Source organism: Magallana gigas, chromosome 10, assembly GCF_963853765.1.
Source record: "Magallana gigas chromosome 10, xbMagGiga1.1, whole genome shotgun sequence".
Classification (NCBI taxonomy): Eukaryota; Metazoa; Mollusca; class Bivalvia; order Ostreida; family Ostreidae; genus Magallana; species Magallana gigas.
In genome coordinates, this window is record NC_088862.1 from 34,241,305 (window position 1) to 34,313,393 (window position 72,089).

Consider the following 72,089-nt stretch of genomic DNA (forward strand, 5'->3'; position numbering starts at 1 on the left):
ATATATCATGTATCCGATGTTAAATAAAAACAAAAAATTCTACTTTCGGTGAGATATCTTAAATATCTCGGAAAGCGTTTTTATAATAAGTCACTGGGTGTTCAGGATCATTAATGATAATCTGTTGCATGACACCTACATGTACATTTGTATTTCTTAGTAAGTGTAAAATTTTGATATATCTATTTATCTAACGCATGTATTATATTTTGTAGCAAATGGATATAATACAGAAGTTTCAAAGATCTGTTTTGATGTAGCCTGAAGATTTTGTAATGAATGATCCAGGATTTAAAAGTTCTTCGCGGAGTTCAAAGACAGTTGCAATGTGGTTGCAATTTAGTGACAGATTAAGGTAATTCAATTTAAATAAGGATAAGGATTAATACAGACATGTATCCAGTCACCCCCCCCCCCCCCCACCCCATACCCCCGTATTTTTTTGTTTTTTGTTGCTGCAAAGATTTTTCTTAAATTTTCATATAAAGAGTGAATTATTAAGGAGTTGCCCCCCCCCCAATTCATGCACACACACACTTTTCTGGGGACTATGTGTAAGTGTACTTTAGAATATCATTTCACCCAAATGATTCAAGCTTATTTGCAATATAAAATATTTAACTGTATACGTTGTTTTCCGCTTACATGTATAAATTATATTTTTTTTCGTGTATTTAAAAACTCGAATGATTGTCTGTACTTAAGTTTGTATTAATATTTTAGAAAGAAGCATTGTCATTGGAAAACATTAAAAAGGAAGAAGTTGGAGGTGGACAAAAATCAAGAGGAATATACTAGAGGTAAAAAATTATTTGTCAAATTAATACTTGTGATTGATCTTCTATTTTGCCCCCCTCTCTCTCTCTCTCTCTCTCTCTCTCTCTCTCTCTCTCTCTCTGTGAGAGCTTGCAAATAAAAGAAAAAATTATTAACAATTGTAAACTTTCTTCATGTTGTATTTGCAATTAAATCTAAATGGACACTGTTATTCTTTAACAATAAAGCAACCGAGGCATTTGTAAATTTCACTTTATCATAAAATGAAATTTAATGTAAAATTCTTTGTTTTTTTCCAGAAACTATTAAAGCACAGAAGAATGACAACAATATAAATCTAAATGTAATCATTCAAGGAATTAAATTCATTTTTAATCTCGAAACTGTCTTTTTTCTGTAACTCTAATTTTAGATTAACAAGTAGCTGGAAATGCAAAATGAATGTTTCCAAAGATCCACTGAAGTTACTGAGTAATCAATTGAAGTGATTTAAGCAGCAAGATGAAGTATATCAAGAATGAACTGAAAAAATTAAAAATATTCAAGTAATTTAATTTTAAGCAATTTAAATGCGATATGTATGTAATTCCTGTGAAAAACGTACGTTGGATCCACATACGTAAAACGTATGGAATGTATCACGTATGTCTAACACATGTGTAACATACGTTTCACATATGTTCATTAACATATGTTAAACACACGTGGTACTTAAATCACGTTAAACGTACGTGAGGTCACATACGTATCACACATGTTTAACGTATGTGAAACGTATGTGGCACATTTTGCTGTGTTTTGAACAGGTATTTACGGTGTATCAATAAATGGGATAAGTTCAAACTCATATAAATCCATGAACGATTGTGTCATGGCGCGGTACATTTTTATTTGATGCTACCAATTCCTTAAATCAGATAGAAAGTTTCTACCATTATTCCAACGTACAATAATTTCTACTAGGCGGAGCTTAGCTATACAATAACGTCCACGGTACTGTACAGTTACGTCTGGGCCACACACATAAAACTTACATATTATTTTTATAAACATTTTAACAAATAAAATGAAAAATGTTTGCAACCAGAAATCCGTTCATGTAGCACCCATTTCAAAATTAATGAATAATACACTTGTATCTCAAGGAGATACAAAATCTCTTTGAACAGAATTCCGAGATCAAATTCTCCTACATAAACGTTATCACCCCTCCCACTTTTTGAAAGGATGAAAAAATGCATAAATATGGAAAATAAACAAAGCAACATTAAAAAAGAAGAAGTTTACCCCCATCCCCATCGTAAAAAAAATAAACGGTGCCACGTGCATGATCTTGCACTTTTCATTTTTCACATATCAGATAAGATGTTTCAGATGGCGTCATTTTGCTTCAGTGTGTCAAAGCCTCAAAACACAAATTCCACAAGGATAGGCACCAAACTAACAGCATTGTACCATCCTCACTTAAAACTCAGTGAATACATAGTTGTTATGTTTATTTCTGGAACTTACTTTTCCGATAACCATCGGTTTTCTCTTTTATACGGTAACTTTCGTTTTCTGTATGTTTTGGCGCGGAGCCATATTGTGTTCAAGTTGATATAAATGATAAACCTTGAATAGTGCTGGTGTTTGTATTCTTGAACCCACAAACGGACATTACAATTGGCGACGAGGATCGGATAACGTCACAACACAATAACTATGGCTGTCTACGGGAAAATAGAAAATTATGAGTTCGATATGAACTGGGATGAATATATCGAATGGTTAGAACATTTTTTTTACTGCCAACGAAATCGAGGACGCTGATAAAATGAAGTCTATATTATTAACAGTGTGTGGACATAAAATGTATGGACTCATTCGTAATTTAACGTCCCCGAACAAGCCAGCAGAGTTGAAAACCTTGATTGCCCAACATTTAAAACCAAAACCTCTGGCTATCGCCTAACGATTCAGATTTTATAAAAGAAACCAGGGGAAACAGGAAACTGTAAGTCAGTACATCGCGGAACTTAGAAAACTCGGTGAATTCTGTGAATTTGGAGAATTTTTGAACCAGGCATTGAGGGATCGTTTAGTGTGTGGCCTTTCATCTGTGGCTACTCAGCGAAAACTACTGGCAGAGGATAAGTTAGATTTAAAGAAGGCAATGGATGTAGCAATTTCAATGGAACTTGCCGAGAATGATGCTCGTAAATTGAAAGCGGATGTTCAAGATGTTCATGCACCCGAATCCATACACAAAGTGGCTGTGCGGAATAAACCATGCTATAGATGCGGGAAGACAAATCACAAACCAAATAAGTGTTTTTATAAAAGCAGTAAATGTCACACATGTCATGAAATGGGACATATACAGAAAATGTGTTCAAAAAGGAAACAGTGGAGCCTAAAAAACAAAAGAAGAAGTCAAAATTGAACTTTGTGTCAGAAAATCCAGAGTCAGATCATTCTGAGGACAACAGTGAGAATGAACACTGGCCAATTTTTTCATTGTCAAGGGAACAAGGAGGAGCCAAGGAGATAAGGATAGCTGTATCACTGGAAGATGAACAAATAGAAATGGACTTAGATACAGGTGCTTCTGTCTCTGTGATATCTGAACAATTTTATGAGAATAAGCTGAAGAGGAAAGTCAAGTTGCATCCAAGCTCTGCAATTCTAAAGACATATTCAGATGAGATATTGGAAGTGTTGGGTGAAATAAGTGTGAATGTGAAGTATCAAACACAGACAAAAACATTACCTGTTATCGTGGTTAAAGGAAAGGGGCCGGCCTTGTTCGGAAGAAATTGGCTCCAAAGTATAAAACTGGACTGGCAGTCAATCCATATTGTGATGACAGAAGACTTGAAGAAGTATTCTGTTTTTGACAACAAATTAGGATGCATTAAAGGGGTCACAGCAACCTTAAAGGTTAAGGGTGATGTACCACCAAAATTCTTCAAGCCTAGACCCGTACCATTTGCTTTGCGGGACAAGATTGCTGCAGAATTAGACAGACTTCAGCAAACAGGTATCTTGGAGAAAGTTGAATGTTCAGACTGGGCTGCTCCAATAGTTCCAGCAATGAAAGCAGATGGCTCTTTGCGTATATGTGGAGACTTCAAGGTCACAGTAAATCCATACTTGGATATTCCAGAATATCCATTTGCTACAAGTGATGAATTGTTCACAAAGCTCAATGGTGGACAAAAATTGTCAAAGCTGGATTTGTCTCAGGAGTTTAACCAAATTTTTTTGGACAAAGACTCTCGAAAGTATGTGACTATTAACACACACCAAGGACTCTATCGATACACTCGTTTACCTTTCGGTATCGCATCAGCACCTGCTATTTTTCAGCGAACGATGGATACCATTCTTCAGGGTCTGAACAAGGTCGGATACATACTTGATGATATCCTTGTAACTGGAGCAAATGACTCTGAACACAAGCAGATCTTAGAAGATACATTCCAACGTCTGGATGATTATGGTGTGAAATTACAGAAATATAAGTGTCAGTTTATGCAGGACCAAGTAGAATACTTTGCATTTATTGTGAGTAAGGAAGGAGTCAAACCTTCACCAAAGAAGCTAGCAGCAATTAATAACCTAGAGGATCCTAAGTCACGTAAGGAACTTCAGATATGGTTGGGAATAGTGAATGTCTCTCGAAAATTTGTCCCAAACATGTCAACAATTAGTGGACAACTTACACATTTATTGTCTCAAGATGTTCCATGGAAGTGGACCCCAGAGTGTTCTGAAGCTTGTGCCAATATAAAAGACTTGCTAGTGTCATCTAAAGTAATGGTTCACTATGACCCCCACAAACCATTGGAGTTAGCTGTTGACGCTTCTGGATATGGATTGGGTGCAGTGATATCGCATTCCGATGGATCAAAGGACAATCCTATTGCATACGCTTCCAGAACCTTAACCACTGCAGAAAAAGAATTACTCGCAGATAGAAAAAGAAGCCCTTGCTATCATCTTTAGAGTTACCAAATTTCACGGGTATCTATATGGGCGGAAATGTACACCCATTACCGACCATAAACCGCTAACCACTATATTTGGACCCAAGAAAGGCATTCCAGTCTTAACAACTTCTCGACTGCAGAGGTGAGCGATCCAACTGGCAGCTTACCAGTTTGACATAAAATATCGCACTACAGGAAAACATCAAAATGCAGATACCCTTTCACGTTTGCAGAGGAGGGAGAGTCAAGGACATTATTTGATAGAGAGACGGAGTTGATACACAGAATACAGCTAAAAAACTTACCTGTGACTGCTGAAAAAGTCGCAGCTGCAACAAAGAATGACATTGTCTTGTCTCGTGTGGTGGAATTTACCAAAAGTGGTTGGCCAAGCTCACAACCAGACCCAAACTTGTTGCCATTCTATCGAATACGCAAAAAATTAACTATTGAAGAAGGATGTTTACTTCGAGGGATCAGAGTGGCTATCCCAGAAAAGTACCGACAAGATTTATTGGCGGAGTTACATGTAACACATCCAGGGATGGTCAGGATGAAATCATTAGCCAGACTTCATGTATGGTGGCCCGGTTTGGACTTTGATATTGAGACCAAAGTATCTCGGTGTGACTCCTGTAGGGCTCAATTACCCAACTTACCTAAAGCTCCAGCCAATCCGTCGTTATGGCCAAGTGCACCCTGGAAACGAGTACACATTGACTACGCTGGACCCTTTATGCAGCGCATGTTCCTAATAGTAGTAGATTCATATTCAAAGTGGATTGATGTGGTGATGATGACTTCTACTACCTCAGAGAGTACTATCAATTCTTTGAGATACCTGTTTTCTTCATATGGGCTACCTGTAGAAATTGTTTCTGACAATGGACCCCAATTTGTGTCCGAAGAAGTTGAAACATTTTTAAAGGAGAATGGAATACGTCACATTAAGTCTGCACCATATCATCCTGCATCAAACGGGGAGACAGAAAGAGCCGTTCGTACTTTTAAACAAGCAATGATAAACATGGCAAGTGAGACGGGAACGTTAAATCAGAAATTGGTAGTATTTTTATTGTCCTATCGCACTACTCCGCATACAACTACCAATACAACACCAAGTGAGCTGTTCTTCAACAGAAAACTTCGTACAAGACTGGATGTGGTGAAAACCAATTGTCTGACCGTATCCATCAGAAATCACTCCCAGCTGAAAAGAATACTCGAGCATTCAATGTTGGTGATACTGTCATGGTGCGTGATTATCGCGGAAACAAAGTCTCTTGGATAAAAGGTGCCATCTCGAGAAGACTGGGACCAGTTACTTACCATGTGAGTGTTTGTGGTATGCTGTGGAAACGACATGTAGATCAGATACGTACATGTGATGTCATGTGTGAATTAAGAGGTTCAGAGCCAGTAAAACCAAGTGTGTTCGACTGCCTGGTTCCCATAAGTGCACCGTTGAAGAGTGGGGAGGAACCATTCAACAATACCGGTAATGTTCTTAACTCCCAGGATTCACTGTCTACTGAACCCTCTACCAGTGATGACCGCAAACATGAAAACATCAGTCCAACACAACCCAGATATCCACCTCGTGAACGTCGCAGGCCACAGCGACTAATCGAACAGTGTTAAACTATCAATTCAAGTGTGATTTACTTTTAATGTTAAAATCTTGTTCTAGATTTACCAAACTGTAATGATTTACAATTTAATTGGAAAGGGGAGAAAAGTGTTATGTTTATTTCCGGAACTTACTTTTCCGATAACCATCGGCTTTCTCTTTTATACGGTAACTTTCGTTTTCTGTATGTTTTGGCGCGCAGCCATATTGTGTTCAAGTTGATATAAATGATAAACCTTTAATAGTGCTGGTGTTTGTATTCTTGAACCCACAAACGGACATTACAATAGTATGCATAGATCAAGTAACACTTGGCGTCAGATAAGCCCCCCCCCCCCTTCCACACTCCTTATTAAAACCTACCACATCTCCAAAACCTAAGCCAGGAAGTACACCAAAATCGAGCAGCTCTGTTAATTTGATTATGCAAATAATGGGAAACACTGTTACATGTGTAGTGTAAATATTTTTCTGATGACTAGGTTAGGGTTAGCTTGATTTTAATCGAATAATGCAGCTGATGCGGTTGCTGTTGGCGGTGAAGTCCACCGCAGTCTTGGTGTTTTATCATTACCAGTTTCATTTGATGGTTTTGTTTTTACACAAGATTTTCAGGTTCATGACAAATTCAATCAATTTTATTTTGTGCTTAGATTTTTAATAGCAAGTGATGCTGTTCTTAGCATGGCACAGAACACTCTCTTTATTAAAGACCCTATTTCTAACCATGTCCTTGCAATTGACATTACTTCCTGTCAGGCTTTATCAAACAGTCACTGTCAATCCTGAGTTTGTCATGGCAATTAAAGGGGCATGGTCACGATTTTGGTCAAATTCAATTTTTCTTTTTTTATTTCTTACAATGCTAAAGGAATGCATTTCTAATGATCATATAAAATATGAAAGTCGGTCGTAGAGTTATAATAAAGATACAGGGATCACAATTGTTTGTCATGTATACAAGGCGCGTGCCTTGTTTTTGGTTCCATAGGTTCATTATACTGGTAAAAAAAAATCTTTTTTCAAGCTGGTATGTCTATGTTCGTATTTATTATATGCATAAATAAGCAATTTCTCATGTTTAGCACATTCATTCTACATGTAGGTCTAAAATTGCAATTTTCAATTCAACATTCAAATTAAAAACAAAACCGTTTTTCGTAACAAAGAAATGGGAGCTCTGTAAATCGCTTATAACTAAATAAATGGCACTCAAAATTTTTGGTTGCCCATTAATAATGCCTTACTGAAGCATTGTAAACATTAAGGTGGAATAAAACACCTAGAAAACGTCACTCAAATTAACAGGACATTTCTTGAAAAAAAATGATATAATGATAAATTTACTGTACAAATGTCAAAAAGCGAAAAATTTGTGGTTTGGGGATAAAAAATTATTCCTGTAAGTAACAGGTGTATTACTGTAGACTAGTGTATTTCTAGCTGTAGGTATGAGATGGGCTCTCCAGGTGTATTACTGTAGATTAGTGTATTTCTAGCTGTAGGTATGAGATGGCCTCTCCAGGTGTATTACTGTAGACTAGTGTATTTGTTGCTGTAGGTATGAGATGGCCTCTCCAGGTGTATTACTGTAGACTAGTGTATTTCTTGCTGTAGGTATGAGATGGGTTCTCCATGTGTATTCGAGGAAATTGTCAACAGTAGCAGTGAAGGTGAGAAGTTTGAATATATTAAAGTTATGAATTCTTCTGAAGTTATTTTGTTCACATACATATCAAGAAAAGTATTGGGGGGAGGGGGGTTTAATTTTTGGTAATTTTACTATCTGAGTTTGAACATTGATTAACTATTGTAAAATCCATGAAATCTAACACACACATTTATACATGAGTTATTCTACTTTTGATTTTGTGCATGTGCAGATTCAGGAAATTTTATTTCAGGGGGAGGGGGGGGGGGTAATTCTCAGTAATTTTTTTCGTGATTTTAAATTAATAAGTTTGAATTGTCCACGTTGTCCTCTGTGCCTATTGTATTACAAAATTCTTTTGCTTACTTACATGAATATGCCACTACAAATGCACCTACATATATTTTGAAGTCAAAATCCAAAAATTTGTAATTTCAGAAAAAATGTTGTATGTTATGATAGATATATGCACCTGCAGAAAAAACCCAGTTGTTTATTCATAGAGTAATAAATAACAAGAGTCAGAAGAGCTTGGATTTTGGGTAAATATGTCAATCAGCAATGTGACATAGTCCTGTATATTTCATTGCTGGACACTCAGCCTTAGCTTTTTGAAATCAACACGATTTGGTTGGCTTTTGAGCTAAGACTATGCAATCTATGCATCTACATGTATATATTTCACTCGAAACCAGCCTCATTTTTAACTTGTTTTGATGCAAGAAAAGATAGTCCTATTGAAAGTCCAAGGTCTTGTTACAGAGGTTCTACTATGAAAACTAATGTAAGCGTAGCATCTATCCGCCATTGTTTTTTTTAGTCCCTGACTGGGTCGGTGTTGCTGCCAAGAAGACCTTGACCTTTGTTCGGTGGGCCAACTCCCTCCATGATTCTATCTTCCCCCATCTCTCTGTGAGTAGGACTAGAACGTGTGTAATACATGTACAGTATAGGACTAGAACGCGTGTAATACATGTACAGTAAAGGACTAGAACGCGTGTAATACATGTACAGTATAGGACTAGAACGCGTGTAATACATGTGCAGTATAGGACTAGAACGTGTGTAATACATGTGCAGTAAAGGACTAGAACATATGTAATACATGTGCAGTATAGGACTAGAACGCATGTAATACATGTGCAGTATAGGACTAGAACGCGTGTAATACATGTGCAGTAGAGGACTAGAACGCGTGTAATACATGTGCAGTAAAGGACTAGAACGCGTATAATATATGTGCAGTATAGGACTAGAACGCGTGTAATACATGTGCAGTATAGGAATAGAACGCGTGTAATACATGTGCAGTATAGGACTAGAACGCGTGTAATACATGTACAGTAGACTACAACGCGTGGAATACATGTACAGTAAAGGACAAGAACGCGTGTAATACATGTACATTATAGGACTAGAACGCGTGTAATACATGTACAGTTTAGGACTACAACGCGTGTAATACATGTACAGTAAAGGACTACAACGCGTGTAATACATGTACAGTAAAGGACTAGAACGCCTGTAATACATGTGCAGTAAAGGACTAGAACGCATGTAATACATGTGCAGTATAGGACTAGAACGCGTGTAATACATGTACAGTAAAGGACTAGAACGCGTGTAATACATGTGCAGTAAAGGACTAGAACGCATGTAATACATGTGCAGTATAGGACTAGAACGCGTGTAATACATGTGCAGTATAGGACTAGAACGCGTGTAATACATGTGCAGTATAGGACTAGAACGCGTGTAATACATGTGCAGTATAGGACTAGAACGCGTGTAATACATTTGCAGTATAGGACTGTAAAAATAATAAATTCATTTACTTTGATGCCTTTAATAATCATATTGTGATTTGAAAAATTTATGTGAAAATAATGAATTCATTCAAACTACATGTATTATGTTAAATGGTAGAGCAAACTGTTTAATTTGTGAAGACATTCATTATAAAAGTGTCAAATTTTGTTATCATTCACCTCTACGGGACTCAAAATCAGTTTGCTATATCCGTAAATTTGTTATATCTGAATGCGTTTTAACCCTAAAATCTTGCAAAGATTTGATAAGAATTTTTACCAGGCACTTAAAATAACTGCTATATCTGAGAGTTTGCTATATCCGTGTTCGTGCTAAACAAGTTTTACTGTAGCTAGTGAGTTATAACTGTGTATGTAGCGTAAACTTGTTGAAATTTGAGGAAACATCTCTCAATTCTATCATGAACTGGTTAATGTTAAAATGATTTGACTGTCTTTCATAATCTTTGTTGGAAAAGTTAATATTTAAGTTTATGACTACAGTGTCTGTTCTTTTTAAAGCTGTACTCTGAAAATATATACATATGCATTGCTGAATATAGCCATGGTTACTGTTTTATAGATGTCAAATGAAGAAATCATCACCAAGTTCTCGGACATTGTGAACTGGTAAGTCATGAACAGGCAAGGTCAATATATTATAAAAGGGCAAATTTTCAGGTATTGTTAGAAGCAAGAACTGGTAGGGCCATATAGAATAAACTCAGTGTCTGCTCACGTCTATTCAAATGGTGCTGCCAGACCGGAAGGCTAATTTTATTGCCTTTTGAATAAAAAAATAGGCTTTGAATTGATATTTCAGAAAAATTGGCATTTAAGGCTCTACTTGAAATATTGGAAGCATTGAGAAAACAAGATCAATTCACGAAGAATTTTTGTTTTTTGTTAATTGGCATACGCAATAAAGATATGAACAAGTCTTGCAATTGTAATGATCATGAACCTCTGTTATAATTAAATGTGTCCAAATCTGTCGTTGTCTAGGTCGAGGAGTCCTGTAAAAGCTTTTGCTTGGCATCCTCACACCCTCAAATTTGCGTATGCCCTTGCAGACGATTCCATCAAAGTGCATTCATGGAAGAGTGACCTGGTGCCCAAGCTCAAACACAAACTACAGAAGAATGTGCCAGACTTAGCATGGCAGTGAGTGATCATGGTTTTTATTTCTGTGTTTCACGAAATTATGTCTAGTTAATTAACTGAAGTGCATGTCTTTTACATCAGAGGATTAACACCTAAAGGGGAAATGTGACAATTTACCAGGTAGTAGGTTCAAAATTTCTTAGTACTGAAAAATTGATATAGCTTAAAATTTCATTTTCTAGAGTGATATGGTGGGGGTTATTTTTGAAAATTTTGCCACAAGAAAACTCAAAATCTGCACACACTCTTAACCAGTACAAGTTGACTATGTCAAATGTTTGTCAGACCTACTTTGTTTCGTTTCGATTTTTGATTTTGTTTTATTTGGTTTGTTTGGTTTCGTTTCATTATGTTTGGTTTTGTTTCGATTTTTTTTTTACTTTATAGGTATCCTTTTTCGAAGCTGCTTTTAAAATTTCTGAAATTTACAATAAGATTTTAATGCTGTGAATGTTGTGAAGATTTTCCTGAGATTGCTGCTTTGTGTTGATGCTGGGAGGGTTTCCCTGTAATGGTCGTGTTACATAATGTATGTGTACCCTTTACTTTGTGATAGCTGTGTTGTGTTTTTAGGCCTCAGTCTGCCTCGTTCCTGGCAGTAGCCTGTACTATGTAATGTCTGTGTTGTGTTTTTAGGCCTCAGTCTGCCTCGGTCCTGGCAGTAGCCTGTCAATCCTTTAATGTCTGTGTTGTGTTTTTAGGCCTCAGTCTGCCTTGGTCCTGGCAGTAGCCTGTCAGTCCTGTAATGTATGTGTTGTGTTTTTAGGCCTCAGTCTGCCTCGGTCCTGGCAGTAGCCTGTCAGTCCTGTAATGTCTGTGTTGTGTTTTTAGGCCTCAGTCTGCCTCGGTCCTGGCAGTAGCCTGTCAGTCCTGTAATAGCTGTGTTGTGTTTTTAGGCCTCAGTCTGCCTCCGTCCTGGCAGTAGCCTGTCAGTCCTGTAATGTCTGTGTTGTGTTTTTAGGCCTCAGTCTGCCTCGGTCCTGGCAGTAGCCTGTCAGTCCTGTAATGTCTGTGTTGTGTTTTTAGGCCTCAGTCTGCCTCGGTCCTGGCAGTAGCCTGTCAGTCATGTAATGTCTGTGTTGTGTTTTTAGGCCTCAGTCTGCCTCGGTCCTGGCAGTAGCCCGTTAGTCCTGTAATGTCTGTGTTGTGTTTTTAGGCCTCAGTCTGCCTCGGTCCTGGCAGTAGCCTGTCAGTCCTGTAATGTCTGTGTTGTGTTTTTAGGCCTCAGTCTGCCTCGGTCCTGGCAGTAGCCTGTTAGTCCTGTAATGTCTGTGTTGTGTTTTTAGGCCTCAGTCTGCCTTGGTTCTGGCAGTAGCCTGTCAGTCCTTTAATGTCTGTGTTGTGTTTTTAGGCCCCAGTCTGCCTCGGTCCTGGCAGTAGCCTGTCAGTCATGTAATGTCTGTGTTGTGTTTTTAGGCCTCAGTCTGCCTCGGTTCAGGCAGTAGCCTGTCAGTCCTTTAATGTCTGTGTTGTGTTTTAGGCCTCAGTCTGCCTCGTTCCTGGCAGTAGCCTGTTAGTCCTGTAATGTCTGTGTTGTGTTTTTAGGCCTCAGTCTGCCTCGGTCCTGGCAGTAGCCTGTCAGTCCTGTGTCCTCATCTGGCACGTGGAGCCCACATCACTGGCCACCAGGTACTCATATCTCACCTGTACCTATTTAACTTAAATTTCTCCTTCTTAAATCTTACTTGTACATTTTGTACATAACTAATATACCTATATCTCACTTCATTATACCAGGTGTGTTTTACCGTAAATGCAAATACCAGGTATGTCTATTGAAATTATTTATGACCTTTCAGACCGTCTACGAGTTCCTGCCAGGTGTTACAACAACAGAACCACGCCCCTGTCACCTGTCTGGCCTGGGACCCTAGCGGTCGCATCCTTCTGTCTGTCTCGCCGGTCGACACCTCTCTGATGGTTAGGATACAGTGTTTGTGACATTAATACTGATCTAGACAGTACATACAAGTATTTTATCCTCCTCTCGGATGGTTAGGAAATTATGTAATATTGTTAATGAATGTGTTTTCATGTTTAACTTTATTTAAAATTTTGAATTTAATCCCTGCGAAAAGAATGCCATATTTAAAGTAGTTTTTATTAGTGAACATTGGCAATATAATTTTGTTTCAAAAGATACTCATGATACTTATTTATTAATAATGACCATGTGATGATAGAACTGCTTATAAAATAAGAAATTGTTAATGTTACAGTACATATGTGATTTTGATTTAAATTAAATCCAAATTATAGGCAGATATCGATATATATATATTTACTTTAATTAACTTTCAATCCACATTATATGTTAATATTGTGATAACAACATCTTTATAAAGTGGTAACATTGTAGGCTTGGGATGTCCCCATGGAGACGTGTGTTCCGCTTCGGCGGTTAGAAGGGGGTGGGGTCTCCCTCATCAGGAGGTCTACGGACGGATCCAAAGTCTTCTCGGCCACGCCTTCTCAGCTGTTCAGGTATTTGATGGGAATTCTTAGTGTCTCTTTTTTTAAGTCCAAAATTTTCTCTATTATGCCTTCTCAGCTGTTCAGGTAACTCCATTGGAAGGTCTAAAACTAAAGTCCTTAAAATCTATGGGCTTCATCGCCACATCTTCTTAACTAAGTAATTTAAGGAAGTTATTTGAGGGAAAACTAACCTTGGGCCAAATAATTTTAAAAGTGGAAATGCCAGAACGAATGTCCTTATTGAAACTCAAAGTCTTGTCTGCCACTGTTTGGCTGTACAGGTACATATGTAACTAATGGCTGTACAGGTAACTGATGGGAATGTTCAGTGTCTCTATTTTAGTCCAGATTCCTTTCAGCTGTTCATGTAACTCCAGTGGAAATTCTAAAACTAAAGTCCTTTCAGCTGTTCAGGTAACTCCAGTGGAAATTCTAAAACTAAAAGCGGAAGGGCTTTATGGGATTTGATCACGTGACGAACCCGTATGTTTATCCCAATGCACAACCAAAAATGATACCTTATTTCTTCTACTGATTAAAACTACTAACTAAAAATTAAAAATTTAGATTTTTTTTTTAGAATTTTTAGATTTAGACTTCTTCTGATTAAAACTACTAACTAAAAACAAAAAATTTAGATCCAGTATATTTCATATTGAAAAAAACATTTCTCCTTTATACTGGTTATATGAAGACTTTGAATTTCAGGGTATGGGAAACCAAACAATGGACGTGTGAGGTCTGGACCAAATGTACAAGTCGTTGTAAGGTAGTGTAGAAGTCGCTGTAAGGTAGTGTACAAGTCGCTGTAAGGTAGTGTACAAGTCGTTGTAAGGTAGGGTACAAGTCATTGTAAGGTAGAGTACAAGTCATTGTAAGGTACTGTACAAGTCATTGTAAGGTACTGTACAAGTCATTGTAAGGTGGTGTACAAGTCGTTGTAAGGTAGTGTACAAGTCCATGTAAGGTAGTGTACAAGTTGTTTTAAGGTAGAGTACATTAGTGCAAGTCACTGTAAGGTACGGTGCAAGTTTTTTAAGTAGTGTACAAGTCGTAACGTTATTTTAAACAACAAATGGAAGAGAGATGCTGAGGGGAGGAGGATCAGAGCAAATTAAAGAGACAGGGGGAGAATCTATTCTCTCTCAGTTGCTTTGTACCATAAAGGCACAGGAGTCCGGTATAGGTAGGGGCATAATTTATAGAATATCACACTTTTGTTTTGATCCCGGCCCATATATCAGAATGAGCGGTTGGTATCGGCCCACGCCCGAAGGGCGCGGCCAGGACGATACCATCCGAGGGCTAATACCAGGGACGAGATCAAAACAAAAGTGTGATGTTGTTTATATCATATTTCTAAAATCAAAGACTTTAATTCAAATTTAAATTCCAAATAAGGAATATAATGTATCATGAAGAAGCTATAGATTTTTTTCGGATTTACAAAACTTGTTCGTTTTTATTTCTTTTTATATGTGTTAAAACTGTAAGAGTTGTCGGACTTTGTTGACAAACCATCGTCATTTGAAATACAGTAGAAGGGAGTCTGTCATCTGAAATGAAGCACTATCTTCTAAAATTCAAAATTATTGAGAGAGAAACTTCCCTCCTACGCAGCTTTGTTATGAGTCAAATTCTTTCACTGTGATTTCGTAAGTTTCCCCTCAGATTCCATTCATAAAGACCAATACTGTTATAGCAACTAGAAAGTTGTTTGAGAACGTACATACATGTACATGTAAGCGCATCCATTACTTTAACCCCTTAATTTTTACAGTCTAATCTCTGGTTTTCTAAGATTAAGTCTCGTTCCATCTTTCTCTATATCCTCCATAATTTAAAAGTTGATTGATATTAAACAAGGGCACCGCTAAGCGGAGCATCCCCTCGCGACATGAGTTATTGTGTGTAGGAATGTATATTTAGGAATATATAGTTATGTTAATGATAAGACCACATTCTACTATCCCTAAATTACTGCAAAAACTACATTTTCTTTACCTGTAATTGATCTAAATCCAAAAAATATCAAGTTGTTGATTTGAACTGCTTACTTTCACTTTGGTTTTAAAGAAGTGAAGCGGAAGATTGATAACTCTTACTCAGAAAGTTCGATTAATAACTCGTATACAAAGTTGGTTATGACATTGATTTAATGAAATAATAATTTGTAATAGTATTAATGGTTTTGAAAGGCACATGCATTTTTTATTTGTTATTTCACAGAAGTGTGCAATCTATGATAAATATTTTTTAGTTTAATTTTAACGAATTTTGTCATAATGTATGCCCCCCCTCCTTTACAATGGTGTAATTTTATCTAAGTTTTTGCATTAAAATTTGACCAATTAATATGAAATTGCATTTGTTTTAATCTTTTACAATGAGGCATACTTGTGCAAAGGTTAAGGAAATTCCATTGGAAGTTTTTTTTTTTAATTTACTAGAAAATTGAGATGGAGTGCACCCAACTATTTTGGATTTGAAATTTGAACACTCTACTATATCTCTATACATAGCTTTATGGAGATAGTTATAGTAAAAAATTGTCCATGACCATTTAGCCCTGTTAGAAATATGTAATATACCCCACAGTGGAAAGTGAGCTCAGTTTTAACTGCATCATGCACAGGGCTACTAATTACAAAATTAATGAGTATAAATATGTATTCAAGAATTATAACCCTAATGAAATGCATGTACATGTAACTCGTTTTCTCTCACAGGCGGCTTGTTGGAGTCCTTTATTTTACAGAGATAGCTATAGTCTAAAATTGGCATGACTATCTATAGCTCTATTAGCATGATTAGAAATATGTAATTTACTACACAGTGCAAAGTGAGCTCTGTTTTACCTGCATCATGCATTTGGCTACTAGTGATATGCATGCACATGTACATGTAACTCTCTCTTTTGTTTTCTTTGACAGGCGGCGTGTTGGAGTCCTGATGGTAGAACCTTGCTGTTTGCAACAGAATCTGAACCAATCATATACTCTCTTACATTTTCCACCAGCATTGATGATACGAGCACTGTGACTGGTGGATCTCAGTCAGCTGTTGTGTCTGTCAGCTTGGCAGAGGTGGGTCTATCTACAGAGGATGGGAACATTGTAAGGTAAGAACAGTAACTCTTCCTTAGTCCCAGCAGAATCTGTCATAATGGCAAACAGATAGGATTTGGAAACTGTTTCTAGTCATATGTGGCATATTTTATGGGGGGGGGGGGTGTATAATATTTTGCAGCAAAATATTGAACCTGAGTTTGGAATATTGTAAGGTAAGAACAGTAACTCTTCCTTAGTCCCAGCAGAATCTGTCATAACGTCAAACAGATAGGATTTGGAAACTGTTTCTAGTCATATGTGGCATATTTTATGAGGGGGTGTTTAATATTTTGCAGCAAAATATTGAATCTGAGTTTGGAAAATTGCATGTTGTTTTGAACCCAGGTTCAAAATTTTACGGCATTAAAGTTTTATATGTCACCTTCTTATTGCATATAGTTAACCTTCAATGGACTGATGTCCCATCTATGGGAGTTTTCAATGATTCTTATCCCCTTATAAACAAATCGGGGATAAGCACTTGCCCCTATGCACCATCGGCTGGGAGAAGAATTAATTAACTTTAATACCATTGTGATTGTCACAAATAACTGAGAGTAATTTTCATCTGTTGCTGATTGTGACATCATTGGTCGTGTTATTTTTCAGGGTCGGGGGACTAGTACAGAGCATGGTGATGGACCGACACGGAGAGAGACTTGCGGTCACACTACATGGTATGGTACCAAAACTTTGTTACACTGGTGCTCATACTAGGTTTAAAACTTACAGACCAAAAAAAAATAAGCACCGTCTTTAAATTTACCTTATCAATGTAGCCTTCTAAATCAAGTGAGTTGAGGTCTGAGATTGGATGTTGAGGCCACAGATTGGATGTTAGGAAATGATTGACATTCGTTAACTTGTCCTGTGTATACCATGTCTAGCGCTCGTGACGATCGTGCAATTTACTTCTGTCTTTTTATCCATACTTTGCAGTAAAATTCAATGTCTATTAGCACAATTATATAATTCATTATACAATCGACAATTTGTTTTTCCTTGTTCATATACATATATAAATATGATAGTTTTCAAGATCATCAGAAAAACTATAATTAGAGCGTTTTAACATCCTATGTATATAAACATGTATACACAAGCGAGCAGGTTTTTCTCTTGCGGCTTTACACCTTTATCAATTCGGCTCCACACCCCCCCCCCCCCCACCTGAACTTACATGTACCTGAGGTAAACCAACAGGTTGAAAACCCCGGTCTTTAAACAAGATATTTTCACTTGTTTTCATCAGAGTGTTAAAGAGAAGGCCTCATGCAATTTACAGCAAAGTCTTGGTCTGATTTGCAGCTAAATTCTTTATTTGCATACAACATATTTACAAGTTCACTGGTAGAGTTGCAATGCTTCACTGATTTAACTGTTGATGTAATCGAATTGTTGACATCATGGACACCATAGAGGTGGGTATCAAATGTTATAATGCATTGATGTCCTTGTTAATCTGTTTGTAGACGACAAGGAACAAGTGTTGCCGTACGTCGCCCTCTTCAGAACTCGAATTAACCCAATGCTGGAAATCACACCTTGGTGAGACCTCACAAATCTTTTCAAAAATTTATTTTTTTATGCCCCCCCCCCCCAACAAAGTAAATGTTAAAAATGTTAAATGTTTCTTTTCTTATCAGGTTCAGTGGCATTCATTTCATTATGTCAAATTCTGTCACAATGGTGAATTTTATTGTTATTATATTTAATCTTTTTGGTTAAAAAATTGAGTTTTTCCTTATTACATGTACAATCCTCTGTAGGATAAAAAAGTCACTTGAATTTGTCAGCTAGAAAATTAAAATAAAAAGGTTTGTCTTATTTAGGACTGGTTGATTTATTTTACAAATGTGAGCATACTTCTAAGTTGGAGTTTGTTGCTTTGTCTTTTCAGTGGCTTGATACAGGGAGAGTCTTGGGAATACCCGCTACATGTGTCAATCCAACCCAGCTTTGACAAAGGAGCTCTCCTATCCATTGTGAGTGTAATTAAAGGTTTGGCAATAAATTATAAAATTAGGGTAATATATAATTATAAAGTTTTTTACAAACTTTTCTTTGCATTTCAATCTTTGCAAAAGTAAATAATTATAATAATTTGCATAAATTAATATTTGTGATATAAATAATATTTTATTGCATAAAGAGCTTACAAACTGTTGTACTACTTTTCTATTGTTTAAAACACGGATAAATGATTGGATTTTTACTGTATCCTATTTTGCAATATAAAAATGATCAAGAAAATAGAGTAAAAAAGATCATTACCTGAAAGAAATATAGAGTAGTTTTATATGTGGAGATAAGGTACAGTCCCTGAAACGTTCTACTTTCCCACCTTGCCATGTGTTCACTGCACTTACAGTAGGTTAACCATGCATTCACTAACAGGGTGTTAACCATGCATTCAATTACAGTGTGTTAACCATGCATCCACTAAGAGTGTGTTAACCATGCATCCACTTACAGTGTTAACCATGCATCCACTTACAGTGTGTTAACCATGCATTCACTTACAGTTTGTTAACCATGCATCCACTTACAGTGTGTTCTCCATGCATCCACTTACAGTGTGTTAACCATGCATCCACTTACAGTGTGTTAACCATGCATTCACTTACAGTGTGTTAACCATGCATTCACTAACAGGGTGTTCTCCATGCATCCACTTACAGTGTGTTACCATGCATTCACTTACAGTGTGTTAACCATGCATTCACTTACAGTGTGTTAACCATGCATCCACCTACAGTGTGTTAACCATGCATCCACTTACAGTTTGTTAACCATGCATTTACTTACAGTGTGTTAACCATGCATTCACTTACAGTGTGTTAACCATGCATCCACTTACAGTGTTAACCATGCATCCACTTACAGTGTGTTAACCATGCATCCACTTACAGTGTGTTACCATGCATTCACTTACAGTGTGTTAACCATGCACTCACTTACAGTGTGTTAACCATGCATCCACTTACAGTGTGTTAACCATGCATTCACTTACAGTGTGTTAACCATGCCTCCACTTACAGTGTGTTAACCATGCATCCACTTACAGTGTGTTAACCATGCATCCACTTACAGTTTGTTAACCATGCATCCACTTACAGTGTGTTCTCCATGCATCCACTTACAGTGTGTTAACCATGCATCCACTTACAGTGTGTTAACCATGCATTTACTTACAGTGTGTTAACCATGCATTCACTTACAGTGTGTTATCCATGCATTCACTTACAGTGTGTTAACCATGCATTCACTTACAGTGTGTTAACCATGCATTTACTTACAGTGTGTAAACCATGCATTCACTTACAGTGTGTTAACCATGCATTCACTTACAATATGTTAACCATGAATTCACTTACAGTGTGTAAACCATGCATTCACTTGCACTCTTGGCTCAGCTCCGTTTGCACTCACAGTTCATAAAGCGCTCACCTTGTGCTCACCGTTCACTTATCATTCAGTCAGATAATATTATATTTAGGCTCATAAGAAGACATACCTGTAGTTTAAATCTATTTGTTAATTTTCCTGATTTACAAACGAAACACAGTGTGCTCACCATTCCATCGCCGTTTAAGTGGGAAAGTAGAACGTTTCAGAGACTGAACCACAGTACATGTATTTTGATTCTGATTATTTTAGATCTGGAGTTCTGGCGTGTTACGATACGTCCCTCTTTACTTCATTCCCAGTGAGGAGATTCAGAACGTTCAGCACAGACATGTAGCCCCTCCCTCCCTAAACGGACAGATCCTCTCTCCCATACCCTCACACTGACAGCGTCCAGTACAGAAACCAACCCTTAAGGAACAGATCCTCTCCCCTATACTCTCACACTGACGGACAGATCCTCTCTCCCATACCCTCACACTGATTACAGAGATTATATAAAATACTAGTGATAAAAACGGACAAAAATTCTTCCCTGTGTCATTTTACTGATACCGCTTGACAAAGAGACTTACTGTATCCACCCTATCCAACCACTGACCATGGTTACTACTGCACAGCTTGTCTCTTCTATTCTCATAGCGCAAGAACGGCAAGTTATTGCCATACAGAAGGTTGATTTATGACTAGAACATTAGAACATACAAATCGTGGTTCTAAACATGAAAAGAGATAGAGAGAGAGAGAGAAAGAGAGAGAGAGAGAGGAGGGTCCATTGTGTTACTCTCATAGTGAAACAAGCTAGGGCCTATGTTGTATCCTTGTGACGTCTGGGTTTATATTTTCATCAAGCACATCAGACTGTATTCAACATGTCAGTAATTGAAGCAGTGGCATTTATTAACGAAAAAGCTGTTTTGATAATTATGCACTTTGTTCTAAATCAACAATTTGCAGCAATATGATTTACATTATAATTCTTTATTACATACTTGGTAATTAAAACAGTTTTTTTGCATATGTGATAAAGATGACATCCCAAAACTCATATCTGCCTCCGGGGCTGATACAGGTTATCAGCCCTAGGGCTGATACGGATCCGTATCATACCCCTTGCCTTTTTCCGTTTCGGCATTTGTGCATGTTTACAGAAGGAAACTGAAACATTTCTTACGTCGACATTTTTAAATGCAGTTGAACACTACAGTTTTGGAGCAGTTAATTTTAAAACACAAGGAAATTCCGGTTCAGTAGCTACATGTTTGGTAAAACAACAAAATCTCATATTTTATTTAATACATGTACAGACTACTTTCAAATGATATTTAAAATCAATTTGTTCAAGTTGATGCCTTTTTAATTTTTTTATTACTAAGTATGTAAAAAATTTAATAATACATACCCGTTTCCATATCACAGCCTGTATCAGCCCTCGACCAATATCATCCCTCGGGCCTTTGGCCCTCTGGCTGATATTGGAGTCTCGAGCTGATACTGGCTGTGATATGGAAACGGGTATGTATTATTCTCTATCTATATTGTGGAAATTTGTTTTTCTTTATAAATCAGTTTCATATTTAGTTTGTATTGAATACATGTATATCTGATAGGTACAAAAAGTCTGTTATAGAAATAAAAAATAAATCAAATTCGTTTTAATGAATGACTGCATGGGGTTTAATTTTTTTCAAGATCTTCATAATTATATCAGACCATTGGACGAAAGATGAGGGTTCCCCAATGGTAGCAAAATTTGGAAGTACACAAGTCTACAAAGTTACCAAGTTTGATAAAATCAGATTGATGGAAAAAATACTGTTGCAGTACTGGTTAACTGAACAATTAATTCTGTAGACACTTAATGGTTTATTTTTCACATTTAATAAATTAAAAAAAGTTGGTCCATCTATACCCAGTTATATTCACATCTACCAAGTATTATTTCCTCTAGTTCTTACGGAAACTTAGTTAATTCATAGCTCTATAGAAACAGATTGGTTGAAATCTACAGCAGTTGAAATTGACAAAAAAAACTGACAGGAGAGAAATCGACACGCCCTGTTAATCGATTGGTCGAAGCCTACAGCAACCCAAGAAAAATGACGGACTGCACGAAATATTCATGATGTCAGACTAAAAGTCTCACAAGAGACGTTTCTTTTAGTTAACGTACTTTTGTACATTAACAGTAATTTAGTGAATTCTTCACACTCAATTATCAATATACGGTATTAGTTAAAATATAAACAAAGAAAGCATTTTATTGTTTAAATAATTGAAAAAGAGTTTATTAACATTTATTACAGGTTAATAGTCAGTAGTGTTGGTATAACATGTATAAGGTATATACGCTTATTCACACACAGAGTCACTCTGTCACTGTTTAGAGATGTACATGTATGTATTTCATTACATATGATTTAAAGTTTGTTTAAATGCACTATTCGATTTTTTTCACGTTTCCCGTTGCTATCTCATCCACAAAGAGGTTGTCTCTGGTGTCCACACATAAAGCATATGGACCCTGTAAGCGAAAGTTGTCAATGTAGCGGAGGAACTGTCCGTCCTGATCCAGGATGTGGATACGGTGGTTGTGAAAGTCTGCTGTCAGGATCCGACCCTGGCTGTCTGTTGTGATGCCGCCTGGACCAAATGATTCCTTGGTAGTAGAGGGAGGACCAGTGTAGGTAAATCGGAGTTTTCCGGCCTGATTGACCACCACTACTGCACGGGCTTTTAAGTCTGACACACAGCTGTCTAGGTTCCTGTTTTCACTGATGTAATAACCAGATGAATAGAGAGGCCGTCCATTGTCATTGAATTAAATACATAGTTTCTCTGTGGAGCCAGAGTAACGCACAACTTTTGATTGTTTATCATCAGTGTTCCTGACAACCAGGAGGTTACCGGTACTACAGACGCCGCGAGGGTTCAAACCATGTAGTCTGATCACTGGCTGTATCTGTGTATTCTTCACTATGTTCACAGTTCCATCAAAGTAATCAGTATAAACTAGATCCCCACTCCTTGTCACTGCTATGTCCTGTGGACCGTTCCCTGACTTGATTTGGATTGACTTCACTGGTTTTCCCAAGAGATTATAGAGTCTTATAATATGATCATTACCACAAGTCCATATATCTTCATCACTCAGACAGGTCACACTAGTTATTGGGTTTTTTCCATTAGGGTATTCCTTAAACTCAGTACTGATTTCCGTAATTATCCATGGTACATCAATGAGCGGTCTGTTCGGAAGAGAAGACTCAGCACCGGGAGATTCCACGGTGTAGCCATGTTCATCTGTTTTGATAGATAACGCAGACAGAGAACCAAACTGTTGATAAAGCTGTTCTTTGTTGATCTTCTGAGGGGTAAAACGTGGTATGCAAACGGTGAATTTTGGAGGCAATCTTTTTAATTTATCATTCCTGGATTTATAGGCAGAGACAATGCTGACATCATTGGAGTTAAGTAGTATCTTTAGTTCAGCAATGCTCGTGGTTATTTCAGAAATGGTGCGTTTGATTTCATCCTCTTGTTTATTTAGGACAGCCAGGTATTTGGAGTCCATTTCACCAAGATCTGATTTCATTTTCTGGATAACGATGTCTATTTCTCTGTGCAAGTCTTCTCCATGTTTGTCAAAAGCTGTTGTTATTTTCCTAGAGTTTTGAGACAGATCAGCTCTCTGATCAGGGAAGCTAACGGCTATTTCTTGATATTTAGGATAAATTGATTTTTCTAATTCTTGTAAATCTTTCTCTAAGACTTTCTTTTTAAGTTCTAGTGTTTTGGCAATGTCAACAAATTCATGACCTTTGTGAAGAAGCACACTGCACACAGATAGGAAAATCACACTGTTCACAGTAAAGTACACTTATGTTTGAAGGGTGTTTCGGACATTTTGCAGTAGATCCACGCTTTTCAAATGGCTCAACTTTGTGTTCTTTTGATAAATCAGAGAGATGTTCCCCCACACAGGCTTTACACAGATGTATGTGACAAATGTCACAGTACATAGGGGGGGCCCGGGGTCTCACAGAGACGACACCGTAACACATCCTGGGCCCAAGTTCGTGTGGCCATAATCAGTCACCTGGTAGCGTTTCTAAGAAAGTTCTGCAATTTAAAAAAAAATGAACACCTGAATGAATTTAGGCAACACAAAAAAATTCACTAGTTGAAGCGATTAATACATTTAGGTTTAGAGTAGTCACACATATGAGTTTTTGTCCGTTTCTAATACGAAAAAATATTATGAAAAATCTATTGCTTCCTATGTACAAAAAAAAGATCAAAATCTAAATGTTTATTAAATGCGCAGATCAAGATGTAGGTTTGGTTTCCTTTATACACCCTTTTTCTTCTGGGAAATTAAAATTTCTTCAATTAACAGAAAACAATTTCAATAAATATGCCTCGGAACCCCCCCCCCCCCCCGGCAAACGTAAATTATATCAATTGCGCGCTTTTATTAAATTATAACCAAAACCAATAAGTTCAAGAATATTGGCGATTTTACGGATAATTCCAGTTTTTTAAACGTACATTTAATAACAATTATAAAGACTTGTTCTTTCCACATAAACGTCAGTTAATGATACAAAAACTATGAGAACAAACCTTAACATTCAACGTTTCAACATGGCGCTTGTTGTGCTGTATTCAATCGCAACTTCTCGGGCCTGCAAGCTCGGAAAAACACCTCGAATGTATTACCTAGGCGTGCATGACAAACCCCTTTTTTGTAAAACTTGAAATAAATAGAACACCTTTTACGATCTGTTGAGATGTGAGCTATACTTCATTAAAGTAAACGATACACACTAAAATATAACACAGAAGCGACATACAAGACTGTCTAGCCGATACTTATTTTAATGGGAAGCGACTCCATTTTGTATAAAATTCTAACATCCGGTGTTAATACATTTTTGGTGTTTTTCCGAGCTTGCCGGAAAGGCCCGAGAAGTTGCGATTGGTGCTGTATTTTTACTTCCTATCACATGATTTATTTATGTACGTAAATAAGTGGTGGATTGACGAGGGTGTTTTATTATGTAAGACGGGCGTACCCTTTATTTTGGCAATAAACTTAAACGAAATACAGGCACCAGAATACTGCTTATACTTGTATCAACTCATGTGATATGATATCCGATTGTTTAAAATCGGCATTTTTAAAAAATCCTACTTTCGTTTCTGATGAACTACTCCAAAAGATGTTGGCAATAAACTACGAATGGACCTGCTCGCACCAATAATACATGTTGCACCATCACCCTCTTTCTGTGGACTCTGTGAGATAAGCTAATTTTATCGTATCGCTTGAAGAGTCATATCTAAATATAGACACATTACGCAGACGGCTACATTTGTTCCGTATATTGGCAAAATACAGTGATACACAAACATTTTACGCTTATTTCTATCGAACACGGCAACTACCAAATACAGTAAGGAAGATGGCCATGTATTCTGTATTTTGGTGTTAACATATATATATATATATATATATATATATATATATATATATATATATATATATATATATATATATATATATATATATATATATATATATATATATATATATATATATGGATTTCAATTACCCAGCCCCAGCGTGTTCTAAGTATCATTCTATGGAGTTACATGGAAATGTCTGATTTAGGCTCTTCAAAACCGTCAGAGTTGTATTTATAATCATTGCATGTTTCTATAGTATCTACATGTAGATAAACGCCAAGTCCAGATAAAACGATTGAACAAATTTATCCGTACATATTTCCATTAACAATTTGACATACTGCTTCATTACTGATTCATATTTTTTTAAATGATTTTTTTTATTTAGCTTTTAACAACCTGTACAGGTATTTCTGAAATCGGCGTACCCGCTTATATCTTAAAAAAGGGGGCAAAATCAACTTTCTACATATATACATGTATATGCGTACATTGTTTTGAAATCCTATGATTGTTTATAATTCAAATTTAAAAAAGGGACTTCACGCGGACACAGCAAGTAATCTTAAACAAAAAAATTAAGCACGCATGCAAAGTATTACATTGACAAGCGTTTAAATAACTTTATTCTGACATTCTTAAATTTTATATATACATTACCTTTTCATGCGATTAAAAGAAATATGTATTAAAAAAAATCCAATTGTTTCGGGACTCAAATCCCTATCCAAAAAATCGGTCATAACTTCTTCCTATTCTCTCAAAGTTACCACTTGACTAACCTAGAAGTGACTTTTAGATAGGGAATTTAACAAAGGGTTCTTACATTTCAAAGGTATGAATGATTTTCCCCAAAAGTTAGATTTTTTTTTAAAATATGCCTCTATGAAGCAAGATACGGAAATGGCAGTTTTCAAGAAATTGTCCTAACCTAAACGTTAAGAATAGATTAATTTTGTTTCAAGGAGGAAGTTTTTTACAACAGTGAGGATTCCTCTTTTATAAAGCGTGAATTCTGCCACATTTGTCTGTGTAACTATTTTCAATTCAATATAATGTTCTTATAAAAGTTCTTATAAAAATTAATATCAACTTCCTGGATAAAATTCTACCCTGCCTTATATACATAGTTGCTAGCAAAAAAGGAATTACATCAAATTCTGTAACTTTAATTCTTCCATTTAATTTGAAACTCCTTAAGAGAAAATTAACATAGAAACTGCAACACCATCTTTAATATTAGTATTTTTTTCTTTTGAATATAATCTATAAATATTTCAAATTTGTAAAAAGAAAATCCGACCTCGCAATTTTTGCCTACATTGTCGCAAACCTACCAATTAAACCTCCTTTGAGTGGAGAGTAAAATAAAATATATATCGATCGTTATGATTTGCTATGCAACTTTTCAAGATATCACAAATGTCTGTGCTGCCTCTTATACAGGAGACCTTTTGTTACTTAAAGACACTGAAATAAATTATAACTGGCAATTTAAGGTAACTTCTAATGTAATACATTGTAAAACTAGCGCTCGTGAAGTCTCTATTAATACCATAATTTGCATCACTTATAATGCAGACTCTAAAAAGAAATTGTATAATTCAAATTTAATTGAAATTCAACTGTATGACAGCCATAACCATGTAATTAAAATATATCAAAATAAAGAAAATTGGACCATTGGTTTTTGATCAATTGAGGTTAAGTAGATTTGACGGAGGTAAAAATTGATAAAAATCCTAGATGACGTCATCATATCTTACCTTTGACCTTTTGATATGACCTTGAAATTTATTGGGTATAAAGTCTAAACACTTAGGAATAGTTGTGACCAAATTTCAGTTCTTTGCTATGATAGAAACACAAGTTACACATTTTATAATGATAGAAGGCTAAATTGCACAAAAAGCACGCGGATTCAATACGGAACTTTCGAGATACCCCGGAACGACGGTTTCCGGTCGACTTTTATACACTTCGATCACGTGATATTGCGGAATTGTAGGGCAAATTGTTTACATCGCAACAACATCTACTCTAGCAGACGAAACGATGCCTAGTCCTAAAAAGAGGAAGAGCGCGGACAATCCCAGTCATTACTGGTGTTCTGTGCCAGGTTGTGCTTCGGATGGGAGAAAGAAGGCCAATTTAGACATTTATCCGTGGATGCAAGGTATACAGTTTCATCCGTATCCAGGACCAAAGCGTCAACCTAAACTACGACAGCAATGGCTTCAACAAGTTTTTCGAGACGAAAACTATTCTCCTAAACGATACCACTCGGTCTGTTCTCTACATTTTGTAGATGGTTGTCCCACTGAAAACAACCCTGTACCAAAATTGTTTCCTCGAAACAATTTTAAAAATCCGAAAAATGTCAGAAAATTAACTTCTATTGCAAAACGTCAAAGTGCAGAGAGTTCTACATCCACAGATTCTGTGTCAGTCAGTCAGAATTCTCATTCAACAGAACGAATTGCGGTAAATATAACTTGTTTGAATTTCACAGATGTGTTAATTCGTAAAAAAAAAATTGTGGACCTACTATATATAAGTGTCACCTATATAAATATAAACAAGGTGCTTTATACCTATATTATCATCGTGACAATTTTATAGCTATTGATATACCGGTATGCCTTTAACATGATGAAAGCATACATACATGTATGAATATAATTAATCAGTTATTGTGACTAAATAATCTTGCATGATAGGTAACACTATTTAGTACATGCAACAATGTTTATATTTAAAAAATATATTTGCATATACATGTACATTCAAATATGATGTTTAGTTAAATTACAATGCATAATTTGCAGATGAAGGATATCACAATTTTGTATGAGGGGAATGGAGCTATACATATACCTCTCCCTGTAGCACACGAGTGTGTTGTAGATACTGATCAGTCCTCCAAGTCCAATGAAAACTGTTTAGAGGTACCTTGCCCTGAGACTATGGACCTCATAAACGCTCATGGAAATAACAGTAAGTACAAGCTTGTATACAATATCATTGGATATTATAAATATTTTTCTAAATTATTTCATGCATGGGTATAACAATAAAATGCAGCTAGACTACAAAATTTTACCTCTTTTAAATAAAAGTTGTTTGAGCATTGGACTTATTCTTTGTATATTATATATATTTTCTTGTGTGTGTGTGTGTGTGTGTGTGTGTGTGTGTGTGTGTGTGTGTGTGTGTGTGTGTGTGTGTGTGTGTGTGTGTGTGTGTGTGTGTGTGTGTGTGTGTGTGTGTTTGTAATCACATGAAAGCCACTACATGAGTATGAACACACACGTTTTATCCCACTACATTTTTTCTTCCCACTACATGCACTCGCGTAGTGGGAAGTAAGTTCATTCGGAAACGTTAATTCTCATCGTCCTTGATTCAGAAAATAAAAATCGTACTCTGTTTGGGTTTCCGGTGTGTAAGTGAATTTTTTAACACACCTCGTGCAATCCAGAAGAGTAGTTCACACACTTTACTCTATTTGGGTTAAAAAGCGCGCATGCGCGATTAGAACTTCCTGTTGCTTAAAGATGGCGTCAACTGAACTGCACTCAGTAAGTTTATTTTTTACGATAGTAAGGAAATAATTACTTTTTTAAAGAGAGATCTAAAAGAAGACTAAGAAAAGATTAGTCATAACGATTAGAACTGATGAGAGAATCAATGATTACATTAAAGATTAATTCATTGAGGGGATAGTTTTTGTTTAAGAACGTTTGCTTTTTTATATATAAAATCCAAGATTAGCAATTATTGTAAGGAATGTTATAACTTAGTAGTATCAATATTTTGCAAATATATTTCAAGAAAAACCAGTGATACGTCTTAGACAAGGACACAAGTTAATTGTATTTTTAAAACAGACAAAATCATTGATATATAAAATATATTTCAGTGGGTTTTTTATTAGTTTGAGGCTTGGTAGAATATAGATGCAGATAAACCATGTCCTATTCACGGGGAAAGCGTGCAGTAAGTGTTTTCAATTATTTGTGAATTGTTCTGAATTATATTTTTATCATAACCGCAATTTTATCAACCACGGTTAAAAAAAATTGGAAAGAAAAATAGGTTGACAAAAATTCTTGTTTGGTTGAAGAGCCTCTGGAAATTTCAAATTAATAATGTTGACATTGTAAATTTACCATTTAATAGAACTCCCTATGCCCCTTCATGGATCTGCACATACACATTATATGACAGTAAACAAAAGAAATGTGCATATCCATTTACCATAGTAAAAATAGATCCTTGTTGAATGATAAGTTATCCATGCCTATGCAATACAATCATGAAAGAAATTTACACAATAGCCAACCCTTCAAGATAAAATTAATATTAGACACAGTAAAACTTAGTGATGCCATTTACTCCTCTCATCACTTGTAAATATGTGAGCGCATTTCAAACCTATACTAAATTTACCTTATGAAGATTGGGATACAAATTGAATGGGTAAATTTGTGAATAAAAGACATTTTGAGTTTAGCTTTAAGCATATTTTATTGACAAATTTATTATATGTATGCAGATTTATAATTACAAATATTCTGAAACAATATGCATGCACCAGCACCATTATTTCATGAAATGCTTTTTAATCAATTTGTATTTTATTCTTTACCATACAGCTTAACAAATGTTCAAAAGAAATATGCTATCAATTTCATGAAACATATATAAGCAAATTTTCATTGTTCTAATGAGCATTATCAATAAGAATGATCAATAATTATATATAATCATATAGAAATATAGAACTGTTGTAGTGGGCTGTGCGAATTAAAATTGGTACAAAAAATGACCAAACTGATTGATTGTTATAATCGCAGTATATTACCTTCATATATAAATATATTCCACTCAGTTCTGCGCATAAGTAAAAGTCATAAGAATTTTTTAATTGTAGTTCAGATGTGTATCTAAGATCAAAGGTAAAAGGAATTGCACATGAACTATGGCAAAAATCATCAACCAACATCCCAATGCATAATAGGCAGTACATGTATGTGGCTGGTCACTGGTATTACAATGCATTTTTGTTCTCAGTTTTGTTATGAATTTGCATAAAGACCAGTGTCATTGGCAGTTTCCATATTGAGACTTTGGAAGAGAATATTTCTTAAGAAAGGAAAGTTATGGTCATCATACATGCATCTCTCTCTCTCTCTCTCTATCGATCTATCCATGAAATGCTTCAACTGTTCCTCTAACAATTTTTCCCCAGGAACTCTATCTTGTTCTGAATGCATCCATCATCCAGCCATTATCAAATTGTGAGTTGTAGGATTGATATATCAAGAATAAAATTTGCTTGTTTGATATTTCAGGTAAACAACAACCAAATCACCAAAAAAAAAAAAAATTTGGCAGATTATTCCTGTCAAATCAACATTCTGTACCTTGTGATTTACCTCAGTGCTACAACTTGAATAATTAATGCATCACATTTCAAATAATCATGAATTATTTTGCAAGCAATCATTTATCCCATTGCAAATTTAGCTGCATTACTGTATAACTTTTGTGAAATGTATGATGAATACTGTAATATACTTGAAATTTATTGCACACAACACAAACTTCACTTCTTTTAGTTTTAAAGGGAAATATCAAACAAGTGACACTCATTTTAATATTATAAACAACACATGTCTGTAGTAAAAAAAAGATTTATTTAATTTACTCCATAGAAAAAATCATAAATATATTTTTAGCAAACTACATTTGGTAACATGTAATTTACTAAATAAAAAACTAGTATTATAATCTATTTTAGTTTAAAATCTACATTTATATTCTCACCATTTTTATTATGTATAATTATAGTTTAAATTTTGAGAATTGACATGAACACATTTCTTTATGTCCAGCCACCAAAAAATTAGTACTATTGTCACCTTACTTTGTAAAACTGTGGTCCTTATTAATCCATGTTAATATTTATTTTTTAAATAATTTTAATATAACTACAGGGTAACCCATACATTCTGTACAGATCAACCATATTTGTTTACTTTGTCACATCTTAACTGCAATGGCTCAATGCAGTATAATGAAAAGATGTAGCAGGAGAATCAAAATGTATAGTGTAAAACATTCACCAGAGGTTATATATATACAGTATTTATACATGTCGTTTACCAATATATACCACTGTATACAATATACATGTACATATTTACAAACAAACCAGTGACACTCATATCAATGTTATGAAAAAAAAATTGCACGCATGGTTTTAAATTGTAATCCTGGTTGAATTTTAAAAACTTTTAAGTGTTGGTAGTGAAAATTAAGAATATAACAGCCTTTTTAATTGGGAAGGGCTTATGAGTTTTTTATCTTGGTCCATCCAGGAGTCCCTCAAGGTTTGTTCTGGGTAATTTGCTTTGGGTCCTAGTAATAGATCTGAAGGGGAAAAAGCTAAATTCAACCTTGGGTTTGTTTAAGGTTTACTTTCTGTTACATTGTCTAGTTGTTACAGTAACAATACATATATAATCTTGATTATTAATACATTTACCCCTTTACTATAAATCCAGCAGGTCAATTTTTACTACAAGTCAACAGGTATACAAAGTCTTACATGCATTACACTTAACTTCACAACTGACCAAAATAAAAATATTCTTATGTCTAAAAGTTAACATATGAGTCTACATTAATAAACTGTCCCATTTCCTAATAGCTGCATGGTTTAAGATGAATTTACTTGGTCATATTTATTTCATATGCATGTATAATTATGATCTTACCATGCGCGGATCCAGATATTTTTTCAACTTGATGCATTTTGATGATAAGTTTACAATGTGAAATTAATTTGTTTGAATTTTCATTGGGGGTGCCCCCCCCCCCTGAACGACCCTCCGGCTTTATACCCAGCTTTATACCCGCGCATCAAATACATCGGACCATATATTGTTCGATATTACACCAGATGGCGGTCTGAACTATACGGGGAAGAAGAAGAAGAAGAAAGACCAGTCACAGCTCTGGCCTGAGAATGATCTTAGGGTAATATTCACTTCCTGTGAAAGTGAAAGTAGACCGTATTGCTGGTAGCCAGGTAGGCTTATTATACATGAGCAGCACTGTGAGCACATAGTGACATGTATATTGGATGTTTTGCTTTATCATGACGAAACCTGTAAGTTGTAGTGTCGTTAAAATTACCATAATCATGAACAATGGAAGTAACTTTTTAAAAAATATTTCGAAAATGTGTCGGGGCCCGGATTAGAGTCGATCATTACATATGCACATGTTCATGATCATGATGTTGTACGATGAATACTTATACGTGTGTCTGTATCTGTATCTTGCCATCTCAAACTGTGAACGCACATCAAAGTAGAAAGAACAAAAGTAAGTCGTAACCGCCGCTCTTGAAATACTAGTTGGAAGCCCTCGATTGACATACAGGTAATTCTCGATGGCTCGAACTTTGATCCCTCGGAGTCAAACTGCAGTCCCGTAAAGGCCGTTATTCATAATCTATATTTTTTTACTCTCGATACCTCGAAGTCGCCTTGTATCTCCAAGCGCCATACCTAATTTACACCTACTTGGTCATTTAAATGGCTCAAGGCGTTAGAAGCGGGACCCGTGTCACGGTTTGTTTATTCAGGCGACACTTGTCCTGCAAGGTGATATTTGTTTGGTGATTGACCATACCGATACTTACATGTAGTCTATAATTAACACGAACCGTTTTACGATAATTTGGAGACGCAATGAAAATGAAAAATTGATTGAGAAGAAACAATAATATTGAGCCATGGTCAAATTTTTGAATTATAAAACTGTAAAAATTATGCATATCAGCATCGTTGTCATTATAATGATTATTGCTAAACAAGTTCTTACAGCTGGTGAAGGACCCTTACGGTGGGAACAATGCGTGATACTCAGTTATCACATTTATGACATGTCGATCGCCTCGCAGTACAGTAGTTCTGAGCAATCCGGTCTTAATATGATGCATAAAATAAATAATAATTATGAATTTAATTTTTTCAATAGTTGTTTGTATTTAGTTTTAAAAACATCCAGTTCTGTATATTTTACTGAAAAGAAAAGGTACTTGTTAAAGCACGTGCGTAAGGTTATCACTAAATCAATGGCTTAATCATAACATCCGGTAAGACTAATTTTAAAACCTGTCGGTCAACCCGGAAAATTAAAACCAAACAAGGGATTTAAAATGAATTTCTCCCATGTGATCTATGGATGTGTCAATTACTGTATTGTGTAAGTACAGTTTTTCCATTTTTCTTTTTTTTGTACGTGTACATGTACTGTAAAAATGTATTTCAGGTGCAGATAAGCTTGAATAAAGAAGCAGTAAACCCAATGAAGGTAGATTACAAGTATTGAACAAAATGAGTTTTCAATACAGTATGACTTGACATATCATGTTGAAATACAACAAGTTCTTAAACAAGACCATTTGAATTACAGATAAAGATTTTATAAAGAGCATCCATTTACATATATAATACTGATATGATACATCCAATATGTACATATAATTATACTGTATTTATGATTTTTTTAAAAAGGCGAAGAGAATAAGGCCAGATGAGGATGCTAAATTTTGGTGTCAAGCAGGTTTAGACAAGGATGGATTTGAAAAACGATTCATTAATAACACTATAGGTATTAATTGTTACCTTTATACTTACAGGGTTCGACATTAACTTTATAACCCATTGCCTTATTGGTCGAAGACGAAAGTAGTTTTTAAGTAGGACTAATAAAACCTGGCTGTGTCTTGTCAGTTCTATTGGAATGATAAAATGTTCTGCTTAAAAACTTGGTATAATTTACAATTACCGGTATCTACATTTTACTGGAAAACCCTGAGGGCATTTTAGCTATTTAGCATAATGGCCAGTCAATTCAAACCTTATTTACATCATCTGATTTAATGATTAAAAATTTTAATAACCAATAAGTGATCTTCATTTGATTTAACACATTGCTGCAATAGAGATATGGAAGCTTTAGAAATATGATAGACTTTGATCAAACTTGACAAAATTTATAGGAATCTTGAACAAAATATCAAGACTGGTTATCATGTATTTTCATAAATCACAACCATTTTAAAATTGTGAATTAATTTGACTTAAATATTTATATTTATTTATTTTTAAGTTTTAAACAAGATTTTATTTCAAAAAGAAAAGGATCGGACAGCAGGCATTGCCTATTTTATCCATTAATTTGTGCAGATCGGATATTTTAGTGATTGTTCTTATTATATCTGTTTTGACATTTATTTTTGGCAAAATTATAAAATTGCCTGCAGACTAGTAAAACTGAACCAACACTTGTCAGCTAGAATAAAGTACAGAGAATTTGTGTCGAGCCCTGTCTTATAATTGTACATACATAAATGTCATCATGTATTTCTGAACATGTTTAAAGTAATATTATATTTCTATTAATAATTATTCTGTGTACAAATGACAAATGTACTTTGCATGCTAATTATTCCAATTATTAATTTGACTTTAATTTTACAGGATTCGGTGTATTTACAACAGCATTTTTCCAAAAGGGGGCCTTTCTTTTAGAGTATGTTGGCAATCGAATAAGTGAAAAAGAGGCAGAAATTCGAGAGAGAAAACGCAGGAAGAAAAAACACAGTTACATGTTTCATTTCAAATGGAATGGGAAACATGTGTGAGTTTTTGTTTTGATATCGGTATACTTTCTTCTCTTTTTCTCCTATTCTTTCTCACATAATCAGAATTATTACAGTAAATAATTTAATACATGATATTTTAGATTACATTTTTAAATATTTTCAGTGATATGTAATGATATCTGCTTTAATTAGTTTTGGTTTTAATAATAGCATTTTTTGTAATATATCCTGTATTTAACATCAACTTAGATTTTTTTTCAGGTCTCTAAATAATATGTAATATAATATTCATCTTGCTTGTAACTAGTTTGTTGACGTACAACATTACTCTTTCACGAGAGAGAGAGAGAGAGAGAGAGAGAGAGAGAGAGAGAGAGAGAGAGTGAGAGTGGGGGGGGGGCAGTCTTTTGATCCATTTCCACTCGGAAAACTAGATAGTTTTGGGAGTTTTACTAGTAAATAAATGTAAGATTAACTAAGGAGTTTCATAGAATTTTACATGTATGCTGGGGCATATTATTTTAGAATTGTTTTAATTTTGTAGTGTTGATGCTACAGATGTACCAGAAAGAATGTGCCGTTATGTCAATGATGACAAGAAGGCAAATGCAACAATGAAATTGAAAGTTTTCAATAATTATCCAAGGCTGTGTTCGTTTGCTCTACAAGATATACATATTGGAGAAGAAATACGTTATGATTATGGTGATGAGAATGTTCCTTGGAGGCAACACTTTCATGTAATTCTTTGAAAAGATCACTTAATTAAACAATGTGTGCTTTAATGTTTGAAAATGAATTTTATTAAAATATTTTCACAAATGAGAAGCATTTATATAAGTTGAGTGTGTATTACTGAAAACTTTAACTATAAATAATAGGCATACTACATTATGATATATTAGATTTGGAGATTCTGATGGTACATGTACTGTACATGTAAAACACTTCTAGAGCACTTAAAAAGTTAAATGATCAATTTCAATGGCATGCTGCTATTTTATTTTAAAGATATTGTTTTGCATTTAATGTAATTTTTGAAATATGTTTCTAGAAAACTAAGATGGAGATGAAGACAATTGAAGTTACAGGTGAGGCAGTTTATAATTATGACTGATATTTTATCAATGTGTGAAAAGGTTGAATCTGTTTTTATTTTAGGAGTAAGGAATCATTCTTTGAGTATTATAAGGTGATAATTTTGGTTGGGGGATGGTCAAATCCAATAAAGCCCAAAGGGCTTTGTGATAAATTTGACCACACTCTGACCGAAATTATCACCTCATAATATTCATAGAACGATTCCTTAATACTTATATGTATAATTAATATTCCCAATTTGTACACTTTAAAACAACATATCAAAACCACTGTTTTTTCATGTAGCACATGCTGTGTATTACTTCGCGGCACAGCCAATACTATTTTTGATTAGGCTATATGGCACACCCATTTTGTATCACTCGTCTGTAATGAAGTTATTTGGCTATAGGCTTCAAAATTAATTAGTAATGTTATTATAGACAAAGACAGTTGAAAATGTAAATACATGTGTTGGTATACAAAATTAAAGGTATCAAGATACAAAGGTGTCTGATGAAATTCACTGTGACTGCCAGGTTCTGAAAAGAAAGGATATGAGTTCCATGTGAGATGTGAAACAAATCTTGTGTGAATAAATATGTAACATGTAGATGTGTTACATTGAAGAATCCGCACTACATATAGGACAAAATATATTATAAGTACCAAGAACAGAACAACTTATTGTCAAAATGGATGAAATAATTTTGAATGGATACTGTTAGCATTCAGTAAATAATATCAACTCCAGGTTAACATGTTCTGTTAGGTTTATTTTCGAATTCGAACAATAATTTTAATTTTTAATAACTGTATATTTTTTTAAAAGATGATGATGATGATGACCCCTTTGATCTCAAAAAGCCAAGGTTTTCAGAGAAAAAGGTATGGAACAGTATGCTTTATTTACTGTGTATTACCCCCAGTATGTATTGAGTGCAATAGGTGTCCTGTACTGATATCAAAATATTCTAATTGCTACATAATGCATTTGACACTGTTAAAAATGTGATCAGAAAAATAGTTATTTTTTCTTATAAAGCATTAAAAAATGTGTACAATGACAATCACAGGGCTGGCTTTAAAGATTTCTTTGTTATTTTCATTGAAAACACATTGAACATGCTGAACCATAACTCCTTATTTGAAATTAACATGGCATTGTATCTTTATAGCATGGTAAATCAGAAGGATGGTCAAGTAGATCATTTTCATTTGGAATTCAGAGAGTTACTTGCAAACTTGAGTGATACAGTCAATGTTGCTTTATATCTCTTAGATTTCAGATGCATACGTAAAGTAGTATGATGAACTTTGTTCAGATTAAATTACATAATTGAAACTCTTTGATTAAACATTGTACACTCAGGTATGTGTTTTTTAAATGCTTATTTATTGACCCAATTACTGTTTTCTTGTAAGTTATAACATATTTTAGACAATTTCATTGTTTTTCATTTCAAATTATATTTATTCTTAAATGATTTCAATATTCAAAGGTCACTTTATTTATACTAAAGTCATTATTTTTTATATATTTTTTTCCTTCAATTGTAGGTTTTACTCAAATATATTTATATTATTATTTTTATTATTATTTATTTTTTGGAAGGGGGGGGGGGGAATGAGTAACAAAGAATTTTGATGTCAGATCTGATTAATTTTTCTCTGAACCTTAGGTATGGTGTAATATCAGATTGAATAGTTATACCTGTGCAAGCTAGTTTTCTTTTTACATGTAGTCATTCATTGAACATTATTTCTTGTTATGACATTTCATTTGTGATCAAATGATATCTAAAGCTACAAAATTTATTTAACATTTTGAAACAGTTCAGTTCGTTGATTTTTTTCATTTTATTTTTATACCTTAAATTTAATTTGCATGTTATTTGGATTACGAATACACCTGTAATTTTCATTACTGATTTAGAAGAAAATCTTCATTTAAATATTTGTTTTACTTTTAATGTTTACTTTTAGGAACAATGTCAAAGCAAGGCCAAAGTCAGTTGCATGCTGGAAATGATAGACTTAGTGATGATGATGACATAGATGAGGATGCTCTTTCTGGTGAGGATAAATATTGATTATAATTTACATGTATTTACTCAACACCATCTCAAATCTAAATTCTCTCTCTTGCTCTCTCTCTCTCTCTCTCTTTCTTTGCTCTCTCTCTCTCTCTCCTCAATCCTATCAGTTTTGCACACATGTAGTGACATTCAGGTTGAAAGTGTTTAAAAAATGAGTTAAACTAAAGAACTTTTCTCTTACCCCGTCTCTCACTATATTCATTGTTCTGTCTGTCTGTCTGTCTGTCTGTCTGTGTCTGTCTCTCTCTCTCTCTCTCTCTCTCTCTCTCTCTCTCTCTCTCTCGTTTTGCACACATGTAGTGACATACAGGTTTAGTGTCATCATCAAGTTAAACCTAAGAGAACTGAATTTTTTGTTCTTTTTCCCTCTCCCTCTAATTATTTCCCTCTCTCTCTCTCACTCTCTCTCTTACACTCAAAAGATATTCCAAGCTTAATAAAAGATATTTTTAAAATCTCTCCTCCTTTCTCTACCTCTACCTTTCTCTCTAATGCTATATCCCTCATTTTCCAGCAGAGTTTTTGAGAAAATGTCTGTAAATATGTTATAAATGTTTGTATTTACTTTTAGGAACAATGTTAAAGCAAAGCAAAGGTCGATTGCATGCTGGAAATGATACACTTAGTGATGATGATGACATAGATGAGGATGCTTTTTCTGGTGAGAATAAATATTGATTATAATTTACATGTATTTACTCAACACCATCTTAAATCTAATCTCTCTCTCTCTCTTTCTCTCATCTATATAGGTGTTACATACATGTAGTGACATTCAGGTTGAAAGTGTATAAATGATGAATATTGATTTATCTTTCTCTCTCATTATGTCTCCAATTTGTTTCATTACTCTCGCTGTCTCTCTCTCTCTCTCTCTCTCTCTCTCTCTCTTTCTCTCTCTCTCTCTCTCTCTCTCAGTGTTGCACACATGTAGTGACATTCAGGTTAAGTGTCATTATTAATTTAAATTTAAGATAACTGAAATTTTTGTTCTCTTTCTCTCTGTCTTTCTCTCTGTTCTCTCACTCTTAATGATATCAGTTGATGCATAGTTAAAGATTAATTTTGTTTTATTTATCAAACATCATCAAAAATATTTTTGAAATCTCTCCTCCTTTCTCTACCTCTACCTTTCTCTCTGTTGCTATATCCCTCATTTTGTAGCTGATTTTTGAGAATATGTCCATTCCAGTAAATATGTTATAAATGTTTTCATGTTTACTTTTAGGAACAATGCCAAAGCAAGGCAAAGGTCGATTGCATGCTGGAAATGATAGACTTAGTGATGATGATGACATAGATGAGGATGCTCTTTCTGGTGAGGATAAATATTGATTATAATTTACATGTATTTACTCAACTCTCTCTCTCTCTCTCTCTCTCTCTCTCTCTCTCTCTCTCTCTCTCTCTCTCTCTCTCTCTCTCTCTCTCTCTCTCTCTCTCTCTCTCTCTCATATCAGTTTTGCACACATTTAGTGACATTCAGGTTGAAAGTGTTTAAAGATTGAGTTAAACTAAAGAACATTGATTTTTATTTTTCTCTTTCCCCGTTTCTCACTCTATTCAATGTTCTCCCTCTCCCTCCGTCTCTCTCTCTCTATCTATCTATCTATCTATCTATCTATCTATCTATCTATCTATCTATCTATCTATCTATCTATCTTTTTATCTATCTATCTATTATATGTATATATACAGTTCTGCACACATGTAGTGACATACAGGTTTAGTGTCATCATCAAGTTAAACCTAAAAGAACTGAATTTTTTGTTTTTTCTCTCTCCCTCTAATTATTTCCCTCCCTCTTTATCTCTCTCTCACTCTCTCTCTTACACTCAAAAGATATTCCAAGCTTAATAAAAGATATTTTTGAAATCTCTCCTCCTTTCTCTACCTCTACCTTTCTCTCTGTTGCTATATCCCTCATTTTCCAGCAGATTTTTGAGAAAATGTCTGTAAATATGTTATAAATGTTTGTATTTACTTATAGGAACAATGTTAAAGCAAGGCAAAGGTCGATTGCATGCTGGAAATGATAGACTTAGTGATGATGATGATGACCTAGATGAGGATGCTCTTTCTGGTGAGGATAAATATTGATTATAATTTACATGTATTTACACAACATCATCTCAAATATAAACTCTCTCTCCCTCTCTCTCTCTCTTTCTTCGCTCTCTCTCTCTCTCTCCTCAATCATATCAGTTTTGCACACATGTAGTGACATTCAGGTTGAAAGTGTTTAAAAAATGAGTTGAACTAAAGAACTTTTCTCTTACCCCGTCTCTCACTCTATTCATTGTTCTGTCTGTCTGTCTGTCTGTCTGTCTCTCTCTCTCTCTCTCTCTCTCTCTCTCTCTCTCTCTCTCTCTCTCTCTCTCTCTCTCTCTCGTTTTGCACACATGTAGTGACATACAGGTTTAGTGTCATCATCAAGCTAAACCTAAGAGAACTGAATTTTTTGTTCTTTTTCTCTCTCCCTCTAATTATTTCCCTCCCTCTTTATCTCTCTCTCACTCTCTCTCTTACACTCAAAAGATATTCCAAGCTTAATAAAAGATATTTTTGAAATCTCTCTTCCTTTCTCTACCTCTACCTTTCTCTCTGTTGCTATATCCCTCATTTTCCAGCAGATTTTTGAGAAAATGTCTGTAAATATGTTATAAATGTTTGTATTTACATTTAGGAACAATGTTAAAGCAAGGCAAAGGTCGATTGCATGCTGGAAATGATAGACTTAGTGATGATGATGACATAGATGAGGATGCTCTTTCTGGTGAGGAAAATATTAATTATAATTTATATGTATTCACTCAACACCATCTCAAATCTCAATCTCTCTCTCTCTCTCTCTCTCTCTCTCTCTCTCTCATCTATATAAGTGTTACATACATGTAGTGACATTCAGGTTGAAAGTGTATAAATAATGAATATTGATTTATCTTTCTCTCTCATTATGTCTCCATTTTTTTCATTACTCGCTCTCTCTCAGTGTTTAAAACATGTAGTGACATTCAGGTTAAGTGTCATCGTTAAATAAAATTTAAGAGAACTGAAGTTTTTGTTCTCTTTCTCTCTGTCTTTCTCTCTGTTCTCTCACTCTTAATGATATCAGTTGATGCATAGTTAAAGGTTAATTTTGTTTTATTTATCAAACATCATCAAAAATATTTTTGAAATCTCTCCTCCTTTCTCTACCTCTACCTTTCTCTCTGTTGCTATATCCCTCATTTTGTAGCTGATTTTTGAGAATATGTCCATTCCAGTAAATATGTTATAAATGTTTGTGTTTACTTTTAGGAACAATGCCAAAGCAAGGCAAAGGTCGATTGCATGCTGGAAATGATAGACTTAGTGATGATGATGACATAGATGAGGATGCTCTTTCTGGTGAGATTAAATATTGATTATAATTTACATGTACATGTATTTACTCAACACCATCTGAAATCTCTTTTTTTCTCATCTATATAAGTGTTACATACATGTAGTGACATTCAGATTGAAAGTGTATAAATAAGAAAATTGATTCATATTTCTCTTTCATTATGTCCTTATTTTTTTCATTACTCTCTCTCTCTCTCTCTCTCTCTCTCTCTCTCTCTCTCTCTCAGTGTTTAAAACATGTAGTGACATTCAGGTTAAGTGTTATGGTTAATTTAAATTTAAGAGAACTGAAGTTTTTGTTCTCTTTCTCTCTGTCTTTTTCTCTGTTCTCTCACTCTTAATGATATCAGTTGATGCATAGTTAAAGATTAATTTTGTTTTATTTATCAAACATCATCAAAAATATTTTTGAAATCTCTCTTCCTTTCTCTACCTCTACCTTTCTCTCTGTTGCTATATCCCTCATTTTGTAGCTGATTTTTGAGAATATGTCCATTCCAGTAAATATGTTATAAATGTTTGTGTTTACTTTTAGGAACAATGTTAAAGCAAGGCAAAGGTCGATTGCATGCTGGAAATGATAGACTTAGTGATGATGATGACACAGATGAGGATGCTCTTTCTGGTGAGAATAAATATTGATTATAATTTACATGTATTTACTCTCTCTCTCTCTCTCTCTCTCTCTCTCTCTCTCTCTCTCTCTCTCTCTTATATTAGTTTTGCACACATGTAGTGACATTCAGGTTGAATGTGTAAAGAAAAAATAAATTAATATGAAGAATAATAATTTATCTTTCTCCCTCTCTTCATTGATATTGCTCTCTCTCTCTCTCTCTCTCTCTCTCTCTCTCTCTCTCTCTCTCTCTCTCTCTCTCTCTCTCAGTTTTGCACGCATGTAGTGACATTCAGGTTAAGTGTCATCATTAATTAAACTTTAGAGAACTGAATTTATTGTTCTCTTTCTCTATCTACCTCTCTTTCTTGCAATATATCTTATTTTCTAGCTGATGTTTGAGAGAAAATTTTATAATTATGTTTTTGTTTACTTTCAGGAACAGTGCCAAAGCAAGGCCAAGGTCTGTTGAATGCTGGAAATGATAGACTTAGTGATGATGATGATGATAATTCTGGTGAGAATAAAGATTAATATTTATTCACACCATCTCAAATGTATCAGATCTCTCTCTCTCTCTCTCTCTCTCTCTCTCTCTCTCTCTCTCTCTCTCTCTCTAATTTGCTGACCATTTGTCTCACTTTCAGTAAATGACATCCTTTTCCACACAGATGTAAACATTTGTTCTTCATAACTATGCATTGAAAATTTTCATTGGTTTCCGTATTCATTTTGACCAAATGCAACATTAATAAGTCACACTTGTCACACTCAAAAAGGTATCTTTTAATTGGCGTATCAAATGGACAAATTTTGTACCAAAATTTTAAAAATACTATTGAATACACAGTAAATGTAGCTTTAAATGAATTTTATCCTATTTTCTTGTCAGTGATAGACCCTGATTATGAGCCAGACCATAGCTCTGACAATGATTCTGACTCTCTTTTTGAAGGTATAGTATGTCCTTTTTAATGCTGTAATCAGCAATTAAAGAGAATTCAATTTGTCAATGTATCATTATCTTCAAAAGTATTCATGTAATATGTATAATTAATAGTTTCTATTGTTTAACACTTAAATTTATTTTTGTAAGTAAAAATCAACTTTGGGTTATAATAAGATGTTTAATATAAATGCATGAACAATTTACACTAAATTTTAAGATAAACAATCCCAATCAAAATTATACCTGTATAATATTTTATTACATATTTTAACTCTAGAAAACCAAGATGATCTTCATCCTGACAGTTTGGGGGAATTATCTTGCAGTGACATTTGATTAGAAAGTAATTGATTTTCATCTATACATGTAATATTAAAGTTTTTCATCTGTTCATATGGGCTCTTAAAAACTATTGTGTATGAAATAGCTTTTAAATGATACAATTATAAATATCAAGTAGCATTTATGTCTTTGCATTAAACTATATATTGTCAAATCCTTTAACAATAAAAGAACAGCCCTCATTTATTTACTTTATCCCTTTTTGGACAATAAATTAAATCTTGTTTTTTCAGAATGTCCTACTATTGATCCTAGAAGAGAAATAGTATCTGATAGTGAAGAAAGTTGTGGTAGCATTGAAAGTGAAAAATATCCCATGCTCTCTGGAAAGACAGATAAGGACATTTCTTTTCAAGGTGTTCCTAAAAATTCGAATGGAAACTTAAAAAACAAGCTGCATGCCTGCTTCTTTTGTGAGAAGATGATTGCAAACATTGCAAGACACCTTGAGCTTGCACATAAAACAGAAGTTGCAGTAGCCAAGATTTTAGTTTTCCCCAAAAAAAGCAAAGAAAGGAGAAAAATGTGGGAGGAACTTGTGAATAAAGGAGACTTTGCTCATAACATATCTGTTCTGGAAAAAGGAGCTGGCATAATGATTCCAAAGAAACGTTCTACAAAATGTGAGATCAAAGACCTTATTCCATGTGAGAATTGCAAGGCCTTTTATAAGAAAACTGACATGTGGAAACACAGTAAATACTGTTTATCTGAAAAGAAAAGCCAAAATCCTGTACAGAAAGGTCGCCTTTTACTTCCAATCAGAAAATGTCAAGATGGGCTTTTCAAAAAAGTACTACTTACCATGAGAGATGATGAAGTTAAAGTGATAATTCAATCAGATCCTAGAATTCTAGATTATGGTCGGAGACTGTTTGAAAAACATGGCCACGAGCCACACAAAACTCAATACATATCTCAAAAATTAAGAGAAGTTGGTAGACTTCTATTTGCATGCAAATTATCAAAAGATATACAGTGTTTAGATGAGGCTCTTTTGAGCAAAAACTGGGATACTTTAATTCAGAATGTGCGTACTATAGCTGGATTTGATGAGGAATCTCATACCTATACCAGTCCATCCTTGGCTCTGAAGATTGGGCATAGTCTACAAAAGTGCGCCCGTTATATGCGGTCTGACGGTATCAAAGAAAATGACAGAGCAAAGATTGAAGAAGCAGACCGATTTCTCACTTTATACGAAACAGAATGGACCAATGACATATCGGGACATGCATTAACCTCCTTAAGTGAAAAGAAATACAACAAACCTCTTCTCCTTCCAGTTGTTAAAGATGTTGTCAAACTGAATAATTACCTGGCCAAAGAGGTGGAGACAGTTTGTGAAAAGATCGTAGTACAGTTTGACATGTCATTATATGCAAAAATGGCACAGTTGTGCTTAGCGCAACTGATTTTATTCAACCGACGTAGAAGTGGGGAGGCTGAACGTATCAAGCTGCAAGAATTTTCTGATGCTGAAAATGGAAGTGGAAAACCTGATGAAGTAGTACTAAGCACACTAAATGAATTTGAGAAGAAATTGTGCAATACTCATACTCGAGTTGAAATAAAGGGGAAAAGGGGGAGAAAAGTGGCCGTTTTGCTAACGGATGAGATGAAGAAGAATATCAAGATCCTTATTCAGCAGAGAGAAAAGGCAAAAGTTTCTGGAGACTGTTTGTTTTCAAAACCGGGAGATTCCAAATTTCCATACAGAGGAAGTGACTGCCTAAGGAGGTTTGCAAAGGAGGCAGGTGTAGATAATCCTACTGCTATTACCTCTACCAAACTTAGGAAACAACTTGCAACTCTTGCGCAAATACTCAACCTAAATGAGACATCGCAGGATATCTTGGCCACTTTTCAGGGGCACGACATAAGGGTCCATCGACAGTTTTATAGATTACCAGAGGATACAATGCAGATTGCCAAAGTGTCAAAGATACTACATAGCCTAAACAATGGATCCATATCCAAATTCAAGGGGAAAGATTTTGATGAAATACAACTTGATGACAAAGGTAAATGCCAGTAAACTAGATATAATATACATGTATTAATCAATTAATAAATTTAAAAAAATAGGTTTTAAATCAAGGTTATTAAAAATGCATGATTATTACGATATTTATTTATTTACTTTATTACGATAACACAATAAAACTACATGTATATTATTATGATACATTAATTTCTTTAAACAGAAGCAGTAGACAGTGAGAGTGATGAAGAGGAAACAGAAGACTTGGATGATGATGAAGAATACATTGAAGCAGTGGATATTGGTAAATTGGTTACACAAAATAGTGTAAAATTTCAAAATATCTTTGTTATGATTTCATCAGAAGTTAAACCTATAGGCAACATAAATCATGTGTACATGCCGTATACATGCATGATATTGAAGTTGGTCAAGCATTTTTAGTTATTTGAAGGCAATGAGTAGGATAAAAAATACAAATCTGGATTCTGCATGTTATTTTTGCTAGAGCCTAATACATCACCTTGAATTTCCTTTTAAAAAATATTGAACTTGTTAACTATGAATTCTATTACAATCAAAATATCCTATAAGTGAGTAATAATTCATTCATTCTGCAGTTTCTGACTTGAATGCATTATCATATTACAATCATTTAATCCCTTCTCATAATATTTAATTAATATTAAAGAGACAGAAGTTAAAAACAGTTATTATTTTAGCATTATTGCATATGATCTGACTTGTTCAATTCCTTTAATTTTTCCAGTTTCCCCAATGTCTGCAGAACAGGAACCAGGTATGTGTATGATAAAAGTATATTTATATCTCTGCTCTGATGGAGGTGGAGTATACTGTTCTACTATTGTCACTTTGTGTTACATGTTTATGAAGACTATTTATAGTGAGATATTTGAGAGAAAAAATGGCCACAGATTTCTTAGCAACTATCAATCGCAAATGCTTGAAATTTTAACACCATCTTTGTAAATGTATGTCATGTGGTGTGATATTCATTTTTGAACAAACCAGATATCAGCTTCCTGTTAAATGTTGATTATTCTTATTTTGATTATTCACAGTAGGGACATTGCTAGTAGACATTGGTACATAGATATCTTGTTCCTTTTCCTTAATTTAATTCAATGAAGCATAATTAAGAAATTAATGTAGGTTTTTTTTAAATTAAGGTTCCCAAGGGCCTGTAAAAAAGAAACCAAAATCAGGTATTATCTTTGTGCTTTCTTTCATTGTTTCTTTTCTATTTCAAATGTCGATAAAGTACATGTATCTGAAGTTCTTTTAGTTTTGAAACACATTCTGCAATATATATTTTCAAATGACAAGTGCTTGTTTTTTTTTGGTTTCAGCACCAACTCCCAGGCACCACTGGACACCTACTGAGAAAGGTGCCCTGAAGAAGCTTTTCAGAAGGAACATTATCCAAGGGAAGACTCCTTGTCAGTTGGAGTGTCTTAATGCAATGAAAAAGGAGTCATGCTTGGCAAAATTTCCATGGAAGCAGATCAAATTTGCAGTAAAAAATTTAATTACAACTCAAAAACGTGAAAACAAAAAACTAGTTGATAAAATGTAATTTAGTGTAATTTGTCAGTCTTGTAATTTTGAAAAACTTAATGGTAAATTTAGTTTGTGATGATCGAAGGTCAAGATCTAGTAAATGAAAGATGACTACAGGTTTATGAAATTCAGGATATAATTTTTTTTCAATGATGCTTCATAACAATAACATTGAGAGGGTGTACTAGAGCTTAATCTTGTAATAAACACAATGAAAAATCATGTTTTTAAGTGTCAATTTGAATATAATGTGAAGGAAGGAAGTAAAAAATCTTGTAGTTTTGTCCTTTTTATGACTAATGAAATATGTATAGTATGCTTGCAGGCACTCCGAAAACGGCATCAAATAAACTCTTGTCCTCCCCTTCAGAATAATGTCAATTTGAATATAAGTATTAGGGTTTTTTCCCCCATAATTCAATTAGAAACTTTGATTTTCTACAGAACTTCTTTAAAGTCGTAAAGTACAAAAAAAAAGATTCATCACATCAATTATGACGTCATGATTGTTCTAGATCTAGGCCTTAAAATTTTCTGTTTTAATACAAACTGTTATTGCTTGTTCATGTTTCATTTCATTTGTTCTTTGAAAAAATGTGTACATGTATTTGGTATTTCTTAAATGCCTATTAGAGATGCCCTCTTTCATATAAAATGTTATTTCTTGTAATCACTTGCAAAACCAGTTTTGGTTACGCATACATTTTTTCAATCCACTGCATATGTATTCTATCACTGATTGCATTTAACTTAGTAACATTAAAAGAATTGTTGCATATGTTTTGTATTTTTTACTGTACTGAACTAATGACTGCCTTGATCAAACCGTAAGTGAATCAGGATTGTATAAGTTTGTACTTCACTTCTGTTAATGGTTATCAATTGTTTACTGATATGAAAAAACTTTGATCAAGAGTTTGATATCAAATGAAATGCATGCACATGTATTTTCTGATGTACTGGTTATTGAGGATGTTTGCCAATATTGTCTGTCTTTTTGGAAATACATATTCCTTGATTATTAATTTTTATGAAAAGACTGTTCTCAACGTTACAGTATTAAAATGAAATTAGATTCAATAATTGGGAAATGTACTTGTTATGTCATTTATTGAAAATATTAACAAGGGTTTCATATAACTTTTCATACTTTATGTGCTTCAAATACAGTATATTATTTCTTGAAATCACTTTCAAAAACAATGTTTGTGTATGCAAGTGTTTTTATGCACTGCATTTTTTAAACAAATGTATATATTAACATTGAAAGAATTCTTGCACATGTTTTGTATCTTTTACTGTTCCAAACTAGTGATTGCCTTGGTCAAACTGTACTAAGTGAATCATAAATGCTTTTATGCAAAATTTTGGATTGAATTTTTGCTTCACTGCTATTTTAGATCATTAAAATCACAGTAATTATTAACATGTGCTTGATATGAAATGAAATGCATGTATGTTTTTTTATATACCGGTAATGCATATTATGATAATTCAGTATTGAGTAATGAAATTTCCCAATCATGTCTCTCTCTTTGCAAAGAAATATTTTTTTCATTCTTATTTTTTTTTAATGCATCTGTTCTGAACCTTTTGAAAATAAAATTTAATTAATGTAGTTGTCATGTCATTAATTTTCAAAATAAAGGTTTTCATAATGGAATAAATACTTTGTTCTTGACATACGTACAGCTTTGCCTAAAAGGATCAATTGTGTCTATGCATGCTTCCCCTGGCCAATTGATATAGCACATACATTTCTTGGTCCCAAGTGTCCATAATATGTTTTAAAAACAATTCCATTTGATGCAAGAAAAGATTAGCTGCTGGCTGCATGCACTTTCAACTACACATTTTGGACAGGTGTTTCAATAGTCATGTACTCAAAGTACATATAGTAATATGTGCATTAAGTCCTCATTGAGGTGAAATAAATGAAATGAGTATGTAGTAGTCGGTTTCATGTGTGTATCTCAACACTGACAACGTAGTGAGAATCGTGTGTGTGTCATTGAAGAGTCACGTGGTCAAATGTAGTGGAATCCAGGTGAAAATTCAAACTATAAATATAAAGATTTAAAGGGTAATTGACCCCGTTGAATCATAAGAGAAGTCCCTCTTCTACAAATTTGTTCCAAAAATTTCATTAGGATGCTTAGAAAGCAGTGTAGTGACTTACTGGTGTAAAGTCTTGTGTAGTGAGTTTCATGAGTTTACAAGTATGTGTGTGTGTGTGTGTGTGTGTGTGTGTGTGTATATTGTATTATTTGTATGAAAATTACAGACTCTGACCATATTTACTGCAAACGGTCTATCGAGTCTAGATGCAGTGAAGATTTTGTGGAGTCTGCTGTGCAGACAGATCTTACCATGGACGACATACACCATATGGAGACAATGACAAAAGAGACAGACCATATTCTCAGGGAGCAGTTTGTAAACAGAATTACGCGGTCTGATTCAGCAGTCAGAAAATACTTAGGAATACCTAGTATTACTATGCTCTTCGGAATATTCGGTAAGCTATTTGGAAATATACATTTGTTTAAAATGTACATATTAATTATGTAGGTGATATGATTGTATAATTAAGATATAGAAACAAACATTTTTTTCACTTTTTTATTAATACAATCATATATCTATGTATGAACTCTTGATACTTGTGATTTAATTTATATATATATATTTGTTATATCTCTTAACCCTTATCTTACAGCTATACTTGATAAAGTATGCACCAAACTCAAATACTGGTCAGGAAAAAACAGTACATCAAACATGAATTACGAAACATCTGAAGCCAGAAAACCAGGCCCAAAGCGGAAGTTGACAAAGTTCCATGAGTTTTTATTAACACTTCTTCGACTAAGACTCTCTGTTCCTGCCTTTTTGATTGGTGATTTATTTGGTGTGTCTGGGACAAGAGTGTCACAAGTTGTGTGTACATGGATTAACTACATGTCCCAAGTTTTCAAACCTCATCTGAAATGGCCATCACTACAAAGCATCAAGAAACATATGCCAAGGTCTTTCAAACAGACATTTCCTAGGACTAGAATTATCATAGACTGTACCGAGATATTCATTCAAAAGCCAAGGACACCTACTGCTCAAAGCCAAACCTACAGCAATTACAAGGGACATAATACATTTAAAAGCCTTGTTGGAATAACACCCACAGGTGCATTCTCTTTTGTGTCTGAATTGTGGGGTGGCAATGTGTCTGACAGGTACATTACAGCCAATAGTGGTTTCCTGGATTTGATAACTGCTGGAGATGAGGTGATGGCAGATCGTGGTTTCATCATCAGAGATTACCTACTGGAACGAAGGGCTAAGTTGGTCATTCCACCATTTGCACATAAATGTAAGTGGGGAAAAGGTAAGCGATTGAATTCTGGTGAGATTCAGCGGACAAGACAGATAGCTAAATTACGAATTCATATGGAACGTGCTATACAACGTTTAAAATCATATAAACTTTTATCTGGGATTCTACCAATCAATTTAAAGCCAATTGCAAACCAGATTCTTGTTGTTGCTGCCTTTCTATGCAATTTGTCAAAACCGCTTGTAAAAAATTAACATGTTCAATGCTAAATTAATATTTGTCAATTTGTTCTGTTGATTGTTTGTGTTACATGGAAGAGACTTATATCATTGTTATTTTACATATTTTGTGTTACTGTTGTTAAAGTGATTTAACAATATACCATGTATACCAAATATATATTATCATTTCAAAACTGTTTATATATATTTTTTTCTATTTACAAAAAAAGTCAACAACAGGCTGTTATCAGAGTGTGGTTTAATATTGCTATCTGTTGTCATAAGATAGCATAGGACATGTCAGAAACATCACAAAATAATGAAGAAAAAAATCTAATGCTGTGTTGCCTCAAATCAAAATCTTAAGACTGGTATAATACATAACAGACTACAAAACTTGTTCTAGATTTTAGCAAGCAGTGCAGGGTGAACATGTTTATCAAAAAAGCTGCTGCACTTGTTCACAATATCATTAAAAAAACATTCATCATAATAAATCCTATCACTTATAAATCCCATGTCTGTGTAAAACACAAAGTCACACCATCTAGCTTTACATACCCCAAGCTGTCCTTGAATTTTGAACATACCATGGAGAATCTACCCTGAGCTTGACAACATCATTAGTGTCTCTGTATAAATGATAATTAGGGTCACTAGCAACATCATATGGTGTCTCATTTCTGTGTGAATATGAACATTTTACCTCCACCAAACCTTTCCCACAACATTTGCAATACAAATATGCATCTGGTGATGCACCTAAAAATGGATGATCTACAGATATATTTAAACCACAAGGTTTCAATTTGGCATTCACATGGTCATGAGAATACATGTCAAAAAACAATTGTTTAGCTAGAATTTCATTCTGCCTTCCATACATTATTGCATTGGTGTTTAAAGCATTAGATTTATCATTAAGTATTTCACGAGTGATATAATTATCATGACTCTTCCCTCTAAAGTGACATACTTTTGAAAACAATGAAGATGTAATCCTACATGTACCATATCTGTACTTAAACCACAGTTCATTTTCAGTCTGACCACAGGTCATCTGCTCAACGTCCTGGACAACATCAGAATTGAACACATTTTTCAGATAGTCAATCAATGGCTCGCCACTCTGACTTGTATGAGTTACAGCATCTATCATGTCAGGAGGGTTTTCTTGGAGATCTTCGTCCTCATCTGAAGGAGGGTCCAGAGTCTGTAAGAGAAGAGCACTTGTACCTTGACACATCCTAAACAGCTCTTTCTTAACTTCTCTGTTACTCTCAGTGGTAAGTGTAGGGCACGGTTGATAGTCCGCCTTGCTGGACATCTCCGGGACTGTCCTGTGTGAGGTGCAAATTTCCTTCACACGACAAGGCTTGCTCTCCCTCCGGGGCTTATCCCACTCACACTGCACATCGGTCCCAACCTCTGTATGCCTGTCTTTATGGCGATCGCTAAAAGCTGCAAGTGCAAATGCAAGGGCTGTGCAGTGCTTGCAGGAACCATCATCACTACAAAGACGAAATGAAGAATGTTATTATTGTCTGACTCTCCCATTATAATTATGGAATCAACATTATATTGATAGTTAATAAAGCACACTGCTAGACTTACGCAACACAGGAGCAGCCACCAGATAGGATACGGCCATCGAATTTCACTAGGAGCCATGTCATATAGGGGTCTTCTGATTGACGGGTTTCTGGGGTGGTGCTGCAACGAATATAAGTGTAATCCGAGTCAATAGGAAACACTCGAACACTGTCGATATGGCTGTTCTGATATAACAGATAACCCTTATCTGTTCTATAGGAATGGAGCCGATGTTGATCCCAACCAATATTGATGAGATATACAAAAACATCTGCAGTGTATATATCAGCTTTTAATCTCCACTCCAGTCAGATGATGTTACCTGTAAGATAAAATATTCCAAATAAGATACAGTGTTTTGGATAATCTCATTAAATAAATTATTACATTATACGATGATGATTGTGACAAATCAAATAAACTACGTTGACATCTCAATCTCTCTCTCTCTCTCTCTCTCTCTCTCTCTCTCTCTCTCTCTCCTCTCTCTCTCTCTCTCTCTCTCTCTCTCTCTCTCTCTCTCTCTCTCTCTCTCTCTCTCTCTCTCTCTTAGTTAAGCATATAATATATCTGGTTAAATTAATATCTATTAATTTATTCCATAGAAATAACAATGCATTTTGAAATAAAAGTGTACTTCGCTAACGCTTGGTAAAGTCCGGTCTCCGACAGTTCTACGACGAATGTCCATGTTTATGTAATCATCATCTGTGTCTTGATCCTCTAAGTTGATTTCCCTAGCCAATTCACAAAGTCTTATCAAGTGAGATTTTCTGTAAATCGATGTTGTAATATTATACCTTTTTTACTTAAGTAGTGTTTTAAAGCCGGTACTTGATACACATTAAGTCTTCCATGTTTTCTGTTTATACGTTGCTCAGGAATGCGGAAGTGAACTATGCCCTACAATTACGTAAGTGGAGCGATAAAACTCGGAGCGGATCCGTAACTCGAAAGTTCCGTATTCAAATGTAGGTTCCGAAATAATTAAAATATTCTCTACCTCAATTTGTTTATGCTATGAGTGATTGATGAGTATGATTTACATTATTTTCTTAAGATAATTAATTGAAATTAACTTTTACATATTATTAAGCCATCATTTTGTCTATTTTAGAAAATATTTCAAGATAATGATTTCATGGGTGTTTCGTACTACCTTAAATGAAAAAAGAAAAAGAAAACTAGAGCAAAGCTCGTTGCAAAGCAACGAGTGGGTCTTCCGTTAATGTCGGAAGTAGAGCTGGAAGTTCCTGTAAGAAGCAGAGCCCTTTAACTAACAACAAGAGTAACTAAAATAAAAAAAATGAAAAAATCGAATTATTCCTGGTACGACCTAACAAAATACGAATGATTTTACGACGACTTAACAAAAAACTTTCAAGAACGACTTAACAAATTAATTCCGAATGTTTTAAGTACAACTTAACAATTATTTTTGGTACGAGTTAACTTTACGATAAACATTATGCTATTTTTTAAACCAAGGACGCGGAATCAAAATTTCCGGAAAAATTAATTTTTTAACACCGATATCTCTGTAATGCATCGTCCGATTTTTAAACGGCTTTCAGTGTTAGAATCAGCTTAATAAGCTCTACAAAACACATATTCGTTTTTGATTTGATCAGAAAATTCATTTTTTCGAAAAATTTGTTTCACTGACGGTTTCAACCGGAAGTACGAGTGGGTCTTCCGTTAATGTCGGAAGTAAAGCTGGAAGTTCCTGAAAGAAGCAGAGCTTTTAAACCAATAACAACAATAACTAAAATAAAAGGTGAAAAAATCGAATTATTCTTGGTACGACTTAACAAAATACGAATGATTTTTAGTACGACTTAACAAAAACCTTTCCGATTTCAAGAACGACTTAACAAAAAAAATCCGAATGTGTTACTGTACGACTTAACAATTATTTTTGGTACGAGATAATTTTACTTTGAACATTACGCTATTTTTTAAACCAGGGACGCGGAATCAAAATTTCCGGAAAAATCAATTTTTAAAGCCAAATATCTCTGTAATGCATTGTCCGATTTTTAAACGGTTTTCAGTGTTAGATTCAGCTTAAAAAGCTCTACAAAACACATATTCGTTTTTGATTCGATCAAAAAATTCAATTTTTCGAAAAATTTAAATCACTTCCGGTTTCTACCGGAAGTGACAAAATAACTTTTTTTGTAAAAATGCCATAAGTAAATCCGCAGATTTACAATCACAGAAAATTTCAAGTCTTTATAAACTACCGTTAACGAGAAAAGTCCTGGACAAAATCACTTTTTGAAAATTTTTAAAATGGCGTAACTAGAAAACAGAAGTGACGTTATGACTGAAAATTTTAAAGCTTCTAGGGACAAGTATTTAACATAATACCTGAAAATTTCTTGCAAATCGGTTGAATAGTTTTTGAGATATAAAGCAAAAAAGAAGTCAGAAGGAAAAACAAGAAGAATAATAATAAAAAAAAAAACAATAGAATAACAAGAGGGTCTTCCGTTGAAAACGGAAGACCCTAATGAACAGTTAAATTGAGGTCATAGGAAGCTATATGCTATATCAATTAAAAAAAAAACCTTCTTTAAATTTCAATAAACTACCCGGAGAACGTCCTAATATAATAGAAGCACTAAAAATCTAATTCACTGGAATCAAGCTTCGCTAATTAAAAATCAGCGAAAATTCTTTTAAAAAATCCGGAAATCATGCATCTGGATTTTTGGATTTTAAAAACTTGCGCATGGGCATTACATTCTCGCTAAATCATGGAAGGCTCTTTAGTTTATGTTTCCAAAATATTACATTTGCATTGATATACTCAGAAACGATAATAGAAATACGTGTAAATTTCCATTGGAAAGTTGCTATATATTCTGTTCATCAAAAAAATATGGTAGATAAGTTTAAGGTAGTCTTATTCTCGCCACTAAATGGGTTTAATCATTAAAAGCTTAGCTTTAAATGATAAATATACATTCTAGCAATACATATATAAAAGAAAATATGTATGTTTACATGCTAGTTTGTTTGTTATCACCACTCAGACGGGTGTACCCCCTTGCGAAAATTATTGACAATTATGAAATTTGCCAGACGTCCTATTTCCTAAAAATAATTACCAATTTTGGGAAAATTAGAACTGAACATACAAAATAGAGTATAAATATTTATTTAAGCCATATCTTATCAATAATTTTGCGCAAATTTTTGTAAGTAAGTACGCTTTAAGGATCGGATGTATCAACATAGAATACAAAAAATGCAATGCAAGTATCGCGTTTGGTAATGTTTTTACTATTTAATGGACTCAAACTTAAATTCATGGTGTTTATTCTATAGATTGACATCTTACAAAAAAGACGGATTACTTTTCACGTTATAAGCTCTAAACCAAGTAGACCCTGACGAAAAAATCCGTAAAAATCACATTTTGCTACAGTTTTCTGCCTAGATCTGTCAACAATGTTAGATATCATTTAAACATTAATTAATTGACGATTGATTAAATTCGAAATAGCTTCTGTCTCTAAATCTAAACCGGTTTTAGTAAAAGAAAAATAAAAATTCGGGGGGGGGGGGGTCAAAACAAAGAAGATATAAGCATACCTGAGATTCTGTTTAATCAGAAACTTCGTTTTTCATTTTACTTTAACAGGATCGAGTTTCTCAACATTAATCATTTCTATCTCTCATAGAATACATATATTACCGTTCGAATTGCTTATTATTGCCATTGTTTACAACAGCACAGCGATGTAGAGCAAAATCAATACCGGGTATCTAAAACGCTTTGTAAAAGTCGAACCAATATTGTAAAATCCGTATTATGACGTAGTGCGATACTCGGACTTCTTTAACTTCGTGCATTAAATATGAAAAAGCCCGAGAGTTCCAAGTGTCAACTCGGTGTGTAAATTGGAAGCGACTAAAAACGTTGGTAAAAAGTGTTGAATTTCTTCATCAATATGAATTAAATCTATAAATGAAAGGTACATATTGACAGCCTCAAAATGGTTACAACAGAAACTACATTGAAAGAAGACCAGCTGCAAAAAGTAAGAAATATACTTGATATAGTTTTTCATTAATTCTACAATATCTGTAGGAATCGGTTTCTGATATTGAAATTCATTTGTTCTATTATCTCTTAAATCTCAGACGTTTGAACACGTGAATAAATGACAAGTCACGGGGCGAAAAACCATCTTTAAGCAAGTCCTTAAAGGTGGCTTAAAGGTGACTTAAAGGAGCTTAAAGGCTATACAACCTTTAAGCCGCCTTTAAGTCACCTTTAAGCAAGTGCTTATAGGTCCTTAATGTCCAAACTTCTTTCAGCTACCTTTAAGCCACCTTTAAGCATCTTTAAGTGGCATTTACGCTCTCTTTACACTGCCTTTACACTGTCTTTAAGTGGCCTTTAAGTCAATATTGATCAAGCTGAACAATAAAAACATATATTAAATGCAAAAGCTCTTTTATAGGGATGGGAGGGGGTCATCCGAGTGATAATATAAATTCCAAGAAAGGGGGGCGGGGTGTTCCAGGCGGTTTTAATCGTCGCTCCATTAAACACAGATCGCTATCATCAGCACCGCTCCGATGGACACAAATTGCCGTTATAAAATTCTTTATAATTTTTTGGGGGTTTCAAAATTATTGTAGTGATGAGCGCAGTCTCTGTTTCTTAATATGTGCATAAAACTAATTAAAGTATGTTTGTTTCCTATTATAAATTAATCGGTGAAAAAAATTTCTCTCTCTCTCTCTCTCTCTCTCTCTCTCTCTCTCTCTCTCTCTCTCTCTCTCTCTCTCTCTCTCAGTTCATCCGGTTATTAAACAAAATAAAGATAATGAACCAAAAATGCATGACTTAATTTGATAATCGGTTTAAAGTTTGTATTTTTTTTTCAATTTTCATTATTTCTAACTCTAGATCTGCTAGATACATGTTAAAGATGAAAAGACTCTCAACTGCCTTTGTTATATCGGGCAGGATATTACTGCTCTGTTTGTCTAGACATAGTTTTGTTCGTTTGTGTATATCTAATTAGAGTCTATTGTTTGTCCAACTTAAGAAAACCCCTGGAACTAACACAGAATATACAAGATATACACAACAGTTGTGTCGTGTGCCCAGGTGCACGTTTGTGTATATCTAATTAAAGTCTATTGTTTGTCCAACTTAAGAAAACCCCTGGAACTAACACAGAATATACAAGATATACACAACAGGTGTGTCGTGTGCCCAGGTGCACGTCAGGGTTTCTAAAGGCGTTGAATCTTAGTATGTACGAGTAAACGATAAGTCTAGTGAACAAAAGTTAATTTACATTTTTAATTCATTTTTAAAGTATTATTTCCTAGCTCTGGATTTCAAAAATGTTACGTCTACAAATTAACGATACACGTATGTAAGAGTAAAATCTTGAGGCTAATTAATTAATGTACCGGTGATCATAAATAGGGGTTGATTATTTAAATATATGTATAAGAGTAAATATGTCAAATATACCCGGCCTGGCACATCATACAATTGTATGTACAAGTCATTTGCAATTGCCACATGCAGTAAATACGTCACCGGTAATTGGTAATTTTGTTTGTTATAGAATTGATAGTTTAAAAATCATGTACATACAATTACATGTAAATATTTAAACATATTGGAACGGCGCCGCGATCATGAAAACCGGGAAATTGCGGGAAATTGAACAAATACCCTAATAGTATCAATGCATTTTAATAGAAGAAATGATTTCATTTTCCTTCTTACATTTTTATAGCTATAAATTAGATGAACGTATATCTATTCGGTTTAAATTTATTAACTAAGAAAGCCTACTATAGTGAACCTAACGGTTTCCATTTAGGTATAATATATTTTTGTTCACTGAAGACCAAGTTCCGTATTTCATTCTAAATACATGCATGCATGTAATTTATAAATTAGATATAATTGATTGTTACAAACTGAATGGTTTGTCAAAATCTTTTCAAGTAAACACATTCAATACAGTGATTCAATATCCACTGATATATAGGATATAAAAACGCTCATATATATGAAGTTGCCGTGGCGCAGAGGAAGTGTGGTGATGCTAGTAAGCTAAAGGTCCCAAGTTCAATACTCGCCGTGGCCGGTTTTTTTGTGGGTTTTTTTTTCATTTTTCTTTCTAGAACAAAAACCGTTTTAATACCTTTTCTTTCATAAAGTTAATACATTTTGTTGGAAATTAAGCACAATATTGAATTAAACATTTTTTAATGGCTTAAAGGTGGCTTAAAGGTAGCTTAAAGGTGGTTTAAAGGTGGCTTAAAGAAGTTGGACATTAAGGACCTATAAGTTGTCCTTAAAGGTGGCTTAAAGGTGGCTTAAAGATAGTCTTTAAGCTGCTTTTAAGCCATCTTTACACTTTCTTTAAGCCACCTTTAAGCAACACATATAGCTTAAAGGTGGCTTAAAGATCGTCTTTAAGCTACCTTTAAACACCTTTAAGCTATCTTTAAGGAGGACTTAAAGATGGTCATTCATCCTGTGAGTGGGAAAATATCTTACAAATCGATACAACTACCTGGCAAGTCGACATTCGCCAGAGTCTGACAAAAGGAACGACATTTTTGATAACAAAATCAACTGACAATTTGTAACGGTTGCCATTATATTAATAGTGCCCGTTAGGGAGGGTAACAGTTGAAATTGACACACTGAAAAAAACCATTGTCAACCAACGCGAAGCGGAGGTTGACAATGGTTTTCGAAGGGTGTCGATTTTAACTGTTACCCTTCCAAAAAGGCACTATTTATTTTATTATACTGAATGTCTGAATTTTAGAGAAAACTTTACTGCTTTTATATAGAAATAACAAATTCTACGGCGAATCGTACGCGCATAATTTTCACACCTGTAACAATTCGTTGTGTTACCTGTTGTCAAGTGTGTTGCTAACGCTGAGGGTAATAGAAGAGATTATCAACTGCGTCTAAACCAATCAGATTTCAGTATTTAACATGAAAGTATAATAACATGTAATATAATTATAAGGTTGATTAAGAAACGCATTACTCAGGAAGGAACAACCTTTCCAAGAATGAGATGTTTTACTCTAATACAGTTTGTCAAATTGCTATTTCACGAACCAGGGTGCAGCAGCTCAAGGTCGGGGGTCTAATTTTACAATTCGAAAATATTCAAGACTGAAAAAAGCTTCTAATGTGTAATGAAAACAAGTTTGACTTTTTTATACCATATAGTCAGAGATCCTATAATAGATATACAGTCATATAAATATTTCCAACAAGTAATGGTTATAATTTTAACATATCTGAAAAGGGAGCTATTCTAAACAAGAAACCTCCATATATTTAAACAATGACCTACTTACTAGCAAATATGATATCAATGCAAAAAATAAAAAGATAATACTGAAAAAGATATAATTTTTCAACTTAAATAGCTAGGAAACAAGTTACAATGTATATCATTCTGAAAGAAGGATAAACCATTACAATTTCCTTCTTCATGTGATTTCGTTTTTATGATATTGTTTTTAGTTAAATACTTAACTGACATTTAAATAGTTTTCCGACGTGGCACATCCTCTCCATTCATTATAGACATTACAAAGTTAACTGCTTCTAATATACCGTGATATTATTGTCCAAAATCTTACCAACAAATATTGTTTTGTAGCAATGTGGAACCACCGGCTCTTTGGAAAACAGGAAATGAACAACCAAAAGAGGAACACTATGACCAATGTGATTAAAAATGAAAGAGACATAAACATGTAAAATGTATTTTATATATATCTAAACAAGAAAGAACATTTAATATATTAAGGTACGACTCAGTTATCATTCATTTCTGTTGTTTGAGGAAAGTGTGTACTTCCCTAAAGTCATTTTGAAGTTATGTACATTAGTTTGAACATCTTTCTTGCTTGTTGTTAAAACCCTTGGATAACATATATTATAAGATCAATGTAAATACTGTGTTACAATTGTTTAAAGATGAAATATGAAATCAAGAATGATGACATCTGCTTAAAAATTTATACGGGCTATGTTCAAATCATTTAAAAAATTGATGAGCGGTTTTATTGTTCTTTTGTTCTTTTTTAAGTGGTCATTGTCTGTCGAAACAGGAAAGGGGCACGTTGCCTCAGGAGATCCTGTGAAACCTTTAACTTTGTTGGTGGAGCACAAACATGAGTGCTTCTTCTGAAGAACTATGTCAATTGGGTTTTGCTATGATGTACTCCTGACTACATCAGACATACTCTCTTAATCAAGTTGCTTCCAATCATCAATACCGTAATCAGCCATTGCTAAGTTTGTTTTTTTTTGTCGAGTGCGGCGATGGCAATGCCTTTCGATGCCACTTTTCTTGCTCGTGGCATAGTCTCAATCGGCACATTTAAAAGACTTCTGCCTTCGCTGTCTTCAGCATTCCCAACTCGCCCCTATTTGCGATCCTACACTTGACATTCGACATGCGACAAAAAAATATCACGTGACAATTTCACTAACTTTAAAACAATCAACAAAAATCACAAAATGTATGCATGTCTACTTTTAGATTTTAAAGCTCTAGGCATTGTAATCGACTTCGTAGTCCGGTTACTAGGTAAGGTTTAAGCACGCCACAGTCTCATGTTATCGAGTGCGCCACTCTGCATTTCAATATCCAAGGTCCTTCAGCAACAAGAACATTATCTTGAGATTTGTCGCTGACAATCTTATCATCCATCTCTCAACCAGGTTTTCCTAAGGTTATATCAGGTTTCTCCCTGAAGGATCTGAGAAAGTCATTTTCACATTCTATCACAACTTATTTTCCCTTAAGAATTGCATGCAACCGTGTAAGAAACATTTGATCGTTCCTTCTGTACTTTGAATGGTCCCGTTGTGGTTGTGAATGAATGGCATCTTGCAATTTGTTTAAAAACTCTCGTCTTCTTAAGATATAGACAAACGTATGTAAATTTGATTTGGCATTTAATTGGGTTTTAAGTTAGAAAATTGTAATCTGGTGATTTTCATTTTTTGAACGAAAAACAGATTCCTTAACATCTCTTTTAAAACGTAAATACATGTATTATCACAACAATGGGTTATTTTAAGACCCATTTGCCCAACTTTTCGATTAAATTTTTTTTGCAAGATTCTCCGTATCAAGTTTTAGTCTTACTTCAACTGGCTTTCTCATTATGTTTCAAATTCATTAAAGTAAAATGCTACATACACTAACAGAAGTAAACTCAAAACGAGAGAAAAATAATTAAAAAGTTTACATTACAAATATATAAAAACTAACGTAATTACTCAAGGAAATGTTAATTATTCAAATTCAATTAATCAACTTAGTAAAGGTTATCGCATAGCAAATACTATTGAAGTTGCATATTGACAGTTTAAACGTTAAACAGTTTAAACGTTTAAATCTGTGTAGTGAATATCTGAATTTTTGAAATGTTGAAAATATTTTCCGAGGACTCATTTGTTTTATACGGGAACGATAAGTATTTTCCATGCCGTAAAACTGCAATAAAACATATCTTTAAAATAAAACGTTTTGTCAATAGAAATACGGGCTGTGTTGGCAGCAAGACATATATTTGTAATTCAATTGATTGGTAGCAGAAATACTTATGTTAAAAACAAACTTTGGGGAGGTCCATTGATTTGTTTGATTTGGGGGATGGACGGCCATCTTTTACATTTGAGGATAAGAATGTAAACATTTCTTGAACTGGCTTGTTTCTGCCTGAAACTTTCAAAACATGTTGCCAAAAGATATAAATGCAGAAAATTCCTAGATGTCATTTTGTTTGAAAAGTATACATTCAAGAACGGGACAATGCCTTTTTAATCACCCAGAACAGCAATCAAACTGCGCAGGTACAGACTTAGGAAGGGGATTATTGGTGTCCTATCTACAACAATTGTTGAGAAAAAATTTAAATTTTGCTCATTTAAGGTGTAACTCTGCCTCCGTTAGGGTACTATATTTTTTTGGTCGGCATGGGATCTTTTTGCAGAATACGAAAAACCAAGTTTATACTTGAAACTGCGTCTATGAAGACATATTGACGCTATATGCAAGCCCTTAAAGAAATGTTTACATTCTTATCCTTAAATGTACAGAATGGCTGCACGTCCCCTTTAAGCATTTATGAGTTACATTTATGGCTAATAAATTTAAGCCATAAACAAAACCGCGTTGCATTTTGTTGTTCGTCTTTATAAAGTTACTTGGAATATTTCCAATTCACATTTGCCCCTGAGAAGGTAATGACACTCTTGATAAGAACAACTTTATCTGTTCGAACTAGATGATATTCCCCTCACAAACCTCTAACTGAACTTTCCCATTTTATGCACACATCATTTATCCTTACAGCCGTAGAGTTAACACAATCTGTGCATCGTTTGTTCACAAAATTATTTTTATGGTTAACTATAAATCTATTGTGGTATAGAAAATGTAATTTAAAAAAACTTAGGATATATATATATTTGCATATTTTATCCAAGGTTGTCAGATCCTAAATAATTTCCCGATGACAAACTCACCCTACATTTTGCGCCATGACGTTAATTAGTCACCCTGCGTTCTTGGTAACCCTATTCTGGAATGTTCGATCCATCAAAACAAAAATCGTGGATTGAAGAAACAATTGGGCTTACTTTTTTATGAAAATTTTGTTTTATCTTGATATCTATAATTTTCTGAAAATAGTATCACTTTTTATGTAATAATTTAATTTTTTTTTATTAGAAGCATATACTTTGATGCAAACTCCTATTAACTTAGATTCACCACAGCGTGTTCACCACCATACTTTCATTTTTGTGCTATTTGGGACAGGTTTATATAAAATGAAATGCAATGTATTTCTCAAAAATGACTCATCTGATTAAATTTAAATATGGTTTACAGACATCAACTAACACGTGTTGAAAAAAAAAATTAAAGGTGTATGCAGTCACTTTGTTGCAGGCACTTCAAGTTATATTGGCAAAAGGTCTTATTTTTTTAAGTATAGATATTTAGTCCGAAGAACTACTTTTATTAAAAAACACTTGACGATCTTCTATTAAACAATCGCCTTCACTACGCGAGCCAGTTCTACAAGGGTTGTTAAAAAGTTTGCGGACAAAGTGACTATCGGCAACATTACTGTGTACTTTTTAAGATGGAGTATGTTTTATTAAATGACTACCAAATTGAAATAAACTCGGCAAATTCATATGAATTAAATATTTTTCAAAGGATACGGTAATTTTTACATTGCATGAGCTAGATCTATGCACCATTTCATATTTCCACGACGTCAACTGACGTGAAACAACTGGAAGACACACCTGTTACTCTTATTCAAAGTAAACACCTTTCAGTTCCACGCTCTTTTCAGGTCATTTAACCGAATTATAAAATATACGTTCATACCAGAATTTGTCAAGATTCTGTATATGCCTTTGTGGCATATCGTTAACCATTTAAGGTCCAAAAATCGCTGTCCACGCAGTTTTGACTTTGGGTAAGAAAAAAAGGAAATCCGTAGGCGAAAGTTCTGGGCTGTATGTGGGTTGGGATGCTGCAAGAGCTCAAAATATCGGCTCTTACATCTTTAAACTTCTGTGATTCTAATTGTAAACCTTTGTTCTATAAAAATGCAGTATCGAAGAGCCATTTGGTCTCCATCAGAGATTTTACTCAGTGCACACAAAATTGAAGACCCGGTGCTCCAAGATGTCCATTGACGTCAACGTTATGATTCATTTTTCAAGCGTTGTTCACCTAAATTCGGCGTTAAAAAGGTCGAAAATTCTTCAATTTATGAATTAAAGAATTGAAACTATTGTATTAATTTTATGTTATTATGCAATTTTGAATCATGCATACGGCACATGACGATTGTGTTTGTATCGCCTACCAACCAGTGTAGATTGTCACGTTACCCACAGAGGCTATATAAACGAGCACGTCGCAGTCGCAGCGTTCAATTTTACTAGCAGAGTTCGAGCAGAGAGGAATTGCGAGACCAAGATATTATTTTTGTAGGTGGGTTGCCTTGTAAGAGAGGCTTGCTACATCGATGATTTGAGAACATTCCATTTTGAAGGCCGACCACTAGTTGGTTATAATAGAGGCTATCATCTTAAAGGTTAGCCTACATTAGTCGTCGCTGACACTCTAGTAGTATTAGGGAAGGATACGCCTTTAGTTAGAGGAAGTTAACTGTCCGTCCTGCAGAAGGTGTTAACACAGTGACTGCCTCTGCTGAGGGTTTACCTCGTGAGTAGGTTATATAGCTAGGGCGTGCCGCGTGTATTCATTACAGCCTAAATAAGGCATATAATAGTGTTTACCTCGTAAAGTTTCGATCCCGGCCGCCATATTCATTTTGTGATTTTACTCTAAGTGAAGGCATGCCATTTTGTAAATATTCGTAGGCCAAGTGTAGTCTATGATCATTTTAGAGAGGAAAATTATAATTGTTTAATATTTTTATATTCAACCCCCAGACCCTAGAACTGACTAGGTACGGACCCCTCGACACGTTACACTATCCAAAATGATCCTTATAAGGTATGTTGATCTCAAATGAAATGTCGTTCATTTTTATGCGCCTAATCGGTACATTTTCTCGATAAAGAAAAATGCGTACAAAATGAAAAAAAATGTCCGCGAACTTTTTGGGAGTTGATTCTAATCAACTCTCCTATGCAGTTACTCTGGCAAACCGAAACTGAAACAGTGTTTGTACCTAAGCACAAATCATCACCACTGACAAGAGTTAGTTCTTGAAAATAATCGATAATTCGTTGTAATGTACGCTGAAGCATTTTTTTTAAGGAAACTTATTTATAAATACCTGAGAAATAGTCAGATTTTAAATTGAACGAATAATTTAGAAGTTTTTTGCAGTCGTATATATTCCTACGCCGGAGCTCAATATAGTCTCGTTCAACCATCGGCTGTCTCCGTACATCCTCGACAAGCAGAGAGTCAGTCTATATTTAGAGGTCGCATCATCAAGCTATCAAGTGACCTGGTATCTCTTACTTGCGGATATTAACGGAGACAGCCGAGCATCTGGTTGAACGAGACTAGAGTTCATTATCATACACTTTTTGAAATATTTCAAATACCGATACATAGTTTGATGAAATCAGTTCTATTTTTAAATGTTACACAACATGATTCATGTGAGGTTGCTCGAAATTCTTGTCGGAAAAGTCCGAGAATTAACAGTATAAAAATGTGCGTAATTCAAATAGAGATTATAAACTACTTGCCAGGCAAAATAACATATCGTTGATTTTAAGATAAATAATAATCGATAAAATCAACTCCCGTCAGTACTTCAGTACTTTGATTTAGAAACCCTCGTACTTGTGAAATACGATTTAAAAACAAAGGACTATGTGCGGTTTTATGCATTTTTTGCCCCCAAAATCAAAGTTTTAGAAAGAGCTTTAAAAATAAGGTGAAAGATAGTCAAAATCATATTGGAAGTAAATGTGTAAAAGGTTATCACCACAGTGACGCCATAATGTAGAAATGACGTCATGAAGATTGCATTATTTTGAAAAATTGATGTTTTGTAGCAAAATATGGGTGTTTTCCGATGGTTTTTCGACTGGGAAACATCGAGCGCAGGCTTGCTCAAGTACCATTTTTTAATATAATGTGTATAATTATCAGAAGAAAAACATATGTTAAAATAGTACTTGAGCAGACCTGCGCTCTATATTTCCGAATGCAAGATATAAAGCAACATTGAAAATATTTTCAATTGTTTACAAATTTGCGGGAATTAGGTCATTTAGTTGACGTCATAGATAAAAAGCAAATGAGCAATGATGACTAAAATCATGATTTTAGTTATAGGCATCCACTGTACAATGATTTATGAAGATTTGATTTTTATTGGACACTATTTGAAAATTGGATAAAATTGGGGGCAGATATTTGACCATACCGTACATAGTCCTTTGTATAACAAATGTTTGTCAAAGGTAAATTAATATGCTTAATATGACACGAATATACCTTATCAAACGTTTCGTACTTTGAATAAAACATACACTAAACTCAGCCGAATGGACTAGATAATCAAGGTGTTTTGGGAACAGATACACCTAGACGCAAATATATAATACGATATTCAAAAACAGACAGCTGTCCTGGTATATTTGCTCATCTAAATCATTTCAAAAGAGGACATTTCGTTTTTTAACGAGTGCTTATGACTTAAGTTCTGAAACAAGATTTTGAATGTGTAATAAATCAAAATAAAAAAAAGTTTCCTTTTCTCATTATGAAGACTTTCTTGTTTTTTATTGTTTTTGTGGTGATAACTTATAGGATGCAGAATATTGAAAAAATTAACAGCAACGTTAAGAAAAATAAAAAAGAGAATACATTAGTTGTATGAATCTATTGAGAGAAAGCTATTCTATACAAAATATTTCTAAAGTGAATTACACAAAATAAAACTTTCATGGAAATATGTTCTTTCCTACTAATTTGAGTTACAATAAACAATTTACCAAAATGTGGCGTAAAACATGGTAACACTATTTTATAATTTTAACGAAAAGGTTTTTAGAATATGCATGTTATACATTGTATTTATACATTACGTTATTCACAATAATTTGTTAAATAAATATCAATAAATGATTGATCATGAGAGTTCGGTAGCACGAAACTTTTATGATTTTTTTAATACAATTCATTATATCTAGGAAATATGTGTCTTTGGAACACTGTTACTAGAAGTTCCCAGTTCTGAGTAAGTACAAATACCTTTAATTCACTCCTTTAAGGTCAACCACTAATTTCTAGTCATTTCATGTAAAAGTTTCTCCATAGTATTTTTCTCTCTTTAATTTTCCACCTTCTATATTTCGCCCATTTTACATTATTTTTCAGCTTTTTAGATCCCCCAGCTAATTCCTTGCGAAGGGTTGACATTCCATACCGTGTGCATGTTGTACTATCACATGTCAGAACTTAACAATTATAGTTTACTCAGTTCTATCCACTTTGTTTTCAGGGGTATTTTTTACCCCCGTCTGTAACTTGCAGTTTCTCTTTGTAGTCAACACAACAGTCAAAGACACTCATTTTCAATGTACTTGTTTTTCTGTACATTCTCATGTACCTAACATTAGGGGCCTACATATTGTGTACCAATTTCAACAAGAGACATCCCTCTTACTGATGATAAATGATAATCACAGAACTCTCAATTTTGCAAAAACATTTTAGACACTATATGCGAATCCGTTCGTTGCTGCTTCCTTTCCTTTATTTTTAGCATACGGAACACTTATATTAAAACTTTTAGTTCCCTTAAAATCCTTACAATGTCATTAATGGGCATGACAATAGTCTTGATTTTGTAACAGATAATTGTACAATCAACAACATTGCCTCAATAATGCATAATATTGGGTCGCTTTTAAGATAATTGCAATAAACTTCTCGAGTCTAATGACCCTAAAAATGGGACCAGTATATTTTCCTTCATATCATATTAAAGACTCAGATATATTAACATTTTCTGTTCTTGCACGGATATAAATTGTTGTTTTTTTTCTAAAAAAAAATGTAGTTGGTTAATTTAGGGAAAAGAGATGTAGATCCTTAAATTGGACACCGGTGAATCGATCAGAAAAATCGATTAAGAATATCAACATGCATTTTCCTTCTTCACAACGCTTATCAAAATGTTTCTCTTTATCTATATATATTGCATCAAACTTAAGGGACTTTGACCCTTAACAATCCCTAAATCCCTCAATATGCGATAAATCGGTGTGGATATGATGCAAACATACATGTACACTAATATATTGTTCCAGTCTGTTGGTCCGTAATTATGAAGAGATTACCCCTTTTTTTTCTAAAATCAAACAAAAATTGTCAAGGACCAAAGTTTGAAGCAGTATGTGTGCAGGGTTCCGAAAATATTTTATGCAGCATGTATTTTAAAGGAAGACTAAAGTACTACAAATAAAACTGATTTTGATCAAAATACAAGTAGACATGCTCCTACTAAGTTTGATATAATGTATATGTTAATCAGAGATTGATAAAAAGAATTACTGTACTTTTTAGCTAAACAAATTATTCTAAAGACATTTAAACTTTTTTTTAGATTTATAAAACTTTATTCATTCTAAACACAGTAAATTGACTTTTACTTACATTACAAATTAATATAAATAAGTTTGTGGGTATAAGATATAAAAAACCTGATTCAATCCATTACCAAATATAGTCGCTCGGCCACTTTAAAGACGTGTACCGTTCAATAAATTCATTCAATTCATACACAAAATCTAATCAATAAATAGTTAATCTACAATCATTATATAAACTAGTTAGTTTATTAACATATAATATATATGTACTGCACAGTCAGTGTACTGATATTTAACATAACGATTCTATCTATATGCAATTTACAGTCACTCTGTTACTGCTAAGATATCTAGTACATGTATTACATTATACTTTATTTTAACGTTTGATTACATGCAATACTGGATTTTCTTCTCTTTACCTGTGAATTTCTCAACCACAAATAGATGGTCTTTGGTGTCCACACTCATACCCCATGGGCGATGCATATCACTGGTAACAATGTTGCAGAGGAATTGTCCGTCCTGATCAATGATTTGGATACAACTGCTATTAAAGTTTGCGGTCATGATCCGACCTTTGCTGTCCGTAGTGATGCTACGTGGGTTAAATGAGTCCTTGATAATATCAGAAGAACCAGTGTAGGTAAACAGGAGTTTCCCGTCTTTATTGACCACCACTACTGCACGGGCTCCACAGTCTGCCACACAGATATCTAGGTTCTTGTTCTCACTTATGTATTTAATGCCACCAGATGAATAGAGAGGTTGACCTTCGTAATCGTATTAAATACTTTGTTTCTCTGTGGAGCCAGAGTAACACACAACTTTTGTTTGTTTATCATCACTTTCCATGACAACCAAGAGGTCACCAGAGGAGGTACTACAGACACCGCGAGGTTTTCACCCCCGTAGTCTGATCACTGTCCCCATCTCGGAAGTCTTTACAATGTTCACAGTTCTATCATTATGATCAGTATAAACTAGATCCCCATTCCTTGCCACTGCTATGTCTGATGGTTTGTTCCCTGACTTGGTTTGGACTGACTTCAAAAGTTCCCCCCGAATGGTGTAGATACTTATGAGATTGATATCACAACAGGTCCATATTTTTTCATCACTCAGACAGGAAACGCTGCTAATTGGATTGTATTCATGAGGGAATCCCTTACACTCGCTGCTAATCTTTATGATTGCTGGTGGTCTATCTATGATTACTTTGTATGAAGGAGAGAAATTGTCACCAAAGGAATCTATTCCGTAGCTATGTTCTTCTGTGCTAATAGATGACGCTGATATAGAGCCAAACTGTTGATAAAACTGTTCTTTGTTAACACTATGAGGGTTAAAACTTGGTAAAGATACTGTGAGTTTTAGCGGCAATTTTCTAAATTCAGCATTCCTGGTTTTATACGCCATGACAAGGCTGACGTCATTAGAGTTCAATAATTTCTTCAGATCAGCAATGCTCTTTGTGATTTCATAAATGGTGCTTTTGACTTCATCTTCTTGTTTATTAAGGACTCTAAGGTATTTAGAGTTTATTTCAGTAAGATTTGATTTGTGTTTCTTTATAATTGTGTCTATTTCTTTGTGCAAGTAGTCTCCATGTTTTTCAATAGCTTTTGTAAATTTCTCACAATATTTTATCAAATCATCTTTCTGAATCAGTAGTTTTTTCAGCAATTCCTTTATATTTAGAATAAATTGATTCCTCTAATTTTTTGAGCTCTCTTTCTAAGTCTCTCTTCTGAATTTCTAGTGTTTTCACTATGTCAACAAATGCATGCCCTTTGTGTTCCGTAGAAAAAGCGCATTGTAAACAGACAGAAATTGTACATTGTTCACAGAAAAGTACAGTACAGCTCACGAGTATCCCGACACCCACCGTGTAAAAAACACGGTAGAAAACGGTCTGTGTCGCACGTGCACACGGTGTGACACCGTGTATGTGTATTGGAAAATTCAAGAAAAAGCACCGTGTCGCACCGTGGCCGCCTGTGTAACTCCGTGGCCACTGTGTTACTCCGTGGATATCGTTACCTGAGACGTTGATAGAAATAGCGTATGTTTAGAAATAAAGAAATTATGGCTAAACAAGGGTTGAAACATATATATCCTTTTCATATTTAAAAAAAAAAGAATGTCGACTTAAGTTGCACGGACCCATAAAATTGTCGAGGCTGTCAACGTGAAGTTAATTTTTTGTGATCTGAAAACTCGACGTAAATGGGAACCTTTTAATTCATTTGTTCTTAAATAAATTGAAATAAATTCACCAAAAATATTTAATAATCAATTAATTTATAATCAAAATTCAAATCAATTTAATTCATCTTGTTTTTTTCTAAACACACGTGATGTTGTAACTGACGATCAGTTACGATGTCGGGAGCTTAAACGTCTTATTTCTGTTATCTGTAAACACTTTCAGATTTATTAATTAATTTACAGCCTTACTTTAAACCAATTAAAAATGAGAAATGAAAACGTTTCAGATCATGTTTTTCTAAAAACATGTGCTGTTGATGTGCTGTAGTAAATAACTACCCCATATTACCGGTGGTTCGAATAATTTGGACTTCAGTTATTTATGTAGCAATAAATAAACAAAAAATAACTTTTACATTATCGATTATAGATAAATACATGTACAAACTCTTGTTAAATTATATTCAAGCATTGTACATGTATTAAAAATATACCCGAATTTCATAAAATAACTTTCAACTTTATTTCCGCATAGCTCGTAATGGCCTCGTGATTTCACATGAAAAAATCACACGTGCGATGTACGGAAGCTGATCATATACACAGCATTGTCTTTCATCTTGGGTTCTATACACAACGGGTGTTATTGTCTGTCTTGTTAGGTGTCATTGGAATTTACAACTAACTGTGTATATTTGGACGTCTGAACAGGTGTACTCGAGATCGTAATATTCCAACCCTCATACATGCAGTATAAGAATAAAGAAACTAAACATTTCAAACACTGAATACTTCATTGTTAAACATTTTTCTATTTTGCTGACTTAAAAAAACAATAGAACGGCTTTTTTCCATATCATGGAAGGAGCACGTGGTCTATCTCGCGGGCTGATTTGATTGACAGGGATAGCACGTGGACCCTGACTGCATATATTCTATCGCAATTTTAGGGAAAAGGGTTCAATATAATGGAAACTATAATCTAACTTATTACACTGAATTACAAGTAAAATGTACTTAAATTAAACTCATACTGGTATCTCTCTCTCTCTCTCTCTCTCTCTCTCTCTCTCTCTCTCTCTCTCTCTCTCTCTCTCTTATATGACGATCATTAAACAATCAAACAGTAATTATTGCAATACTGAGTAAACTGTAGTTTCTTGGAACATAAATAATTTCTTAACTCAAGTTGCTATAAAGATGAAATAAAAAAATATCAAGTACCGATCCACGGATCCTTAGCGCTATGAATATATACCGTGCGATACTACATGTACAAGTACATCACACATGTGTATAAAAGAAAGAAAATTTGAAAATATATTAAAAATAAAACTGTTTAATTATATTATTTAGAGAAAGTACATTTGTTT

General features: G+C 34.3%; 5 protein-coding genes across 10 annotated transcripts; 4 read left to right on the forward strand and 1 right to left on the reverse strand.

Annotated features, from left to right (window-relative positions):
- The first annotated feature begins 7,850 nt into the window (after positions 1-7,850).
- LOC136269687 (aladin-like) lies at positions 7,851-21,606 on the forward strand. The gene is made up of 13 exons (XM_066073835.1): positions 7,851-8,054; positions 8,853-8,944; positions 10,424-10,470; positions 10,846-11,004; positions 12,550-12,633; positions 12,804-12,924; positions 13,364-13,488; positions 14,188-14,248; positions 16,413-16,600; positions 17,199-17,266; positions 18,062-18,137; positions 18,490-18,574; positions 20,250-21,606. Exons 1-13 carry the CDS (start codon positions 8,006-8,008, stop codon positions 20,382-20,384), a joined length of 1,290 nt encoding a protein of 429 aa, XP_065929907.1. The 5' UTR covers positions 7,851-8,005; the 3' UTR covers positions 20,385-21,606.
- Positions 21,607-27,394: 5,788 nt separating this feature from the next.
- On the forward strand, positions 27,395-50,903 carry LOC117686195 (uncharacterized). The gene is made up of 5 exons (XM_066072691.1): positions 27,395-27,953; positions 28,298-28,466; positions 49,480-49,713; positions 49,915-50,649; positions 50,896-50,903. Exons 1-5 carry the CDS (start codon positions 27,525-27,527, stop codon positions 50,901-50,903), a joined length of 1,575 nt encoding a protein of 524 aa, XP_065928763.1. The 5' UTR covers positions 27,395-27,524.
- LOC136272187 (N-lysine methyltransferase KMT5A-A-like) lies at positions 28,921-39,673 on the forward strand. Of its 4 annotated transcripts, none has more exons than XM_066073366.1 (11): positions 28,921-29,050; positions 29,392-29,468; positions 33,819-33,860; positions 34,064-34,160; positions 35,033-35,192; positions 35,702-35,897; positions 36,212-36,248; positions 37,070-37,125; positions 38,224-38,313; positions 38,908-38,997; positions 39,565-39,673. In XM_066073366.1, the coding sequence occupies exons 2-9, from the start codon at positions 29,442-29,444 to the stop codon at positions 38,293-38,295; spliced, it is 687 nt and encodes a 228-aa protein (XP_065929438.1). In that variant the 5' UTR covers positions 28,921-29,050; positions 29,392-29,441; the 3' UTR covers positions 38,296-38,313; positions 38,908-38,997; positions 39,565-39,673. The 4 variants fall into 4 exon arrangements, with proteins under 4 accessions (XP_065929438.1, XP_065929439.1, XP_065929437.1 ...); XM_066073367.1 differs by having other exon boundaries at positions 28,931-29,050; positions 29,407-29,468; XM_066073365.1 differs by lacking the exons at positions 28,921-29,050; positions 29,392-29,468 and adding an exon at positions 32,508-32,649 and having other exon boundaries at positions 39,565-39,672.
- LOC136272239 (uncharacterized) lies at positions 43,857-48,245 on the forward strand. The gene is made up of 5 exons (XM_066073492.1): positions 43,857-45,654; positions 45,838-45,918; positions 46,384-46,413; positions 46,805-46,840; positions 46,985-48,245. The coding sequence occupies exons 1-5, from the start codon at positions 43,947-43,949 to the stop codon at positions 47,209-47,211; spliced, it is 2,082 nt and encodes a 693-aa protein (XP_065929564.1). The 5' UTR covers positions 43,857-43,946; the 3' UTR covers positions 47,212-48,245.
- Positions 50,904-51,024: 121 nt separating the features above from the next.
- LOC117690780 (uncharacterized) lies at positions 51,025-52,626 on the reverse strand. 3 transcript variants are annotated; one of them, XM_066073363.1, is made up of 2 exons: positions 52,365-52,626; positions 51,025-52,211 (listed from the first exon to the last, which is right to left on the reverse strand). In XM_066073363.1, exons 1-2 carry the CDS (start codon positions 52,399-52,401, stop codon positions 51,304-51,306), a joined length of 945 nt encoding a protein of 314 aa, XP_065929435.1. In that variant the 5' UTR covers positions 52,402-52,626; the 3' UTR covers positions 51,025-51,303. The 3 variants fall into 3 exon arrangements, with proteins under 3 accessions (XP_065929435.1, XP_065929434.1, XP_065929433.1); XM_066073362.1 differs by having other exon boundaries at positions 51,028-52,261; positions 52,370-52,626; XM_066073361.1 differs by having other exon boundaries at positions 51,032-52,261.
- Between the last annotated feature and the right edge of the window lie 19,463 nt (positions 52,627-72,089).

What these genes read in the sequence shown, in the direction of transcription:
- LOC117690780 (XM_066073361.1), bottom strand. Translation starts at nt 52,426, where the DNA reads ATGACATGGCTCCTAGTGAAATTCGATGGCCGTATCCTATCTGGTGGC. An exon ending in GGTGGCTGCTCCTGTGTTGC is followed by an intron (nt 52,262 to 52,364) that starts GTAAGTCTAGCA and finishes TCGTCTTTGTAG; the next exon opens with TGATGATGGTTCCTGCAAGC.
- LOC136269687 (XM_066073835.1), top strand. Translation starts at nt 8,006, where the DNA reads ATGGGTTCTCCATGTGTATTCGAGGAAATTGTCAACAGTAGCAGTGAA. An exon ending in TGTCAACAGTAGCAGTGAAG is followed by an intron (nt 8,055 to 8,852) that starts GTGAGAAGTTTG and finishes TGTTTTTTTTAG; the next exon opens with TCCCTGACTGGGTCGGTGTT. An exon ending in ACGCCTTCTCAGCTGTTCAG is followed by an intron (nt 13,489 to 14,187) that starts GTATTTGATGGG and finishes TTTGAATTTCAG; the next exon opens with GGTATGGGAAACCAAACAAT.
- LOC117686195 (XM_066072691.1), top strand. Translation starts at nt 27,525, where the DNA reads ATGCCTAGTCCTAAAAAGAGGAAGAGCGCGGACAATCCCAGTCATTAC. An exon ending in AAACGCTCATGGAAATAACA is followed by an intron (nt 28,467 to 49,479) that starts GTAAGTACAAGC and finishes TGAAAATTACAG; the next exon opens with ACTCTGACCATATTTACTGC. An exon ending in TATGCTCTTCGGAATATTCG is followed by an intron (nt 49,714 to 49,914) that starts GTAAGCTATTTG and finishes CTTATCTTACAG; the next exon opens with CTATACTTGATAAAGTATGC.
- LOC136272239 (XM_066073492.1), top strand. Translation starts at nt 43,947, where the DNA reads ATGCTCTCTGGAAAGACAGATAAGGACATTTCTTTTCAAGGTGTTCCT. An exon ending in CATTGAAGCAGTGGATATTG is followed by an intron (nt 45,919 to 46,383) that starts GTAAATTGGTTA and finishes TAATTTTTCCAG; the next exon opens with TTTCCCCAATGTCTGCAGAA. An exon ending in GTCTGCAGAACAGGAACCAG is followed by an intron (nt 46,414 to 46,804) that starts GTATGTGTATGA and finishes TTTTAAATTAAG; the next exon opens with GTTCCCAAGGGCCTGTAAAA.
- LOC136272187 (XM_066073364.1), top strand. Translation starts at nt 33,732, where the DNA reads ATGTGTCAATTACTGTATTGTGTAAGTACAGTTTTTCCATTTTTCTTT. An exon ending in GAAGACAATTGAAGTTACAG is followed by an intron (nt 36,249 to 37,069) that starts GTGAGGCAGTTT and finishes TTTTTTTAAAAG; the next exon opens with ATGATGATGATGATGACCCC. An exon ending in CAAGGTTTTCAGAGAAAAAG is followed by an intron (nt 37,126 to 38,223) that starts GTATGGAACAGT and finishes GTTTACTTTTAG; the next exon opens with GAACAATGTCAAAGCAAGGC.